Source organism: Opisthocomus hoazin, chromosome 14 (genome assembly GCF_030867145.1).
Source record: "Opisthocomus hoazin isolate bOpiHoa1 chromosome 14, bOpiHoa1.hap1, whole genome shotgun sequence".
NCBI classification, from domain to species: domain Eukaryota; kingdom Metazoa; phylum Chordata; class Aves; order Opisthocomiformes; family Opisthocomidae; genus Opisthocomus; species Opisthocomus hoazin.
Genome location: NC_134427.1, coordinates 22,903,409 through 22,972,994, shown reverse-complemented (window position 1 = coordinate 22,972,994; position 69,586 = coordinate 22,903,409). Strand labels below are relative to the sequence as shown.

General features: G+C 50.0%; 3 protein-coding genes across 3 annotated transcripts; 1 reads left to right on the top strand and 2 right to left on the bottom strand.

Annotated features, from left to right (window-relative positions):
- Positions 1–11,302: 11,302 nt before the first annotated feature.
- On the top strand, positions 11,303–17,235 carry LOC104333407 (cis-aconitate decarboxylase). Its single transcript, XM_009938907.1, has 6 exons — positions 11,303–11,323; positions 11,923–11,977; positions 14,679–14,866; positions 15,047–15,139; positions 15,445–15,650; positions 16,317–17,235. Exons 1-6 carry the CDS (start codon positions 11,303–11,305, stop codon positions 17,233–17,235), a joined length of 1,482 nt encoding a protein of 493 aa, XP_009937209.1.
- Positions 17,236–22,059: 4,824 nt separating this feature from the next.
- GLOD5 (glyoxalase domain containing 5) lies at positions 22,060–23,087 on the bottom strand. The gene is made up of 3 exons (XM_009938906.2): positions 22,926–23,087; positions 22,271–22,426; positions 22,060–22,176 (listed from the first exon to the last, which is right to left on the bottom strand). The coding sequence occupies exons 1-3, from the start codon at positions 23,085–23,087 to the stop codon at positions 22,060–22,062; spliced, it is 435 nt and encodes a 144-aa protein (XP_009937208.2).
- A 3,497-nt stretch (positions 23,088–26,584) lies between these two features.
- On the bottom strand, positions 26,585–58,116 carry LOC104333404 (exocyst complex component 1). The gene is made up of 18 exons (XM_009938905.2): positions 58,059–58,116; positions 54,285–54,492; positions 52,816–52,943; positions 49,113–49,272; positions 48,131–48,324; positions 43,737–43,964; positions 42,049–42,181; positions 41,160–41,269; positions 39,943–40,092; positions 39,225–39,318; positions 33,414–33,532; positions 33,074–33,184; positions 32,647–32,717; positions 31,837–32,077; positions 30,814–30,997; positions 29,655–29,854; positions 27,359–27,553; positions 26,585–27,268 (listed from the first exon to the last, which is right to left on the bottom strand). The coding sequence occupies exons 2-18, from the start codon at positions 54,406–54,408 to the stop codon at positions 27,113–27,115; spliced, it is 2,598 nt and encodes an 865-aa protein (XP_009937207.2). The 5' UTR covers positions 54,409–54,492; positions 58,059–58,116; the 3' UTR covers positions 26,585–27,112.
- Positions 58,117–69,586: the final 11,470 nt, after the last annotated feature.

Sequence of the window (69,586 nt, the reverse complement as noted above, 5' to 3'; positions counted from 1 at the left end):
GCCAATGCCACCAGGGTAGACATTTTCCATGAATTCCCAAAGCAGTGGGCTGATGGGAGGGGAAGCTGCTCGCAGCTGGTCCAGGTTTGAAATAAAGATGCAGATGGGCTTCTCTTGAGGCCTGTCCTGCAAAAACCAGGAAAAGAGGAAGGGAAAAAGTAAGTGAAGACAGAAAGTTCGTGTTGAGAAGATCAAACCCCATTGGAATTGTAGTTTGTGTGCTTCCCACGGACCAGGAGCTCCAAGCAAGCAAGATGCTATCTGCACAAAATGCTGAGCACAGGAGGGGACTGCATGTCGTGACTGATGCCACAGCTCTGATCTGCATATGCAAATTGAAGAGCAGAGAGGCCGCGGTCTGCACTTGGGAGCTTGCTGGGATACATCCAAATCCCCTGCTGTAGACACAGCCAACAGAGAGACAGCGACGCTCTGCTCAGTGTCGGTGCTTTTAACATCTTATACACCAGGGACATGATTTCTGTCTAACTTCTGCTGGTATAAATCAAGGTCAAACCCACCGATACATGACAGGACAATGGAAGGAGAACCTAACCCCCTGGAAACCAACATCTACGTGACCACTTCTTCAGTTTTTCGTTGCTTTGAAAGAAGCTCGTTGTAAAATGAACCGTGATATGGAGGGGAAATAAAATGAGCTCACAAAGCGGTGTCCTGTCAGTCCTCATCGGACACCAGTTTCAGCAGGGCCCAATGACTACGGGACTGGGGCACGTATTTACATTCTGTTTATATTATCTCATTGACCGGGAAGGTTAGCGTTGGCACCAAAGCAGGACAGAAAAGGCTGCCTTTGCTGCTGATGTTCACGCTAAGTGCCAGCTGAGATAGTCTGTTATGCTTATTTCTCCAGGCTAGCCAGGAAATTGCCTCATGGAGAACAGACAGGGCCAGGCTGCAGCAGCTGATTTGAAGGTGCAGACTTTGGGTCTGACTCCAGCACCGAATGTCTCCGAAGGTCTGGGGAAATTTAGACCCGAGATTCCGATTCAGCGCTTCATGAGACAGAGAGGACAAATACTGGTTTGGACCCACTTGTGACACGTGTCAGGGCTGCTCCAGCTTTGGTTTGTGCTTTGGCCCTGCGGTGAAGCAGGACGTAGCTGTCTAATTCCCAGCGCCCCATGCCCAGAACAGAGGGTGCTCTACCCTGGGTTGCTCGGCTCAGAAAACGGTCCAAAGCATTTTGGTGTGGCTGCTCATAAATTCTATCCACGGTCAAATTCTGAGTCCTGGGACAACTTGAAACAACGGGCTCCCATTTCTGCTTCTGTACACAACTCATCTATAGGACATAAGCAGGATCCCAGTAACAAGACCACAGCCTTGTGTTCACACCTTGATTCTGTAGACCTTCTCAATGGCTTGAGGGTGTTTGCAGGAGGCAGCTAAAGCATAGACAGTGTCTGTTGGCACCCCACACACTGCCCCTGTGTTCAGCAAGTCAGCAATGGTCCTCAAGCCACTCGTACAATGGGACCTGGGGCAGATGCAGGGTGGAGGATCTTCAGTGTCCTTCTTAGAGCTCTCAGCCTGGCAATAATCAGGAGGCAACAAATCCATTACGGCGGGAATATGCAAACATATGAAACACAGGGTAGGACTCAGTTCACCCAAATGCAGGTATCTCACTGTGCCACGCTCCCTTGATAGCCAAAGGGCAGAGGCAGCCCTTCTAGGGACCCTTCACCTAAAGTAGGTGAGACGAATTACAAGGCAGAAGTGATTAGTTCTGTCCCAGTAATAACATCAAAGAGACTAGCTCAGGTGCAGGCATTTGAACTGCTGATGCCTAACATTACAGGAGATGAATCCCACCCAGCACAGTGACTGCATCCTGGAGAAATAGCTGTTCTCCAAAAAGACCAAGGGAAACTGCTAGGGAATCTTAAATCCAGAGGAACATGAGTAAGATCAAGTTTCAAGTGCTTTCTCATGTGTCTCCATGGTTAGAAACACTGATTTCATGAAAATGTTTCTCTGCAGCAGGAATTAGAGCTGTCAGATAGATCAACCCAGTTAGCTGGAACTGCCTTGATGAGACATACAAGACAGCAGAAGAAGTTTAATGTTAACAGGTACAGTGGGCAGTTCTTGCTGTCCTCTTTGGGAAACTTGGAACTCCCTACTCCCCTGCCCCCAGGGTTATGGCCTTTAAAACTTCAGTCTGTCAGCAAGTCTTGGACTGGAGAAGGCTAATTTCCCAGGACCATGGAGACAAGCATTTTGGAGCAGGGTGGGAGTTTTGTAAATGTCCCTGCCCTTTCTCCAAGTTTCCATACATGTTATTCGTCATGAAGGAGAGCTTGTTTTCAAGAAGTGCTGTGGCTGGGTTCTCAAATGGCACTAAGGGATTCAAAGGAAGGACATTCATGGAAATTTGAACTCCCCTAGTAAGGCCGAAGACCCCGGGATATCCCTCCTGACCAGGGAAGCTACTCCATCATGCAAAAAAAACTCTTACTGTGAACAGAGGGTGTCCCATCATCATGAGATCTTTCCCAAACATGCTGTTCGCAAGTGATGCCGTTGCTCCGTAGAAGCAGATGATGCTGAAGATGCTTAGCATCACGACTGGAAAAAACCCAGAGAGTCAACAGCAGGAAGGGCGATGACAAAGTTTTATTTTCTTCTATGTCTCATGACTTCCCAGCATTGCAAACTTACTTCATTCTTTCCTGTCATGCAACATTTGCAGTCCAGCATATTTGCGGGTTTGAAAATTCAAGGCATTTCCAGGCTTGCCCACCTGTGCATCTTTTCCACATGGCTTTTTTTTTTTTTTTTTGCCTGGTGGAAAAGCTTCTAGAGAGCATCTTGCTAAAACACTCTATGTATTTACAAATAAAATTCTCACTTGCTGTAAAGCCAAAGCTTCATCAGAACTACAGTTCACACTGGTGGCATGTTTAGTTCATCCCAAATCTTAGCTCACTGAATAACTACTAGAAAGTAGGACTGTAGAGAACCTCAGGAGGTTTTCTTGATTCAGCAGTACCAACCACACCTGAATGTTTATTAGAAAGCTCAAGGACCTGGGGATGATAAGAGGAAAGGTTTCCTCCTCCAGTCACGGAGCTGAAAGGCTCAGCGTCCATATCTTGCACACACACCAGTCTTCTAGGGAAAGGTGACACACTCTTCTGCTTGCCTTTTTCCATATTGGGCTTGTGCAGAATATTGCTCCCCAACCAGGGACCCACTCACTGCACTCTGTGGGTGAAGGTTTGAGGACCAAGTTCACCTAAAACTCACTTTCAAATGGCAAAGGGAGGTTCTCCAACGTAAAGAGCAGAAAACAAATGGTCAAGAGCTCCATTGCAAGGGTCATGCAGAGAAGCACCATATTGAAAGTGGAAGCTGCGAAAAGAAATAGAAACAAGAGGGACTCCCATCAGAGAATGGCTCATAAAAATGTATGTGAATCAGCGGAAGAGTTCCTAAATCAACTTCATCTTATTTGATTGGTCTGAGCAGTCCATGATCTGACTTCCCTGTTCATGGAGGAGCAGAGAGGTACAGCTCTGGTTTGTTCAGCCCTCGGCTTGCAAGAGACAATCTGCCAAGCGCTTCATCTGCCAGTACACTGTGCTCACATGGAAAACACTCCTCGGGCAGCCAAGAAGATTCAGATTTACAGCAGCTAGGCTGGAGGGTGGACATATGCCAGTAGCCCAGTCTGTCTAACACTTTTACCTGATTTGAACTTTTTATTTTCTTTGAAACATTCTTCCATTCCCTTATGACTGTTTCTTCTAAGCCCAACTCAGCTTCTGTTACTGGCTGCGGGCAAAACATTGCAGTTCTTGCTTAATCTTGACAGAAAGAGCTGAGACTCCCTCACTTCTGCATCTCTGCCACAGAGTGACCACAGATGGGATTAATGATCTGACCCCAAATACCCCTCAATAAACAACCACATATGGTACTGAGACTTACCTAGAATAATTAAAAAAGCATTGAGCACCAAGAAGGCAATAGAACCAGCAGTGAATCCTTCACTGTTCCCGGCATTGATGTTCACCAAGTGGCCTGGAATAGGACCAGCAGATTTGGTTATGAGCAAACCATGAAGTGCAGTGTAAGAGCAGAATGACAGATCTCCAGCTGGAATGACTACAATTCAACCTAGCTGGTGGTGACCACTATAAAGAAAATCTGCTACGCTGAAACCTGCTGCTTCTGCAATGCAAAGCATTTGAGGTATTAACCAAAAAACTGGGGATGGTTATCCAAAAAAGCTGGTGATTTTACCTCCAGCTTGTAATAAACAGGGTCTGGCTAAAAGCACTAATAGCTTCTCACCTTACCTCTTAAGTAATAGCTTTAACTTTCCCCACAGGTGCTCAGTATAATAGGGCCTGGCATGGAGGCTATATGAACATGCGGCCCACCTGGAGGTAAATAAGGCTTTTTAAAGCCCAGGCTTGTCACTCTGAGACCTTCTTTTATGCCTTTGACCCCCTAAGATGAATTGCTCCAGGCTTCTGAAGGATGAATCCAGAACCTGGAGTCTTCTGCTGCCTAAGAAGTATCTCCTGAACAGTTATTCTGAGATAACAGCCTGGAGACAGTCTGAGTGCCATCTCCCAGTAGTTTAGCAGGGAAGTCTTGACCTCTGTTGGAGTTGAAGACACATCTTAGATTTCTGTAGCTGTGAGACTACCAAGTGACTGCAGCAACGGCAAGAAATTATGTGAGTACAAGCTGGGATGTTTGGTCTTTATCTTTTTACATGGAGGAATATTGGTAACCTGGTGTCATTGAATTTTCTGGGAGAAGGAATTATGTTGGAGTATGTGATCTGACATTGCCTGAAAGGGTCCTTTTTTTTTGAGTAAGCAAAACAGTAATCCTGACTGCATTACCTGCAAAGCGAAGCCAGGTCCATGCTCCCCAGAAGGCAGCATAGCAGAATGGAAGAATGCAACCAAACCTTCTCCCTCCTTGAACCTGGATCCTGCAGACATACAGCTGGATTATGGCTCCTGGGATGAGCACGAAGGGTATGGAGAGCTGCTGTCTGCTGGGGTCGCTGAAGGTACCCTGGATGGCAGAGACTGCAGCCAGGCCATTGCAGATGTAGAACAAGGCATCTGGCACTTCAGCACTGGTGCCGCTTGGGAAATTCTTGGACCTTGTGAAGAAGATTTTGACAGCCATCAGTGTGGTTTGAAAAGCTGAGCTGGACATAGCCTGGACACCAACTGGAATCAATGCCTTCTCCCCGATGGAGTTGATAAGGCTGGCAAAAGTGGCATACATGGAGAGAGCCGTGCAAAGGCTGCAGGCAGCCCCGAGGAACAGGTAAGCAGCTGGCATTGGGATCTGATGGATGGAGGCGGTTGTGAGGATGATGAAAGAGGCGTTTTGCAGCATCTCCAGGGTTTCTTTGTGGGTTGACATCAGAAAGAGCATGCAGGCAATGGCCAGGAAGAACCACCCTCCAAACATTCCCAGCCTGCTTTCCTGAGCCTTGGACAGCCCGAGGAAGGTGGTGAGTGTAAACTCTTCCCAAGACATCACCAGCCAGTAGAGGCTGTGGACACCAAACTTGGTGGTGTAGTAGACATCACCTCTCAGATAGCTGTAGAAGCTGGACAGAAGCTGGCAGCCGGAGATGATGGATATCCACACTGCTCCAACACAGAAGTTCTCCATGTACCCAAAGAAGTAAAAGGCAAATAAAAAGGCAGAGACAGTATCGCAGATATTGCCTAGGGCCATTGGCTCGGCATACTTGGTATTCTTCTTCTTTTCTTCCCCAATGGCCTTGGAAGAGCTCTTCTGTGCTGACCCCAGCAGCAAGACATTGAAGAGAGGATGCCCAAAGCCTGGAAGGACGTACCGTTGTGTGATGCCCTTGAAGAGGAGAGCCACCGCTCCGTACAACCCGCACAAGACAATGACAAGCTCGATGACACCTGACACTACCAGGGCCCACTGGCCAAACAGTGCAACTGCCTCAAACACCAGGGCAAGCGCGATGGCCCCGAACATGAAGGGCATGATGTAGTTCACTGTGGCTGAGCAGAAGGAAAGGATAAAGGAAATGGAAATGTAGGCCACCAGGCCAGCCACCGCGCTTTGGGTGGCGGGTAGGTGGGCCATGCCAGTTGGCAGGAGGTGGCTGGCATTCCCTGAGGGCAGCGTTATGTTCTGCAAGGAGGGGTAAGCAGCTGCAATGATGCGTGTAGCCCCGTAGCTACTCCACAGAGCGGAGAAAGTGAGAAAGGCTGAGCCTCCAAGGTGGTCATACTTGCGGAAGGCAAGAAATCCTGCCAGGAGCTGGACAAACCCTCCAATCAGGATGAGGTGGACACCTGAGAGACACATGAAGAGGTCGGTTAGGAAGCAAGTCACTGAAAGGCTTGAGTTGCAGGAAGCAGTGCTTCATCTCCAAGCTCTGGGGGACACCCCACTACAGGTTCCACAGCCTAGTTGTGACCAGCCCTATGGCCTCTTTCTTCCCCTCTCTGAAAAATTTCTCTGCTGAGCCTTGGTATGTGGCCACTGAGCCCCTTGGTATGCTCAGTATGGTGAGCAGGTCCAGGAGCAGTTTGGATCTATGAAGGCAGGGGAATGGCATGTGAGAGATTTGGACCAGATTGCTGGCAGTTGCTGGGGAAGGAGGAGCAGCCATCCTTGGGAGCACGTAGACCTTCTGTACATTGGAGAAAGCCCACATTTCCCCACCTGTCCCACCAGTGCTGTCCATTGGCCCATGGGGATAACTCTCAAAGACTCCATCCTGCCTGGCACTCACAGGGAAAGTTCACCTCCAACTAGCAACGCCAGGAGCATCTTCACCCACCTGCAAGGATGTCCTCTGCTCCCTGTGGCCTGAGGCCGGTGTGCGCCACGGTGAAGTTCTGCAGGCAGAGGAGGAAGGCGCTGACCACATTCGCGAGGAGCCCCAGCACCGCCGGCTCGCTGTAAAAGACGGCCGCAAAACCCACCGTGCTCGCCATGGCCCTTCCAGACAAAACAGCAGTGTCGGCGGTCGCCCCTACAACCTCACCGTCGTCGGCGTCTAGACCAGCGCTGCTTTGGCTCGGGCGCTCAGCCAGCCTTCAGAGCCGTGCCCCTGCTCCAAGGAGGGAGAAATTGGTGACAGGCTCAGGTGTTTCCATAGTGCCTCCCTGCTCGTTGCTCCAGACAAAGGCTCAATTCAAAGCAGAACTTTAGGTGCCTACTTTCCGGAGTCCTATCCAGAAAAAACACACACAACCTATTTAGGCTACGAGGATTTCTGGCAAAAACATGTTTAGGTGCCCCAAAGCGCTGCAGGTGGTGGTGATGGTTCCTGCCTCCTCTTCTCCAGGCTGCTGGGGATGGAGAGGAATGAATAGCTGAACACAAATGAACAAACATTCAGATGAAAGCCACAAGGTATTTTTGAGCCATTCCAGGACACTTCTTATCCACTGTTACAGACAAACAGGCAGGCACGACGCACACATACACAGTCTCCCTTCCAGACGGAATTTTCCAGCTCCGTCCGTTTCTTGAAACCCTAGTGACTAAATAGTCTATTTTCAAACCCTTCATATTTCTACCATTAACTCGTCTATTTGCAGGCAGCCCCCACATTTCCATTCCTCTGCACTCCTGGGTACCATGAGCTGGAGTTTGCTCTCTGGAGGTTTTTGTTAGGAAACAAAGATGAAAATAAAACAGCAATGTTTTTGTTATTTTTCTATTTTTAGGTCATTTATGACCTAAAGGAGCTGGAAAAGGAGAAAGTGATGTATTCTGTTCTCAGCCACTCCAAAATGCCTTTTGGAAAGCAAGGAAAGCATGCAGCACTACCGTTGATATGGGAAGTGAGGAGGAGGGAAGGAGCACCATGCAAAGGAGGAACAGTTTTGTGAATATTAAGGAACCTAAATCCCAGTGTCGGCTCCCAAACACACAGTGTTCCTGGGCAGACATACACATTTTGCAAGCATCAGTGGCCTCTGGACTCTCTTGTTCTGTTGAAAACCCCATGTTTTCCTTCCCTCCATTTATTCTAAAAGATGTAATTTTCACAGAAATGAAGAACGAAGGGCAAATTGACTCCTAGCAGCTCTGAAATGATTCATCATCTGAAGCTCTCATGAAATGGGGAAAGGATAAAAACTGTCAAGTGGACCTTGGGGGACGATTAATTCATTCCATTATTTGGCTGTTCTAAAGGTTAGATTTTTTTTTTTTTTGGTTCGTAAAAAGAGATGCACCAAAGCACGGTTCTGCGTGAGGGACAGTCTCTTTTAACATCAAGCATGTGTATAAACTACTGGCTTGAAGGAGGCCCTAAGAAATGATACACCCTAAGGAAGACGTGAGCAGCTACCCGTGGAGTCCATGGCGTTGTCTTTTTGGGTTTTAAATGACATTCAGATACAGATAAGTGGTTTGGTTTAAATGGTTGTACTTGGAGGAGGGCCACAATATTAAGCTCCTCCAGATGTTTTCCCCTGAAATAGCTCAGACAGTGGCTTTCTAGGCATGCTGCAACAAGCCCCTGTTTTGAGTCGGTCTCTGGAGGAGGATGAGCTGAGGTTTCTGGAGGAAGATGGGCTGGCCAGGTGACTGCTTGTCTCGCAAAAGTGGTTTTCCATTTGCCAAGGCTTACTTTGTTGGTGGTTCCTGCATAACTAGCTGTGCTGGAGGTTTGAGAACCTGCAGCGTACATCTTGATTTTGTGAAGGATGTAGAGATACAGCTAATAGGGCTGATTCCCTCTGCTTGCAGTGCAATTCTGCATAGGACATCGAGAAAAGGGGTAAGAAATACCAGAATTTGCAATATTGGGCTATGGAGGTGTAAAGGGAAAGGGTGTGGGAAGATTTAGACCAAGAGATGGAAAAGGAGGAGGGTGAAGGAGCTTTCCTTGGGAGGAGAAGGTTTTAGGGCTGGAAGCAGCTGCAGACCTACCCACTGCTCACACCTATCCACAGCATCCCCACACACACTGCAAACACACACTTGTGCTCCCGGTCCTAAGACCATATCAGCATTTGTGCGTTGCCTCACCTCCTCTGTCTCATGCAACACAAGGACACACCAGATAATTAATCCCTTCCCGTTGTTGTCTCGGGGGCACCAGCACTATGAATGCTGTGGGCTGCACGAGGACCTGGAGAAACAAGGGTCCGCATGGAAACTCAGAGGTGTTTTCTGCTCAAAGCACGCCCGAGCTCTGTTTGTCCCTGGGATAAAACCGCTCATCGCTGCCATCGCTATCCTGCTGCCTCTGGCACTTCAAGGACCTGTTTCTCCGCATGCATGACGGAAAACTGATAACGTGATCCTGCTGTCCCTCACACCGTGCAACACAGCAAGGAGGGAGCTCCCACCGAGTCTTTCCTTCACGCTGAAGTCTGCAAGCTGGGTGTCCCCAGCTGGGACTGATGCCAAGCAGCTCTTTGGGTAGAGATTATGCAGCCAGCGCAGGGTGGTGCGGCGGCAGAGGAGCAAAAGGGAAGTCCCTTTCTACCGTGCGGGGTTTAGCAGCTCTCCGTACACGCAGGGTACCAGCCAGCACAGCCACTGTCCAGGAAACCACGGGGATGGAGACATCCCCATGGTCAGGAGACGCCTGGAGACATGGGGCACTGCCAAAGCTTTCAGAGAGCTGGCTCTACCAAACAGATGGGCAGCCCGGGGTGATCCTTCCCTTGCACAAATCCCTCGTGCAGCGAGGGCAAAGGCAAAGCCATCCCCTCACCCACCCAACCTCTCCCGTCTTCTTTCCTTTTCCTGCTTGCACCTGACTTTCTTCAGCCTGGGGTTTGCATAAATGGCTTGTGAGGTCCTCCCTCCATCCTGGTTCTTCTCCCCTCACCATGACCTTTGAGCCATGCTCACGTGGCCAGTGTGCCGGCCAGGCTGCAGCCTCCTGAGCACTTTTTCCTCTCCTTGCCACCTTGCTCTCAATATCTGCCTTCACCCCCTCCAGAAAAGGCCATTCCCCTCTGCACCCACTTTCTTGTTGTCGTACCTGGGCTTTGCAGGCATCGCTGTGTGCATCTGCTTTGAACTGACATCTGCTGCCTGCGCTTCTTTACCTTGACTAACATTAATGGGAATAGGCTGGTGTGTGGACATTGTCTCCACAGGAGGTTGGAGCAAGGCTTAGCATGCCGTGGGGTACATATATAAATACCAAAAAGTTACATTTTCAGACATTTATTCCCCAGTGGCATTCTGTGATTAGTTTTCCATCCCACCTTATTAATGATAACAAATGTTTATATAGCTCTGAGAAAACACTGCGCCTCTCAAGATAAACACATTATGGGAAGGAAATGCAGTTCTTTTGGATAAGCACAGAGCAAGATGAACCAGCGCACAACAACGTTACACAGCTGGATTAAACATCACAGCCCTGACTCTCCTCTAGTGAAAAACAGCACCAAGTTGCCTTAGATGCCTCGCAGTGAGCAAGGGTCTGCCGAGCATTTAGTAGAAGGTTCAGGCTGGTTTTCAATGCAAGGGGTCTCACAGCAGGCTGCTACTCTGTACAAAATACTATGCAGCATGTGAAATGTCCCCAGGCTTCACTACTGGACAAAGCAAAGAGCCATGGCATTCCCCCAAAGTCCAAACATTCATCTGGGGCTGAAGGGTCCCAGTGGCTCCTGGAAGAGACTCTACAGAGCTGGCATCTGTCTAGCATTTCAATGCCCCAGCAGCACATGGCAGGCAACATCACAGAGCGGAGTACTGAGAAGAAGGAGAGCTAGGAAAAGATTCAGCCAAATGACAAAACACTGAATCTATTCAAGAAAAGCATCAAAGAAAAACCACCAATGCCACGCTTCTCCCTCTGCAGCTTGGATTACCTGGTTTGGTGACACTTCAGCTCAATGGGAGGATGCTCTTGTCCCTCTCATTTCCTGGTAAGTACCAGTTTTATAGTCCTCCTCTGGAGGAGGAGCCTGGGGCCAGTTGCTTCACACATTGGCACCTGTGGCATCCTGGAGACAGGAATTTCCTTGAACTTCGTCAGTTATTGTCTTAAATCTTTTTTTATTTCCTGAAACGAGGGGGGTTTCCCTTCCGTTCAGCAGGGAAAAGCCACCCCTCCTCATCTATTCCCCCCACCCTCTCAGTCCCCAGAGGCTGATGTCATCACACTTGAAATTCAGTTGCAAAAAAAACAAAAAGCAAATTGCCTTTCAGAAGCATATATAAACCCTGACACCAAAGCACCTTTCAGACAGACGCTTCTCCCATCCCTCGAATAGAGCAGTGCAGCACTGGGGATTAAGCACTGCCAACAGCCACCAGCATGGTCTACTTCACCTTACAGGTAACTGCTATTCTGTGTACCAAACCTATCCATCTCTCGGCTCTCCTTTTTCACTTTCAGGAGGTAGTGTCATTTTCAGGGCGGTTCCTCAACCGGTCAAAATTGTCGTGGCAGATAAATGGGAACCTGCCCCAATATTAACAAAACCAGATGGTTTTCACAGACACTATATTCGTAGTTACTAACCTGTTCCTTCCGTGCCTGTTCCTTTTATGTGTCCCAAATGTGTTTCGTACGATGCCAGGGTGGGGGGGGGTTGTTGTTGATGGGAAGTGCTGTGTGGTTTTTTTTTTCTCCTCGTGTCCACTCTGAGCTGGTCCTGCTTGCAGCCATAAGCAGCTTTCATGGTAGGTCTGCACAGGCTGTGCTGCCCCTTCTACCGCACTGCTTCGTTCCCCTGGCTGTTCTTGGCACCCCTGCTGGACTGAGCTTTGGAAAATTTTTTTTTTTTTTCTCCTTCAAATGTGTAGTTAGTCTTATCCGCTAATTTGATCAGTGAGTGTCTTACAACGCCACGCTAGAGGCGCAGCCGGTGAAATGGCTGCGAATAAGTTGAAGCAGCGTAGGTGACAGATGCTCTCTCTCTGTCTTTACTCCAGAAATCCCAGAAGTTCTTGGCAAGCTCCCGGCAAGTTCACAAAACTGCTGCTCATGGTTTGTATCTCTCAGCAGAACAGCGTTCCCTATCCTTTTTAAAGAGCATCCCAAAAGAATCATGTCGTTACTTTCAAAAACACTTGTGATGATTATTGCCCTTGGTTGCTAAAGAACAAGGAGGAGAGGAACAAGTAGTAAAAATGTTGATTACTAATCCTGTGCTAAAACAGAAACTTTAACCGATTTAGAACCAAGACTGTCCAAATTCTTACTCCTTGACCACAAAGGTAAGATATTTAAATTGTAGCTGTCACCGGATTGCTCAGATCCTTACCTCCTCCGTTTGTCATCACTTCTTTATTCCGTCTGAGCTTGCTGTTCGCGTTGCTTGGCGTGCTGCAGGGACCGTTCGCCCCGTCCCGCAGCCCGTGTGCCGGCTCCTCCAGCACTGCACCTCTGCAGCTGCTCTGCTGCAGGCAGAGCACGGCTGGGTAGCCACTTGGTCTGTGAGAAGTTTGTCTATTAACTTACTGTAAAGTGTGTTATTAATACAGCAAATGAAATGAATGTTACTTATTGAACACTGGAGAACAAGAGGAATAATAATAATAATAATCTATGCAGATCTGTTTGCTCTTGGACAGAGCCTATTTTTTTAAGTTCTGCAGCCATATCAGGACAAAAACACCGTAGTCATGAAATGCCTTTAACTGGGGAGTTAAAAAGTATCGCTGCCTACTGAAGTGGCAAAGAGCATTTGATAAGGAGAAGGAAGCAATCGAAATGTTACGGGTGCAGTGTGATTCGGGCAGATTTTCCCCCAGCCTCTCCAACCCAGTTTGTCTTCACCGTTTCCTTCTCCTGGAGTGTGTTGATGCTTTCGTTCACGTGAGGCTGAAGATGCTCTCAGAGTACACAGAGAGGACACAGATCTGGCCAGCAGAAGGCTTCCAAATTGCTGAGTGTTACAGATTCCTATAGCAATATATTTCAGAGAGCCGCTGCAAAGGGTGAATTTTATTTTGGTGAATCACAGCAATGATGACATTCTCAGCTGTGTTTACCAGTGGTTTTCAGCCTCCTAGGCTCTAGGTGAGTCCAAACACATTTGCAAGCAAACTGTGAGTCAGTAGGCATGACATTTAGGGATGAATACAAGCTAGTGAAATTAGGGAATGATCATTTTTTCTAATTGGGATATTTTCTGTTTAAAAAATAAAGTGTCGTATGTACCTCCTGATTTTGATGAGGCTTCCTGTAAGATGTTGAAGCAAAGTATTTTTACTTTCTTGCCTCACTCATCTTGACTTTTTTATGTGATTAGTTTCATTTGGATCTCAATGCCATCTTTTGTCGGTGTGCACGTGTGTGTGTACCTCCCACATACGTATATATGTGTATATATATAGATTTACAGCCATGCGAATGTTAGCTGCATTGAATTTTATGGTTTTCCTACTCTCATGTGCACTCTCAAAATTATATTATAAATTACAATGAGTCATCATAATTATAATTCTATGAACTATAAATTCATCAAAACAGAACTATTTGTCACTGGAATGAAAAAGTACGATGGTCCCAAACTGGATACTTTCCACAGAGTCTGAACACCTCCAAAGATTTGGAAATGGTAACTTCCAGCTCCAAAAGTGCCAGCAGTTTGTGCTGTCTGCCCCGCTCTACCTTACAGGTCACAAACACAGGCACCGATTTTGCTTTGGTAAGCGGGATGCGTTGCTTCTTGCCCACCAGCAAAGCTACTTTCAGAGACAGGAAAAACTTCCCTTCAGACACCAAGCTCAAGAGATATTCTGGTTTAATCCTCTCCTGAAGCATAGGCTGAATCCTCCGATATGCTGAGCTCAGCTATGGAAGAACACACAAAGGACTTTTTTTTTAAGCACCAGCAGCCTTTTGAGTGCATAGGGCTTAAGAGCTTTGGTGGCTGAGTCAAGACACCTCAGTGCCTTGCAGGATCACACTTCTGGAAAAATCCAGGCTTTGGGTCTAGTCCTGCTTGCTAAAACATAAAAGGAACTTTTGTTTTTACGTGGTCCACTCCCAACAGGGCACCACTGGTAATGCAGCAGGGCACCTACTCTGCCTTTTCTCCAGATAAAGAGACACAATTTGTGCTGACCCCCCAAAAGGTGGTCGCTCGAAACCCAGGGTGGCAGGACATGGCTGATCCCTGAAACTGCTTCACTTGAACCTTCTTGAAGCCATCCCAGGAGATATACAGAGCAGTCCGTACAGCACGTGAAGGCAGTAGGAGACAGGACGTGCTGTGGACCCTTGAAAATCCAGGGAGAGGGACAGGATTCCTACCAGCCTGCTCGCCTTGGGCTCCTTGTGCTGGTGATGTGGGAGATAAGGCACCTTCCCTCAGAGAAGATGCCAGTCCCGTCTCCAGGAACACCTCTCCACTGTCTATGGAGGGAACCTGGAGCAATGGTGCTCCTCTCCTAGACTCCACCAAGTGCCTGGAGCCACAGGAGATGACATTGGTCCCAGATGGCGTTTTCAGGGAGAGGCTCACAGCCTGGGACAGTGCAAGGAAGCTCTACGTCACCTCCCAGATCTGTAGGGCTGCGTGCAGCCTTGTGACCCAAGGGACATGCTGGGCAGATCCTGCACTCCCCAGGTGCCTTTGACCTGCAATAGATTCAGTGAGACCAGAGAATGAAGACCTGTGAGCTGTCAGCACATGGCCCACACGTGTCTTTACTCCCTCCCTTCTCTCTTGGTGCTGCAGTGGTGGCCAGGAGTGCTCCAGAGGAGACAGTGACCAGCAGCTTTGCCTCCTTCATCCAAGCAGTTCGGCCTGAGCACTTGTCCAAGACCGTCCGTCAGAGAAGCAAGAGGATGATCCTCGACAGCATTGGGGTTGGCCTCGTAGGCAGCACGACGCACGTGTTCGATATCGCTCTGCAGTACTGCCGGGTAGGAACAGCCCTGTACTACCACGTAGTTATGTGGTGCCCACCCTGACGCCACCACCACAACCAAGACCTTGTTTGATGGCTGACGTAGGTCTTTTGCCTTGTGGTAGAGGGATGTTCTGGCATCACACGATAGCTGCTTCACTGAAGGTCCTCACCTGAATTTCTCTCCCTTTCGCAGGAGCTGTACTCTTCAGTTGCTGTGAGCTCTGTCTATGGCAAGCCAGGCGTAAAGCTCTCCCCCACGCTGGCCGCCTTCACCAATGGAGTTGCGGTAAGGCAGGCTCTTTCAGAAGAAGCTCTGCTTTGTGATGCCTGCAGAGACACTAGTTAGTATTACAGGAAGCAGACTGGTGACTGGGAGGGGTAGTGGGGGACAAGAAGTCGTGGGCTCCTCTGCAGTCATGCGCACTGCTTTTAGAGGGAGCAATCAGCCACCACAGGGACCATTGGGTGACCGGGTGGATGTTGTTACATCATCCTTGCTGATATTGCCTCAGCAATATCAGCAAGGACACCTAGCTCCCTTAGCTTCCAGCTCCCCACATCACCATGTCCTTATCTACATTTCTCTGGCAGACTCACTCCATGGACTTCGATGATACCTGGCACCCTGCTACTCACCCGTCAGGGGCTGTTCTACCAGCTCTTCTGGCAGCTTCCCAGATGCTACCTCCAAGCACCAAACCCAATGGCGTGGATTTCCTGCTGGCGTTTAATGTGGGCCTGGAAGTGCAAGGGAGGCTCATGCATTTCTCCACTGAGGCTCACAACATTCCAAAAAGGTAAACCTCTTTTTCTTCACTGAGTAGGGAGAGGGCTGGTGAGTCTGTTAACAGGCCTACTCAAGGTTTCAAAATGTTGAAGTCCAGCTGAACTCAAGATCAGGCTAAAGCCCAACTGAGAGCCCAATGCCAGTTATGCCAGAGCTGATGAGGCACCACATATTGATTTGGTGGCCTCCAGTGAGCCTGCCTCAAAAGCAGTCATCAAAAGGACTACCACTGAGTCTGCAGCGTTGTCACCTAAACTGACTGTTGCAACAGCACAGCACACACAGTGGCCCACAGCCAAGCAGACAGCTTAATTGTGGATACAACCCCTGGCACAATTTCTGCCTGTGCCAACTGCCACTCACCAGGCAGTGCCCTTGTGTGGTCCGAGGGTTAGCATCAACCAGGAACTGTTACCCTTGAGAAAATGAAAAATTGCTTTCTGGAGATGCTGAGCTCACTCTGTTGTCTCCAATGAAGCTTCAAGTGGACATGTAGTTTTCAGATGGCTAAGTTTTGAGTTAGGTGAATCGCACCTGCACCAGAGCCATGAGGGATTTCTGCTGGCTGACTTGGCAGTTCCTTCCCAGTCCCGTGGGCAGGTCTGGTAGGTGAGGTTCTTGGGTGCTCCTTGTGCCAAGCAGGCAGGGATGCTCACATCTGCCATTTCCCCTTTAGGTTCCACCCTCCCTCGGTGGTTGGTACCATGGGCAGTGCTGCAGCCACTGCAAAACTGCTCTCTCTCAGCACAACCCAGTGCGCACACGCGTTGGGCATTGCTGCATCGCTTGCAGGGGCTCCCATGGCAAACGCTGCCACCCAAGCCAAGCCGTTGCATATTGGAAATGCTACTCGCCTGGGCTTCGAAGCAGCGCTGCTGGCTGCCCGAGGGATGGAGGCTAACCCCTTAATCCTGGATGATATCCCTGGTTGCTCTGGATTCAGTGCTTTCTACAGTGTCTATCAGCCCAAACCACTGTCCACATCAAGTGATCATCATGAGTTCCTCTTGGAGAAGCAGGATATTGCTTTCAAGCGATTCCCAGCCCACCTGGGGATGCACTGGGTGGTGGATGCTGCCTTGTCTGTCCGGAACCTCTTCATCAACTACGCAGGGTCTTTCGCTCCATCTTTGATCCGCAACATTGTGCTGAAGATCCCAATGTCAAAGTACATCAATCGGCCTTTTCCCACCTCTGAACACCAGGCTAGACACTCCTTCCAATTCAATGCCTGTACTGCCCTGTTGGATGGTGAGGTGTGCCTCAGTTCCTTCACAGAGAGCAGCATCCACCGGCAGGAGCTGAGGGAGCTGCTGGATAAAGTCGTGGTGGAGCACCCTGAAGATAATGTCGCCAACTTTGACAAGATGTACGGAGAGGTGGCACTGCTCCTGCACAGTGGGGATGTCCTGACAGGCAAATGTGACACTTTCTATGGGCACTGGAGGAAGCCTCTGAGCAAAGAATCGCTTCTGAAGAAGTTTCGATCCAACGCCTCTCATGTGTTTCCAGAAGAAAAAATAGAAACCATCATCACTTTGGTGGACAACCTGGAGAGTCTGTCAGATAGTTCCCAGCTGGCCTGCAGCCTGTGAGGGAAGAGCAAGTGGGTTTTTCATAAGGGACTTGTCCCAGTGAAACTCTGATTCCTTTCTTCATTGGTGCTTTACTATTGATTTCCAGTGACAGGAAAGTTCCCAGCCCTTGAAGTCAAAGTACATGCCTTAATATCAAAGGAGCCCATGAGGCGGGAGGTATGTCTGTGTCAGTAATTAGTACACAGATTAAATTTCAACTCATGGTTGAAGCTGTCTGCGTAGCTGAAGGGCCACCACAAATACAAAAAAAATCCCATGGAAATCTGTGAGAATCCTGGGGTATCATCTGGAAGCTGGTTCCCCAGAAGGAACTGTGTCTAGGTATTTTTTAAAGCTGAATTCAAGGTTTTTTTCCGTGCAGAATGGCTAACCACTGAGTCTGGGAAGAAGAGGAAGTTCAGCTGCAAAATATGGACTTCTCTTATTGGTCTTTTGGGAACTTACCTATCATGGTTAGTTAATCATGCTGACCAGATGAAAAATCTATCAGTTATTGTAAACAGGCCTGCCTGCAAAGCTCTCAGGCAGAGAGGGATTTTTTTTCTTTTCCAGTAAAAGCCTTCCATTTCTCCAGCACCTGGGAAGTGTTTGTCACTTCTTTGTGTACAAGGGATGGTTCAAGGACCCTGAAAACCTGTAAGTCTTTTCTGAATGAAAGGCAATGGGTGGGTGAGGAACCCTACATCAGTCCTACACCTACGTCCTACACCTCCTGCGAGTTGATACCTGGCAACCCTAGGGCTGTGTCACGTCATCCCTCCCGGCTTTGTGCAGGTTGCCCAGGCACCTATTCAGAGCTGGCTCGCCAGAGGTGGTCTCTATAGTCTGTGCAGAGGTGGGCACCTCTGGATGGTGACTTGGGCACGTGCAAGCTGTGACTCACATCGGGAAATTCCTGTTTCTCTCCCCTGAGAGGAGGGAAAGCCTAACGAGACTCAGTTCTTAACTTGACTTTCCAGCTGGGATGCAATCTTTACTTGTGCTCCTGGGCAGCCATTCACCGAAAGGCTTTCTTACCCTGCGTCCTTTCTGAACAGTGAGATGGACAACTATGCAATATTCCTCTGTGCATTAAACAAATATTGTGACTGCTGATCCAAAGGACTTGTTTCCAATAAGATCATCGTATAGGTACAGAATTTGTTGCAGAAGTGAGGGTTGCCTTCTGCAAGAGGGACTGAGATGAGACTAGACAAGCAAGAAGGAATGTGGGTCGGTTGCTTTTTAGCTTGCTGGTAGGGGTCTATGCAGAGAACTTCACAGCCAAGCAAAACTGTTTTCCCACCTGTTAATCCACTCTCTTGTACTGTCTAGCATATTCACGCTGAACATTTCTGAATAAAGAACAGAAGTAAATGAATTTTCTGCTTAAAGGTTTAATGCTACATTATGTAGACCATCCAGTTTTCAGTTTTGACCTGGACATATACAATACAGAGGTTTTCCCGTCGATGGGGACCCCTGCAGAGGCTAGGACAGGGCCAGCTAGAAGGCTGGCCTGTGGACACTGATTTCTGCAGAGTCACACATTTACGTCGAGCCCTGCAGGCTGTTTTTCCTGGTAAGGACAATAGCTATTAGTCAGCAAAGCCTGGCTGTGGTTAAACACACTCTCGCAACAAAAAGATGTTACCCAGCGTTTCTCTGTTAAGCAACAAATACTTGCTAAGTTTCCATTACAAGCTGCCAGTTTCCCTTGGTTCCAGTCAGATATGAGATCACAAAAAATGTCATTCCTTGTTTCACAGCCCAATGAACTGGAAACCCACAGAGCCAGTGCCTTCCAAATCAGCCATTAGCTCAACATTTGTCGAGGGAATCGATACATGTGACAGAACCGAGATGGGCTTCAGTGGTGAGCATCTCAGTGGATTGTCGGTGGTTTCGGTGCCCTAACATTTGTTCCACTGTTCTCTTTTCCATTCCTTCTGCACCATGCCGCAGTGGTGTTGTGTAGCAGTGAAGCTGAGCAGGAGAGAAGGGAACTAGTACCTTTTACCTGTTAGTGCTGGAGCCGAAAGAAGAGCTTTTCAGTTGGGTTTCAGGCTACATTTCGTCCCTGAGATTCAGAAACCCTTTCTGAACCTCATTCATGTCTCGGCTGTCCTATCAGATGCAATCCTGACACCTTTCAGCAGGCGATGAGTAACGTTAGGAAGGGAAGGCACAGGAAGGCTGGTAGGGTCCAACTGTCCTTTCATTGGGTGCCTTATCAGCTGAAGCACTAAGTGGCTTTTCCAGAGCATCTAGCAGCTAAAGGCATACCTGAGATTTTTTTCATTCATGATATTTCCTCTACAAGTGTAGGACCCTGCAAATGCCTCCTGTATCCCAGCCCGGGGAAGTGTCTCATTTGTTCTTTCCAGTTTCAAACAGCAAATATTTCATATCCTTAACTAATTAGGAGGCCCAAACCCCTGGCAAGGGAAGCGAGGCCTTCAAAGAGCCGAGGGAAAAAATGGCCTTTGAAAATTATAGACCAGCTTGAGTGACACTGAGGGTACTCAGTGATTAATACAGTGCCATGGATGTCCCTAACTTCTCCTCTCAGGCTCTGTAAGAAAAGAGCCATAGTCCTTCTTTCTACTGCCATTCCAAGATAAACGACACTTGAAATTAAGAAAAGGAAACTTTTCTCCACAAACATATTTAAGGTAGCAAGCGCAGTGAATGAAAGGACGCTTGTAGAGCAGAGCCAGGCAAGATCCGTGTTAGCAACCCGTCAATAATTACAAACCCACGCCGGAAATTAACAGGGCTCCGCTGACGCAAGCGCTTGGCCGGGGAGAAGCCCTGGCCAGTGGAGAGTGGGAGAAAGCTGAGGCAGGGCTGGTGGGAGGAGGATGCCGCCGACAGCCCTCTCCCGTGGGCATCAGCCCTCTCCCGTGGGCAGGACCCACCCGTGGGGTCCCGCGGGCCTTCAGCACCCTGGAGAGCAGCCGCCGGGCAGGCTGCGCTCCGGGGGTCCCCTCCTCGGGGTCCCCCCCGTGGTCCTCCCCCGGGGATCCCTCCACGAGGTGAAGGTGATGAGGTGCCGGTGGCTTCCTCCCACGGCAGCTCTTGGCTTTAGTTCCCACAAAAGGTTCCACTCAAGCTGAACGCGCAAGATTTTGATAACCTGAAGCGCTGAATTTTTGGGGCTTCGGGGGTTTTTTTGCGCCTTGGGGAATTTTGGATTTCCCACGAAATTCCAGAAGAAAAAAAAATTGGTACAATTCAGGGTTTATTTCAACCTCAGAGACGATTTTGACTGTATAGGTCAGAAGAGTCCTCTCTGCCTTCCAGCACGATTTCCGTGATGATAACATTGCTACCGCAGTGTGGCCAGCTGGGGAACTGCTCTACTGGAAAAACCCCAAGTCTTTCTTTACTGTTTTATGCTTTTTAAATGATTTTTAAAAAAATTAATGAAGAAAACTTAGGGCAGAAGTAACTGAGTGCCATCAGTCAGAGTCAGCGTGGCCTCCGCTGCAGCAGACTCCAGCTCCGCCGACACCTTCCTCCTCGCAGGGATGAGCCCTGCCTCCCTCCACGCCGTGCAGGCAGCTCCATGCCAGACCTCCTGGAGCAATTCTGGATGCCTCTTCTGGACTGAGGAAGGCAAGAGTGTTGGTCTTCCTCTTCCTGGTCCAGGGGCTCTCCCAAGCTCTGGGCATATTGCCATGGGGGTGGGGTCAAGTTTTGCAAGGAGGCTGCTGTTCCAGAAATGAATGGCTGAGAGAGTCCATCCACAGGAACATGTCAATCCTGGGGATGGAAAAGAGGAGCAAATCCCCCCCCAGATGCAGCACAAGGTTGCATCCTTCCCTTGGCAGCCGGAATGTGCAGACCAGAAACCTGCAGCTGGTGCAGCGGACAGGGCAAAGCCCTGTTGCTGCCTTACTGGGAAAACAGGGCAACAAGGCTGGGCTGCAAGGGGGAGCCAATGTTTTCTGCCTGATGCCAGCATCTTCTCAGCACTTTATTTGCCCCTCATCCCCGCATAAACCTAGGTGAACTCACTGACTTTAGACACTCTCCCCTCCATGCAGCCGTCTCATCCCTGCACTTTCCGGTCCTGGGTGACAGCAATCCTACAACTGCAGAGCTGAGTATGAGGGACAGAGCTTCAGCTTCAGGAGCGCTTTGTGTGTCAGACACCGAAGCCAAGTTCCCAGCCAGGAGACAGGTTTCAACAGTCACATCTGGATTTAAACCACTGGCTTGGTGTGAGAACCACCAGTGCCAGACAACCGGAGTTAAGCTAAGCAGGAGGACAGAGAGGAAGGGAGACAGAAATCTTCAGCTGTGTAAAAGTGACTACTAAGTAGAGAGGAATGACAGGTTCTTTGTGTTTGTGCAGGAGCAACCTGGTCTAGTGGAAGATGTCCCTGCTCATGGCAGGGGGGTTGGAACCAGATGATCTTTAAGGTCCCTTCCAACCCAAACCATTCTAGGATTCTATGATTCTATGAGATTAGGTCTTCAACTGCAGCAAAAGGGATGTCAGACATTAGGAAAGAAGTCCTAACGAGTAGTGTAGCAGCAGCAGGACAAATCTTCCAAGAAGGTCATGAAGTCTCCATTGATGGGGATTTATAAAAGTAGGATTCATACTCAGAGGTGAGAGCTGAGCAGGATGCTTTGGGAAAACTCGCAGGGTTCATGCAGTCCTACTTTTATGGCTGGCATTTGAGACTTGTCCTAGGTTTGCAAAATAAAAGCTTGAACCTGTAAACTGGACATGAAGAGCCTGGCCTCTGCACCCTGTCTCCTGCTGGGACACAGGCAGAGGATGGGTTGTGTTTAGGGTTCCCCTCCACTGACTGCAGTCACATCTGTTCAGTATCTGGAAATCTCTATCAGGTTCTCATCAGGATCTCGGAAGTAGATGGATGTTATTGGGCCCATGGCACCTGTTCTGGCCACGGGACCTTCTTCAACGATCACCCCACAGGCCTGGGAAGATATATAAGGGCAGGTCACTTGGGAGGCTCTGGCTTCATGCCTCCCAGGGTCACACTGTCTTGTGCAGACTCTACATCTTTCTCACCTTCAGATGATCCAGCAGCTGGTCCAGGGGCATCTCTGTGATAAGGCAGATATCTGCAGAGCCGGGGACTGGGCACCAAGCCTTGGGTTCAAACTCCTTCCCAGCTTCATGTAGGTTAAACTTCTGATTGCCAAAATGTAAAGCTTTGCGATTTCCCTGTCCCCAGAGAAAAGAAATGAGTGCAATGAGACTTACGGGGCTGGAAGCCTTCAGCATCCACTCACCTGGTTAGTCCTAAAAGTTCTGGGGACCTGAAGCTTGGGCAGGAGATGAGCTGGGGCTGTTCTGAAAATCTTAACCATCTTGACCTCTCTTTTCCAATGGAAATATTAAAACAAGATCCTGTCAGACATCTTTAGAGGATGGGTGAGCTTGAGGGTTCTCCTCCTTCAGTCCTAGAAATTGTTTTTCAAAGAACCTTTCATCTTTTTTGTCAGTTTGACTCCTTCTGCAGCAGGGTCTGAACTTCCGTCTGACTCAGCTTGACTTTGTTGAAACTTGGAGCTTGATGGCCTGCAGCTTGTGCTGGTCCTACCATCCCCACTCGAAGGAGATGCCCCAGAGACCCTCTCAGAGATCCACAAGGACCAGCCACTGGCCCAGAACTGCAGTTCCAGCTTCCCTAGACCTGAGATGAACCTGTCCCCCATGTTACCTTGAAAGTCACCACCTCCATGCCCAGGACTTTGGAATAAAAGGCCACAGTGTCCTCAATGCTCTTCACAGTCAACACAAGGTGGTCCAGGCGCTGGATGAAACATGGAGGTGGATTCATACACTCCTCCTTCCAGGACATCTCAGGATTGAAAACTAGCATGCAAAACCACAGAAGATGAGGGTTAGGAGTGTCCAGCTGCTCAAGGAAATGGTCCAGCTGTGACTGAACTGTGGAGGTCAGACAGGTTTTATTTTGGCCTGCAGGTGGCACAAGTATAGAAGCAATAAATTCTTCTCTCTGGAAGGGCCTCAGACCCCCGCTTTGCTCTGGTGGGACCTGAGCTTGCCAGAGCCCCTGGCTGGGGCCAGATCCGGAGGACTAGCTGGGTGACCTTGCTGAGGGCTGATGTCACTAAGATGCTGAGCTCCCCATGCACAAAACCCCATATGCACCAAGCATGGACCATGTGTATGACCCTTCTCTCCAACTCATCCAGATGGAGCAAAGACAGAGAGTGAAGAAATGCCTCCAGGGGAAGAATATTCCTGGGAGCAGAGGGCACCAGGGCTGAAGCAGCTGCTTGAGGTCCCCATGGAAAGGCGCTGTGTCATTATCTTGCAGGAAGGGGACAGAATCTCTTCTGGTGCCTATATAATGTAGCTATAAAACGTGGACCATAAGATAGGGACTGTGGCCCTGACCAGTGCCGAGAGGATGGGAACTTGCCACCAGTGTGACTGCACTGGGACAGAGCCCAAGGGGTGAATGGCTGCGGGCTCTGGGACTGTGACTTGGTGGCTTGGCAGGGAAAAAACAGCTTTAGGCAAATTAAGAGCACCATAAATATTTCAGAGACCTACTTGTCATGTCTGTGCTTCATTTCAACCCCATCCACACCAGATCATCCGGGATGGCTCCGATGACCCTCTGATGATCCCTGAACCCCTGATGATCAGCGCACATTTAAAGCAGGACCAGGCTGCTTAACTCCGTGGCAGAAGATCTTCCTGCTGTTCCCCAGAGTCCGGGAGCGCCTTTGCACCAGGCTGTAAGCAGGAAATGGATCCGGCCTGGGTGGCCTGAATGGTATTTTTGGGAGGCTGCGAAGTTTTAATTTCATTTTGGGTTTGGTTGATTTTACCAAAACTAAAAGTTGTGGAAACTAAAGGGTTGTGACAAGCCCCTCAATGACAAATGGAGTCAAGTTTCCTTCAAATCAGCAACTACTCTCTACTTAGATACTTCTGCTTGTCGCTCTTAAAAAGCTCCAAATCCTGATACAATTCACTCTTCTGAGACCCTCAACAGTTTCTCCGCTGACACCTCCGTGCAAGGGGAGCACAACACTCCTGCTGCCTCTCAAAAATAAAACCAACAGGTGGAAAATACACCCCCCCAGCAAGAATGCAGCACAAAATGGCACAAATCAGGAAAGCAGCCCACAGCACCAACCCCTTTTTGCCTTCTCATTTGCCTTCAAACTGCTCGATGTCATCAGCAGGCAGAGAGTGAGGCTGACGCCAGAGGTTCCAGGAGATGCAGCATGAGGGTATGGAGTTACTCAACGGCCTGGGTTTACGGTGGGTCTTGGTGTTTTATTTTGGGTTCATAACCTCTGGCATTGCCCTGCTGTGGCAGAGTGCGTGGGAAACGGCTGGCAAGGAGAGATCTCAAAGCCCCACTGGCACAGGAGCAAGGTCAGCATAAAACCAGGCACAGTTTCACCAGGACATCTTCTCACTCAGTCGGAGCAGCTTGCTGGGAGCAGGACCCTGGTGTCCCTGAGCCCCAGCTGGGACATGGCATCTCCAGTGCTTGCACCAGTTACGGGGGGAAGCTGTTAACAGAGGCAGCAGAAAGTCACCGCTCCTCCTTGCTGAAGATGGCACTGAACAACCTCACCTCAGAGCAACACGAGCTCAGCCCCTCTGCAAACTCCTTTCCTGGGCGCTCCCAAGTTGCAGAGCCCTCGTGTCACAGCCTGAGGGTCCCACCTCCTGCCCAGAAAACCTCACCGAGACATCGCTCCCCTCCCACGTGAGCCCCTCAGCAAACAACTGCGAGGAGATCGGGCTGCAAATGTCGGCTGAGTACCTGCAAGAGAGGACGAGCGGCTGGGCAAGACGGTGCCGGATGGTTCCCTTATGACTGTCCTCTTCCTGCTGCCCGGAGCCGAGCTGCACAAGCAGCAACGTCACAGGAGAATGGCGGGGGGAAAACAAGGAGATTAAGAAACAGGAACTCCGAGCACTGCTCCCCACAGAGGTGTACCTTGACCCGAAGGACCTGAAAGTCCAACTACATGGAGCTGCTTGAAAATTCCTGGAGTCTGGATATTTTGCAAGGGAAAGCTGTGTTAATGTGCTGTATTAAAGCACACAGTTGTGCTTGGTGCTCAGGCTGGGGTGACTTACTGTCAAGAAGAAGCAAGGAAATGAGGAGCTGTGGCAAGCAGCTGCAGCAGGCTCCCATCTCCCCGTCAGCGGGCAACGTGCCCGATCTCCTCTTTGCCTCCAAGATTATTTTCTATCATGCAACGGGCTGAGGTCTTACTGCCCTGCAAGGCACTTGCTGTCCCTGGGAGCACGGCAAGCTCCCATGAGTACAAGATGCGTGAGCTGTAGATGTCATGCTAACCACCAACACGAAGCAAGGAGCAATAGCAAAGGAGCCTCAGGGCGATGTGCGCAACTTTGGGCACATTTTTGTTTTCAAAACATGGGGGACAGCCCACTCCTGTGGGCTCTGCAGCAGCCTTGTGCCAGCTGGCCCGGAATCGGGCAAGGGGGACAGCATGCTGCTCGGCTCATGGTGCAGCCCTGCTTGCAGGAGGCTGTCGACACTTCTTCCCTCTGTCAGCCCTGGATTTTCACAAGACATGCAGGAGCTGACTGTCTTGGTGATTTCTGCTGTCCTGTCTGCTCCAAATCAAGAGGTTCAACAGCTACACAGGGGGGCTGGCAGACAGAGGGATAAGCAGCAGGTGGACCTCCCAAACCTCATTTTCTTGGTGAAAATTCTAATATCTTCCCTTTACTAAAACTCCCAAAGTTGTCCCCACAGGTGCTAGTAACAGGACTATTGACATTGAAGCCTGACAGGGCTTTGAGGGCACTAATTTGCCTTAATAGCCCTGACCAGCCTCACCTGGGGACTTCTACCCACCCCCATGCACCCTGGAGCATATTTAAGCTCTTCTCAGGGCCTTCACTCCATGCCTGAGTTTTGGTATGTGACTGCTGGTCTCCAGCTTAGCCCTAGATGTGCCTCTACCTGGCTCGTGGCTACTGGTCTGGACTTCAGCTTATAGACTGCTAACCGGGTCCTTGACCCTGTGTCATCGCTATGAACCTGATTATCATTTTGTACTGAACCAAGAAGTTCAGGATCTTCAGTTTTTTAGAGAGAAGGTTATAATGGACAGCATGTTACCCCTGTAATTATTTTCACAAGACACAGAGGCCAGATTTTCAACAACAAAAATATATTTGCAAGCTGTGATGTTGCTATAGGTTGCTTCCTAAGAAAATGGAGTAAGAACAGGCAACTCCTTAAAAGACCAGTTTGGATCTCTAGAGCTCTAGCATTTGCTCTGCTCCAGTTTACATGTAAGTAAATCCTTTCTTAGCTAAAAGCAATACAACTTCTATTATTAATAATGTTGATCTTCCATCTGTTGCTACTGAAGAGCTGGTAGAGCGATGGTGCACATTCTGATATCTGGATATAGTAATGCTACGCATGTCTTGGTGTCTCGGTGTGTTGTAACCCTCTTGTTTTAACACAGGTTCCCTGTGAAATCTAACAGTAGATAAAAAGGGAGAGTTCCTGGAGAGAAGATGCCTTTCACTGTTCATCTATGCTGGGAAGTGTCTGCTGAAGAGGTACAGCACTGAAGCTCGCTTTGACAGAAATTTGAGGTTTGAGAGTGTTTTCTTTTTACTAGCTGCAAAATGGTTTCTTGGAGCAGGGGAGCTGTGGTTTGGGTCTGGGAACTCCACTTCCCCAAGGGAGATCTAGTCTAAGACTGACAAGTCAGAGACACTTTGGCATTAAGTTCAGGATGGGACTCTCAACTATCAAACTTCACCTTGGAAAGGGTTTTGAGTTTAGCTCCTTAAAGGTGTAGCTGCCAGACAAGGGTTTCTGAGCTGCTCCCAATAGACTTCCAGAGAGGGTTGCTTCTACATGTTGGACAGAGTGATGGAGTTGAAGTAGCTCAGCAAGTCCTCTGTGGTGAAGTCCATAGCAATCCCTGACCCTGCATAACAGCGTTGGATCAGATTCTCAAACTCTTGGTACTGACATATGAACTCCTGCTCCATAGTGTGCCACACCACCTGAGGAAAAACAGACCATAAGCCCATGACAAATACATGCTGAACCCCCCGAAACATCATAGCATTAGGCCCAGATCACAGTCCAATTACCGGCAAAAGATTTTCCTCTGGGGAGAGATACTTGTGGATTTTCCTGTAGAGGGTCTCAAGGGCTCTCTTTACTTCCTTGCCAGGGTATTTTTCAATCACCTTCCTCAGCTCTTGCTTGCTGTAGGCCAGCTGAAAGCTGACCTCTTCTTCTTTCACCCCTTGAGCCACGCGGGCTTTCACCCCTTCAAAGAAGTGCTGGAAAGGCAAGAAGACATTCATTGAGTTTCCCTAAGGAGGACTTCTGCATCAGGGCTGAAACCTGATCACTTTCCCCAGTTCCCTTCACATGCCTAATTGGGAATGAAGTATTGCAGGTTGTTTATCCTCCAGGAAAGCAGAGTGTAGGGAATTTAATTGGTTCTCTTCCCTCCCTGCTCGGCAAGCAGCATCTCTAAGGGTTGCAGTACCATGGAGCAGTGGGACTGCTGGAAAAATTGCTCGCGTTCTTTGGTGCTCCACCCATCTTTGCTCACTACAGAGGGTTTGGAGCCAGAGGTGAGCTTGGGGGATCTTGGCATCTGCAGAATTGTAAAGCAAAACTCAGGTTTTCTTAGTCCTTCCAGGATACTGTACAAAAGAAGGAAAGACTGTTCTGTAGGGAGGAGTTTCAACAGGAGCACCCCAAGCATTGGCTGTTGCTTGAGAGCCCAGGGCTATGCCAACCCCAAGGGATACAGACCTCGACTAGCTTTCAGAAAAGTACCAGGAGCAGTGTAGCTCCACAAAAACTCGATGCTGACACATAGTGTTTTCTGCATGAGCTTTTTGGACACCATCTGTCAGGCTAGAAGGTACCTCAGGAGGTCTCTAGTTCAACCTCCTGATCAAAGTAGGTTCAACACTGAATTCAAATGAGGGTATATGGGGCATATCTCAAGGTAGGCCTTGGAAAACCTTCAAGGGTAGAGACTGTTTAACCTCTCTGGACAGACTGTTTCAATGCTTTATTACCCTCATAGTTGTTTTTTCCTTCTATCCAGCTGGAACCTTCCTTTGTATGTTTCCTGACTCTTGTCTCATCATCCTCCTGTGCACCTCAAACCTTCAAGGGAAGGTGACTACTAGGTACCCTTGAAATGTTTTCTTCTCCAGGTAGACCAAGTCCAGCTCCTTCAGCGTCTCCTCACCATGGTGGTGGCCCTCCACTGCCCTTGCCCTAGTTCAGAAACAGCTCTTGTCACAGATGGATGTGACCTACATCTCTGGCTCTGCCACAGCTGGGTGTGGTATTCCACATCTGGTCAAATGAAGGCTGAGAAAAGGGAATAAGCACTTCCTTCCACCTGCTGTCTACCCTTCTGCTCATAGAGCACAAGAACCTGTTTGCTGTCTTGGGTATTTCCACTGCAATTTTGCTGTGGAGAAATACCCTAAATCCTGAAGATTTTCAGAGGGAAAGAGGTTCCTAAATGTATAAGCTGTTCTCAAAACCAGAGATGGGCTCCTACATTACATAGGCCCCTTTGCAACTTCTCTTGTTAGTGAATTGTGCTCAAACCTGAAGAGCTATGTGGTCTGCTGGAGAAGGCCATGTCAGGACTCTGGAAATCCCTGAGCAGAATGCAATCCAAGCTCCCTCATATGTTACTCACTTTGTTGTGAGCAATTAAATTCTACTTTTCATCACCGAGGAAGGATTTGAAGCCATTAACATAGCAAGGCTGCAGGTAGCATGAGACACCGAGCTGATCTTCTGGTCAAACCTACAAGATGTTTGCCAGGAAAGAGTGGAAACTAATTGAAAGTAACAGGCACTATAAATTATTAAAGCTGGTCTCAGTCTGTGAGACATTTTAGGCCAGTGAGAAGAGGGAAGGAGTAGAGCGAGGAGAGGTCTCGTGAGTAGCCATCATCTCTAGGAGGAAGGGGGATGTCGGTTTGTGTTAGCAAAGCCAGATGCTCTTTGCTTGGTTAACAAAGCAGCTGCCTGGGAAGCGTGAAGCTGTGTCAGGCTAATTAGCCCAGGCAGCCGTGCAAAAAGACACTGTTCTCTGCCAGATGCAGGCACGCAACCCGGAGCAGGGGCTGAACAGGTCCTCACGCCACTGCCCGAGGCTGAGCCGCAGAGCTGGTGCCAGCATTTGATGCCCTGTTCTTGCTGGGGCTGTGCCGCACGGTGAAACCCAGCAGTAAGTGGTCAGAGAAGTTGTGGGGAACACTGGGGATGTGTTGACAAGCTAATACAATCCCAGGCTGGATTTGGGGAGGGCTGACTTGAACACCAGTTAATTCATAACTTTGGGAAGTGTAGTTGCCCTTTGAGACCCAGGCAAGGGTCAGTTTACCCTGTACTCACATTGAGCTTCTCCAGTGGCTGGCCCAGGTACTTGATGACATATTTCTCCATGTGTTCACTATACCTTTGCTTGGCTTCTCTCTTCTTGCCCTCCAGGCAATGGATCTTCTTTTGGCACAGGAAACAGTGAATGTGGTGGTAATTTTCCATCATCACCATGTCTGTGTTCACCTTCAGGTTTGCTGAGGACAGACTATTGACTTAAAAGAAAGGAACAAATCAGGTATGGAGAGAAGACCCTGCAGGCTGGGTCGGGACGGACATCAGAAGTGGATGCTGTCAGGCTTTGGTCACCAGTGGAGAGTTTTACCCAGAGCTGAGGTGAGCATCATAACAGGTTGTTCAGCTCTTCAACTGCCTTGCAAAGCTTTGGGGTCATGACATTCAATAACATTTTGGGTAAATACTCATAAGGGTGCAGAGACATGCAAGTCCAGTCCTGTCCAAATCCGTTTCTGGCCTGGGTGCCAGTGCAGCATGGTGGGATGGCACATGGTCAGGCTACTGAGCAGAGCATGGCTCACCATGCTGCCAGCTGCTTGCCAGCTGGTCTGGAGAGGGTAAGAGCTTGAGTAGCTCATTGTGTGTGCAGAACAGAGGGCCCTTCTCACTCATGGCAGTAAACATATCATTAGGCTGTCTCATTTAAACCATCTGGCTTGTTCCTGCACCAGAGGGAGTAACTATCCACAATGCAAATACTGATCCCTGTTCATTAGCTTGACTCCCGATCTCACCTGCTTTGCCGTATGCATTGCTGAAGCCTGGAAGGGGCTGTGCTCATGGATTTATGAGCTGCTATTCAGTGGTCACCCCAGGCTCATCTGCAGGTGGGAGCTGCCTCTCCATCACCTTGTGATCTGTGGTTTGGAGGCTTGGAGCCGCAGCCCCTCAGGTCCTCTCCAGTGTACCTCCACTGACAAACAGCTGTGGGCATCAGCTGGCACAGCACAGGGACCTACTGAATGCTCTCTAACTTTGCCTGAGGTCCCCAGGCTTCTTCTTGGTGAAGGCAGTTTCTGCCCCAGGCAGTGCCCAGGAGGCAGGTAGCCTGCACATACCCTGCTCTGGTGGCTCAGCTGATTGCCAGTAACCCCTGATGTTGCAGCTACACATTTGTCTTGCCCAGCGGCATTTGGGCACCGGCCTTTGTACTCACTGCTGCTGAAGACGCTGCCAGCCAGCCTGAGATGTGCTTTGTCCAGCTCCCCTCTCCGCCGAGCTGTCCTGAACACCTCTTCCGAGAAGCTCACGAACTCCTCAAAGCGGCTCACGGAGGGCAGAATCCCACCTTTCATCTTGCTGGGCAGCTTTGCCTCCTCAATCTCTTTGCACAAGGTTCCCTGGCAACAACACACAAGACAGCACTCAGATCTGACGTGGCCCCAGCCTCATTTTATGGTGCACTAAGGTACAGGCCAGGAAACCAGCGATCAGTTGTGTCTACCACTTTCTGCATTTGCAGTATCTTTTATGGGAAGATATGTGAGCTTCCTTGTTGGAGGCTGGACATGAAGCTGGGCTGGCTGCTCTGCTGGAGCTGGTGTACCTGATCTCCCAGGCTATGTGGTTCTTTGTTCAGACACAGCACTGCAATCTCCCCATGCAGACACCTGCAGCTCCTACGGCAGAGGTATTCACCACTGCCATTTCTTGCACTTTTCAGGCTGGTTTATGAGCAGACTTGCTGCTCTGGGTCTTGGCACAAACATGGTTAATGTCAACATGTGGCTTTTCTTGACCTCAGCGGAGTCAGGGCCAGGTTCCTTGGCCAACTCTCATGGGCTCTTGACTCCTCCACACTCCACCTCCTTGCTGCTTTGTCCTGGAGCAAGTCCTGCTGTGCCAGCAGGAGAATCGGAGAGCTTGGCTCCAGCCATCTGACAAGCTGCTGTCACTCCCACTGCTTCCCAGTACTCTGCATTGGAGAAACCCCATTGTTTTGACCATCCTGGTAAGAGGAGGCACAGATGGCACTTAGGTTTATTGTGTCCTACCTCCCTCACACAGGCACCGTCATTGATGCAATGAGGGTCTATTCCTCCCAAAACCAGAAAGCCAGATCCCTGCCTGATATAAGCCAGTACTGCCTTCAATGAAGATTATGCTAGAAGTTTAGAAGATTCTGGTGGAGGTCAAATGTCACTCAGGTCTACTCGGGCTTACTCCTACTGACACTCACAATGCATTTGTTGAAGCTGCTCTTGGCCAGGAGCAGCATGTTGCCCAGCACAGTGCTGAGGAAGGATGAGGGGAGAGCTGAGGAAGAGCCCCACATCTCAAAGATGGAGTCACTCAAGGTAACCAGGACCTGCAAGCAGCCGAATGGGTGGACCTTATTGCAGACATCTAGAAACCCTCTCAGCTCCGGTTCCAGGCAACTGAAGATCTCGCTCAGCAGCTGGGTTGTAGGTTCTTCAAGTCTTGGGGGGAAAAAAAAAGAAAAAGCCATTAAATGAGTCGGGGCACTGTGGCCGGCAGCAGAGACAAGGACAAAGTTAAAGATAGAATCAAAGCCTGCTGTATCGCAGTGGAGGCCGTCTATGCTTGGGTCATCCTCAACTTTTCACCATCTCTGCTTGTGGGAGGACGCTGAAATGTCCTGTTTTGCCAGCCAAATGAAAAATGTCAGTGTTTTTATGCTGCCATTTTAAATAAGATTTCTGTTCCATAGTATATTTTCACTTTGGGACTTAGCTAATAGGGAAATAGCACGGATCAAAACAGGGTTTTCTATGAAACGGAAACCTCGCTTTCTGATCCACCCTGAAGCAGAGCTGCCAGCAGGCTCTGCTCAGCCTCTCTTCATGCCCAGCTACCATGCTGCCTGGTTTTTTTTGCTATCTGGGGTGCAAACCTGAGGCCATTTAGTTGCCATCAGGATGGTCAAGAGTGAAAAATAATCCCTCCATCAGTTCCTTGGGCAGTTCCTGTAGGACGCTCCAGACCATGCCCCTGCCAGAGCAGCCAGTGTGTCTCTTCACCCACGTACTGGCTCCGAGGCTTGGTGCAAGGAAGGTCCTCCGGAGATGCCGTGCTCTCTCCTCCCTTAGTGGTAGACGCCTGAAAGAAAAAATGGGGTGGAAGTTATGACTTTTATGCCCTCCCTTGGAGAGGAAAGCTTGAGATCTGTGTTTTATTTCTGCTGCCTCATATTGGAGTCTTGTGTTTAATGCTTAGAGATCCTCTGATTTTTCTGGAGCTATCAATTAAGTTCAATTCAATTCTCCTCTGCCGTCAGGAGGTCTTACACTTCTCCACCGCTGGCACCACTGACAGTTGCTAGAGGACAGGATCCTAGGAGAGCTCAGGTATCTGATAGAGGTAAGCAGCCACTCCATTGTGCCTCCTGAGGATTGTATCAAGCTGGAGGGAGGGCTGGCTAATGGGACTAGAGAGGACTTAGTCTTCACACTTACCTCCAGCACCTGCAGGTCTGCGGCGTCCTGGCTTAGCAGGAAGAATTTCTCGATGAACTGCTGCTCCGTGGTGCAAAGGGGTTGCAGTTCTCTCAGCACCTGCTCCAACATCTGCTAGAAACCATTGGGCATGTTAGAACACCCTTCTAGCACAGACCGAGGACACTGGAGCAGATGTCCATGTCTGCCTGAAATGACATCTAAGCCAGGCCAGCAGTATAGAACATCTCCGCTTCTCCTCCAGGTACACAGCACCAGAGAAAGGAGCATGGGATGGGCTGCAGCACCGGCACAGCCCCTGTGGGACACATGAACCCCTCAGAAAACCTCAGCTTGTTACCTTGATGATGTTGCCTTTGTCTGGTGTGTCCTCCTGGCCTTCCCTGCTCCCAGGGAGGCTCCATCGAGACTGCTGCCTGCTCCCCATCACCATCGGCTTCTCTAAGCTTTCCTGAAGACCTGCAGGGTACGTTGGCAGATGGTTAGACATCTCCATCCCTCTTGGCCTCTCCAGCTCCTTTGATCATTTTAACAGATTTAAATGCCTCTGTGTCTGATCTTATGCGTGAATTGGCCTTTTTCTGTTGGATTCAGATATACGGGGGGTGCAGGTTTTGCTCTCATTTTTTTATCTGCCTTCTCATCTGTTTCTCTTTTTCATTAATCTTTTTTTTTTTTTATTTCGCTGTCTGTCATGCTTACCCCTTTGCTAGTTAGTGTTTAATACTAACTTTTGAGGGTGATGGAGTGAAAAATCCTAGATGGTAAGAGCATAAATCACCAGAAATGCCTGCAAGAGCTGCTGGGAAAATGTTTGTTGCTTAGTTTTGATGGTAAATTGCCATAAAACAATATTCAGGCAGGGGGGAGGGTTCGCTTTTTTCAAAAACTAGTCTTTTAAAATTATAAACATTCACCTGGAAATGAATATACCTTTCTGACCTTAACAGTTTTCTCCACGCTGTTTTTGCTTGGTGCCTGGCTTAAGCAGAAAAGTTGAAAAGTCTCTTTGAAATGTGCGTTAAAAAAATACTATTACACTCACTGAAAGAAATCAGTGGGGAAACATTCCTTTTATTCTCTAATTAATTCTAAAAACTGGTATTGTTCCACTGACCCGAGAGGTCCCTGGTGAGTCAGGCCAGCTCCCCGTTTCTCATAACATCCGACATCTCCTTATTGGAGCTGCTGCCTGCAGGGCTTTTGCCTTTGGAAAGGGTTTGTCGGATGCCCTACACTCTGAGCAGGGACGAGGGATGACAGACAGCCCTGCTCGCGACCTCAGCCTTGCTAAAACCATGGAGAAAATTAATAAGCTGCTCCATAGGCTTTTTCCCACCTTTACGCAAAGAAGATGATAATTTCACTTGCTGGGAAGTGGCAAAACCAGGGAAAAAGGTCCCCCAGCAGCAAACAGGAAAGAATTTTACGAGCCTGTAAATTTTAGTGTGGAAAGGGGAATGGGAAAATGAGGAGAAAAGACTTAATTATTGGCTAACAATTAATTATAAACAGCCTGAGGTTTGCCTTCTGAACTCTCCCGTAATACTGAAACAGGACAATAAATCTTCAGGTAGTAAATTTAGAAGTGAACGATGTAAATAATCTTTTGTGAGGGCAGGGAATCAACCCTAAAAATCCACTGCCATGGTAATCAGTAAAAGGAAAGAGGCACGGAGAGCTGGAGCAGGCCTGGGATGTTTTAAAGCAGGGATGAGGGATGTTATCAGGCAAGTGTCCTTGCAGCCTGGGCTTTCATCCATGCAGCGGCTCGCCCCGAGGAGCAGCTGAGCAGGTGAAATGTCAGGAAAAACCTTGGATGAGGTTCCCGCAGAACTTCATCACAGCCAGACCTTCCCTGCAAAACAGCCTGAGACCAACCAACTTTGCAGAAAATATTTCAGCAGGGGTCCATGAAGGTCCCCGGGAGCTGGGAGAGACCGGGCTCACTGTCGGCACCCGTTGCTGCCAAGCTCCTTCAGCAGAAGGAGACGTGCCTGCATGGCCAGGGTGCTGCTGGCCCTGCTGAGCCAAGAAGAGGTCACCTTCACCTCTGACAATTCCCACTATTGCTACACATCTACAGTGATGTGGTGGCTGTGGTTTCAACGTGCTGCTCACATTAACGATGGGCTGAGCATCTCCAACCAAGCCTGGGGCTTCCTACCTGCCCCAGACCTCAGCCCAGGGAGCAAAGCGGGGTCAGCACACCCCAGCACCGGCAAACCTCATCTCATCTCCTCCCGGCTGTGGGAGCAACACCAGGAACAGGCAGATGCCTGTGGGTGACCTGTAAGAGCGCAGTCACAGGCTCGTAGGAATCAAGGTGTCCTTCTGTCACTGCGATCGGTTTCACAGACACTGGATTTTCTCCCGGGATTTTAATTACTCTGGTTTTATGGGACTCACATAGGCATTAAAGATAGGCTGAAGGGAAATCACTGGTTTAACATTTAGCAAGAGGGGATCAGGCAGACTGGCTGCAACACATGCCCTACATGGTCTCTTTTTTTTTTTTTATTTAACATGTCCATTTTTGTAAAAGGCCTCTTTAATGGCCAGGTCTGCACCTGCAATGTCCTCCTTTTAATGGCTTTCTGAGCAGACCCAGCTGTGCTCTGGGAGGAGACAAACTTGGGTGTTTCTATTTTCTATCTCCCAGCAGAATTAAAGTCCCTTACTCAGAGCACATCAATCACTTCGGAAATAGGAACTGGGGCCTCTTTATCCTCCACACAATCTTTGTTATTTCTTTCTGTTTAAATAAAAGTAATCACCATTTTTCAGGCAATGGTGCTTGATCACATTATCTTCTAAACCGTGGATCGGAGTTTGCTTCCCCGCTGCCAATTCCCCAGGCTTGTTTGCTGCCGCTACCTTCATTACCTCTTATCGTGAATTCCTATTTTTAAGAGAGAAAGAGCGCATTTCCCCAGGAAACGCCGTGTCTAGGCTTGGAGGAGACAAGTGTGTGAGAGGAACATTATCTTTTTTTAACTATGTCTTCTACCCGATGTGGCAGGTGAGGCAAAGTATATGCCTGCCTCGTGCAGGAGCTGCATGGTGAGCTGGTCCCTGTATGGGTGAGGCATAAACCAGCTGGAAGCAAACCAGTCCTGACTATAAGATGTCCTTACAGTGACTGCTTTATTGGTGCACACACCTCTTCTTCCAGGCAGGGTGGGCAGTGCTGGACATCCACAAGGACAAGACCCAGTGCTGGCTGTGTGGCAGCATGGGGACAGCAAAAGCAAGCGAGCCCCGGAGAGCCGCACGAACTGGCTGTGTCCCGTCCCAGTACATTATTGCCAGCACTGGCAGCCTTTCCCCAGCACTGCATCTCTGATGGGCTGGAGAGGAAGCACAGGAATGGCGCTCTATTGTGCTTGGGGCCCTCCACCTCGGCCAATACATCCTCACGAGGTGCCACCACCAACCCATCGCTGTCTGCTTGAACGTAAGTGTTCTCCCTGGCATCCAGATCGCAGCAGCGGGGACTGCCAGAGCGTTTGAAGGGTGGGTGGATATCCCAGATCCAGTCAGTGATGTACTGGGTGCTCCAGCACTGCTGGGTCCCCGGCACCTCCATGGAGGGAGGAGGACCTTCAGGGTGACAATGTTGTTCCAACAGCCCTGTGGGAGATGTGTCTGTCTTTACAGTCCTTACGAAATGCTACCCTTTTTCAGAAAGGCCGTATGTCAGTATTATCCTGGGATTATTATTACCGCCTCATTTTACTTCCGTGTTATCTGCTTGCTATAGGCTTTCCTGAGTCCTCCAGCATCAGTGACAGCTTGTAGCAACCAGCGCGACAGGTTAATGGCATTGCACACAAATAATTTCCTATCATCACTTTTCAGCATGTCCCTGTGAATTAATTGCCTGTTACCTTATTTTAAATTACAAGGAGAGTAATAAAGTCCTGTTGTCTTTCCCTACACATCTTATTTTTTGACCCTTTTTATCATGCCACTACTTTTCTGCTGGAAGTAGCAGAGAGATTTTAATCCCCGTTTTTCACTTTCTTGGCTCCAGAGTTTGGCAAATCATTCTGGCATGGAAAAATAGGTTTCCAGTGACTACAAAAATTTTTCCTAGAGGTGTTTTATTTCTCCATTTCCAGAAAAATTTGAAAAAGGAACATTTCAATTAAGGATTAGTATCTGAGCTTCTACTGTCTCTTTCTTCCTTCGAAGGGGATAAGTTTTTGAAAAAGACAAGTAGTGGGGAGAAAAAGCCCAAGGTTTTTTTTCTTTTCCCCTCCTCTTCTTTCCAGTGGCAGAAGGCTATTTAGGTGAAATTTTCCTTCTCCTATGTTTTCAAGACTTGTGTGCTCCACTGCAGGTACATGTACACTGCCAGCTGCCCATCCTGGTTTGGTCCCGTGGTCTGGAACTCCTCAGTTTTCCCGGTCTGTGTGGCTGACTGTCTTCTCCAGGGGAACTGCACCGGGCAGGGAGGAGCTGGAGGGGGTGGTGGGTCTGCTGAGACATGGCTGTGATGCACCCCCAGACCTGGGAGTGGAGCAATGCTGCTGTGTCCCTCTCTTCAGACACAGCTACCAGCATCTGGGCGTTGCAGTCTGCTGCTGTCAGCCCACCCTGGACTGGGACTGACTGGGGCAGTACTGGGAGTGCAGCAAGGAGGTGAGCAGACCCAGCACTCGGGTCCGCTCGTGCTTCTCTGTGCTGTGCCCCTTTGCCTCTGCCAGGCAGGAGTTGCTGCAGCTGCCGTGGTGCGGGACAAAGTGATGCTGAGTGCTCCCACCCAGAGGGACACGGGGCCAATCGACAGCCTCGAAACTTGGGATGCAGAGGAAGCTGCTTCTCCTACCCCAGCATGGGGAAAGCTGCCAGCAGAAGCACGGTCCTATTCACACTCCTGTGCAAGCTGCTGCTAGCACAGGCTCTCTCTGTCCCTGCTTGAGACTCACCAAGTTCTTCAGAGATCCACAGAGCAGGGAGGAGATGAGAGCAGAACACCCAGATATTAGCTCTTCTGAAACTGAGGAACAGGACCCTTGAGGGCTACAGAAGTGGAAATCGTATGCCATGGTCTGATCCTGCAGCCTGGTGAGCTTCAGGGTAGCTCCCTCCAGCTGCCCATGGCCCGGGCTCCTGTGTAACCCACAAGAATGGCGTGGACTTCACCCCAGAAGACAAAGGATGGACAAATATCAGGGCGGTCGTGTCAGCTGGACAGGGGCTATTGGTACGATCACGGCTGTAGGGCCAGCAGGGAGGCAGAGCCCTTTGCCAGGATCCTTCAGCCACCAGCCCCGTTTCCTTCCCTAGGCTGCGTCCTCTGGCTCCAGGATCTGGACACAAGCAGTGGAGTAGGTGCAGAGCTGGAAGAAATAGAGCTGGCATTCTGATAGACAAAACACACTGTGCAAAGTGGTTTTTGACGTTCAAGTGGGACCAAACTGGCATGGAACTTTCCATTACAGTGCTTTGTTTTGCTGGAGGAAAATGTGACTTCTGTGCAATCAAAAACTTCCAGAGGAGACAGATCAGTTTCTCTTTTTATCTTCAGAAACACCTGACTGGAATATTTTGAGTCAGACACAGCGATTTCTGTTGAAATGATCACCTTGGGACAGCACAGCCCCACAGCCAGCTCACTGTGAAGTCATTCTACTCTCACAAATATTGCTATGAATACACTCGCCTCTTCAGGGACAGGCTTGGTGCCATCTCTTAGCAGGGAGAAGAGTGTCTGAGCAGCCTGTGACCAGCTCTGCTTGCATGAAATATTATTTTTTATAATTTATTTTTTATAATACTTTTTGCATTAGCCAGGCAGTCCCACGTCCCCCTCTCCTATGGCTCCTCAGGACACCATCTCAGCTACCCAGGCATCATTTGCCAGTCCTGCGAAGGGAAGGTGCGCAAAAGCTACAGCTCTGAGAAGCAGCTGAACAAAACTGGGCAACACACGGAGCCACGGCTCACACAGACGCTGCCTGGTGTGAAGCAGGGTCAGCTCTGCCACGTTCTGCCAGCTGCAGACCCAGCCCCTGGAGGAGACAGTAAATTCATGGCACAACATCTGGGGAAGGCATCTCTGATAGCGGGTCATTGCCATGTTCCCTACTTGCAAATAAATCGCCGCTCAGCAGCACATAAGTCGTATTTGCAAATCACTCACTTCCTTTTCTTCTTCCCAACAGGGAGGTTTTGGCTTGTTCAAAAAAGGCTTTGATTTCCCGGTCATAGAGCCTGCTGAGGTTCTGGGCATAGACCTGGAAAGACAAGACAGGCACAGAAATTCCTGGTGTCTCTCGCCTCTCTACGAACAGTGCCCATTTCACAGCTTTTTTTTTTTCAGCTGCCCACTTAATAGTCAGCAGATGGCAACTGACCTATTGGCTTTGGTGTGCAAGACCTTTGGAAAGGCAAACACCAGTGTGAAAAACGGAAACCAAGCCCCAGTGATATAAAAAGAACGGTCTCAGTTACTTAACAATGTCCCTATTGACAGAAGAGGCCAAGGACTTTAAGACACCCCTTCCCTAGAACCCTTCAAATAAAGCCGTGTTGAATAAAACACAAGATCAACCACATTCATCTGGCGCTTTTCATTCTCATTCAGTAGAGAAAAGGCCAGATGAAAGCAAAAAGACCAAATTTGAGCATTTCAGACCTTTTCCTTCAACATAATGTCTGCCACGGAGTCACAGACTGCTTTGTGTCAAGCACAGAGGTCCAGCATCATGTGGCCAAGTTGGCCAGGCACTCTCCTAGAAGGGCCAGATGCTGGAAGCTTGTGGGTGGTATGGGTTTGGTGAAATCAAGCTCTCATCACAAATTAACCAGTCTGACTAATCTGTACCTGGTGGATAGTTTGTTCAGGATTTCAGCCGTACCTTGGGGAGATCACAGAACAGAACCGGGTTGGCGTTCCTCAGCCAGGCCATGAGTGGGATGTAGGGCACCAGTTCCTCATGGTAGAGTCTGTGGCTTGGTGCAGACAGCTTGTCAATGGGCTGCCCAAGAGCAGGGACCTGAGCATTACCCTAAAGCAACAGGAATGGCAGAAAGAGTCAAATAAAACATAGCCTTGAAAAGCTCTGGAAAAGATTTGCTTCATAATTGTCCTAGAATTTCCAGTTCTGAATATGTTTGAGAAGCAAATTTAAAGGGTGAAGCAGAGCATAAATGATCACTTTGAACTCTGGTTTTAATCCCATGTCGTGGGAACAATTCTGAGCCCAGAGGAATGAGATGGCCCATCAGTAATATGTGGGATACTCCAGCTAAGCACAGCGGTCAGGAGCATGCTGGAAACTGTCCCTCGAAGCACTGGAAGGTGGGTCTGCCTCAAGGGGGATGCAATGGAGAGGAAGGATGCTGTGCAGTTCATGCAGCCCATTTGCCAGGGCCCAGCAGTGCTGGGACATTGCACCCACAGACTCTGGGTCATGTAGGTGGGACAGGAGCTCGGCAGGCTCAGAGCAGGTCCAGGTAGAGCAGCTTGCTCAGGGATGTGTCCAGTCAAGATCTAAAAAGCTCCAAGGATGGAGATCCTGCAGTTCCCTGCCAGTCACATCCCTTCCCAGAGTCAATGACTGAAAGTAAATGCTAAAGATTAAAGGTAAGGATTAAATGCTAAGGATTTGGGAGTCGCCTCTTTTCTCTTCATGATATGAAATCTAGAAGAGTAACATTTTCTTTTCAGCTTTCTACCCACAGAGCTATTGTCCACTATATCTTTTAAATTGCACGACAAGCACTGGAAAGTGTTAATTAAAGGATCAAAGGACTGGCTTTTAGCCTGGGATTTTATGTTACAAACAGATGAACAACCACTACCACTCCTGGAGAGCAATAAGAAAATCTAAAGCAAAAATCTTCAGGCCTAAGCACTCTGTAACATGACCAGAGGATTAGTGACCATCAGGGGAAGGAACCTGGTAGAGGGCTGGGGGGCAACGGCACGGTGAAGATACATGAAAAGACCTCTTTGGGGAGACATTTTGGGAGAATCCTCTTACAGTGGCATCCCCTATACGGCTGTTACTATTTTACCAGAATATTCAAATCTTGCAGGATTTTGAGCTGCCACGTGAAGAACAAAACCCACCTGCAGCTCAAAGATGCTCGTAACATGACCGATGAAAGAGTTTTCAAAGTTCTGCTTGAGTGTTTCGAACATGATCAGCTGCTCAGCCACAGACTGCATTTTCCGGTAACCTTGAGGGAAAAAAGGAGAGAGTATCACGGCACGGAGCGGCACGGGCTGTCGTGGCTGCAGGCCAGCATCGCTCGGCACACTGGCAAATAAGACAGGTCTTCAAGGCGTAAGTTCTGGGATAAATACTACCACCCAACAGCCAACAAAGGGAAAAAGACCTGCTGTGGTACTAAAATGGGGAGTTGGAAATAAAAAAAGAAAAATGGCAAAGCATCCAACAACACCCGCAGTGGATACTGCTACAATAAATTGTCGTTTTTCCATCCCCAAGTACAGACAACTGTGTTGCCCCAAAAAAGACCACGATTTCTAAACACATCATTCCACCAGATCCTTTACAAACTATAAGAGGTGTTGTACACGGATGGCAGACAACAATGTCTTACGTCCAGATATTTAGAGAAATTGTATAGATGCTTGCCATAGGTTTACTCAGCTCTGATGTAAACTGGACCAGCCGGTGCCTGAGTCCGGAGGGAGGTGCCTACAGACCTGCCTGCGGTGCGTGGATGTCCCAGCTTGGCTGTTTGCAGCATGGATTAGATTTCTCTAGGAATGGAGCCAATCCCCCCACAGCTAGTTTTCTCCATGGTTTCTCCATGGATTTTTCTCCCAGCAAGCCTGTGAGCTAATTCCTGGGAACAAGCCCTGTGGCTGCAGCGGCCCAGGGCACCAGCAGAGGCTGGGCAGCAGAGGATGGTGCTGGGTGTGCAGCACAGATTGTGGATGAGCTGGTGGCTCTGCTGTCTGCAGACATAAATCTCTGCTCTCTACTCACCGGGCTGTATCTGGATGTTCATGCAGCCAGATAAAGCCTCTGCTGCAGCAAAGCAGGCTTTCACTCTGCTGGGGCTGGAAAGGTCTGCCCGGCTCAGGGCATCGCAGTGCTCCCTGCTGAGGTTGAGGCGGGTCTAAAAACAAAGTCAAAAGAGAAGAAGTACAAGCACAGCCAGCTTCTCGTCCCTTCTCATCCCATCCAGAAGGCTGCAGGCTTCAAATAGCCAAGGGCTACCTTCAGCTGCCAGGCTCCCTGTGTCTGTTATGAAGCCCATGCTGCTCTGTCCCCACCAAAAACCAAAGGTCTGCACAGTGACAACTGCAGTGGTCACCAAGGAAGTTCTGGCAAACCCCAGCGTGAGTTTCAAAGGGCCCGCACCTCTGGGATCACTGCTGGCAGCAAAGTGGTGGGGAGGAGAAAGAAAAAGCTAAGGAAGCTGCAGCTTGAGCTGCTCAGAAATGAAAAGGTCAAGGGCACAGAGGTCACTGCAAGCAGTGGAAGTGAGGATTAGCTGTGCTCCAACAGCGCAGTTTTTGCATTTACGGTCTGTTATGTTTGTAAATAATTTGCTTTCCCATCTTCCCACGGCTCATCAGGAGTCTTTCCACTGGCTGTGCTGTCCCCTGCACCGGTGTCTCTGTGGCTCCGAGGCACTGCAGAGAAAAGCTCCTCAAAGGATGCTGAGACAGGCTGACGCGCAAAGCCCGCAGCTGATGGCAGACATTGACTTAGCAGTTAAATTACTTTCAAGGGTGGGGGGAAAAAAAAAAAAAAAGGAAAAGAGAAAGCAAAGGAAAGCAAAGGAATGGAGAAACTCCCACCAGTGGGAAGTGGAAAAATAGCAGCAGGGTCCCTGGACAGCCCCTCCAGGGCCACAGGGACTCACCGGAATGATTTTCCCGTGGTAGATGTATAGTTTGCCTAAGGACTCGCCCAAAGTCCCCAGCAGTTTCGCTGTATGTGAGGTTACCCATGCTGACAGAAACCTGCTTTGACGGGTGTTGCATGCTCTAGCTCTAATTGCTCATTAAATACTGTGCTTGCGTACTCGTGGGTAATGATTATCGGCTATTGAAATGACGGTCATCTATCAGTGAGAGCTTTTTTTCTCCTAGTACAAAGGTATAAACAGAAAGCTACCAAGTGAAAGGAGGAAGAAGGCAACTCTGCTCAGCAGCAATGGCTTCCCACAAGAAACTCCACCAACCAGACATGGGGATACCTGGAATTCACAGGCACAAGGCTGGGAGGATCTCAGTGCGTTGGGTGCAAGGATAACAGCAATGCCCTGGCAGCCTCTGAGCGTGGGAGCAGAAGGTCCCAAAGCTGATAGCGAAATGCAGACCACAGCATCCCAAGCGAAAGGCTGCAGAGCTGCATTTGGAAGGTCCTTGGCACTGCAGCGTTTGAGGCTCATCTTTCCCATGAAAAGGACTTTCAGGGACTGCTCTTACAGCCCTGGACCACAGTGAGGGTAGTGCACAGCATGTCTGCTGCTGGTCTACCTGTAGTCCATCCAAGCTTTGTGGCTGTCCTTATATTATCAAGACAACAAAGTCCTTCATTTCTAGGCCAGAGAAACGCCTTAGCCTTTGCAGAGAAGAGTTTTCAGAGTGTTTGAGGATCACTGAAAGATTTTTCTAGTAGATTCACAGGCTGATGATTTATGTCTTCGCAAATCCACGTACCGTGAGGAAGAGGATCTCATCCATCAGTCTTGTCTTGTTGGAAACGATGCGATGTAGCAAGGAGTTTTCCTGGTGGATGTGGTCCATCTGCTGCTTCACGCTTCCCAGTAACTCATTGTAGATCTGCAAGGTCTCCTCCACTCTGGCCACCTCTGCCAGGGCCTCATCAAGGGCGCTCATCAGCTGTGTCACCTGCTTCTCAGAAGAGATAATGGCTCTAAGGTTGGCCTGTGAAAAGGAGAAACAGAGGGCTTCAGCACTGTAGCAGAGACTGATCACCAACTCGGAGGCAAATACCCTGACCTTCACCCTCCCAGGTCAAAGCAGAGACCCTGTCATTGTAACATGCAAGATGCTGTTATAATTGCAGCTGTCCTGCATCACTACCTGCACAAGATCAATGTCTTATCTCTGCACTTGGCTAAACTCTGCATCAGCAACCATCTGCAAGTCTCCAACCCGCAATCCCCACAGCTGGTGAAGTGCCCTGGGGACCTGGGTGTCCATCCATCCCACAATACTGGTAAGGAGACATGCCAGCTTTGAGGCACTGGCCATTTCTGTCTGACTCGAATGCATTTATAGACCGTGGCCATGCCAAGTGCCTGTCACAGCACGTTTATCACAGCTCCGGGCATTGCCACATCTGCCACGGTGTTACCCAGCTGAGCTGCTCTGGCAGCGGAATTAATAAACAGTTAAATCATGCATGAGACATGCACATATATACGTCTCTCCTATGGAAACTGAAGGCACAGCTTGCCTAGGGAGGTCTCGGGCGTTTGTTTTGACGAGTGGTAGAGACGTAACGGCGTGTTAATCGCTGCTGACAAGTTCCGCTAGAGATTAACCGCTTCCAAATGTTAATTGTATCGTTTTCAGGGCCTGTGTTCCATGCGGGATAGCAAAGAAAACAATCGATAGACACGGGCCTGGGAGGCGTGAGGCTTCCAGACTGCTATTTTTCTCTCCATTAATGAACCTTTTAAAGAAGTTTGTCTTCTCTGATATTTCAATCCTCGAACACCTTTTTCGTTAGACGAAGAAGAACGATAGAAGCATCTGCACCCCCGTATGCTCTGCGCTTGGCTCTCAGGTGGGAAATGACAGGAGGAAGAGAAGCAAAGTCTTGTCAATGCAGGTCAGGTTACCGTGGCTTAGACTGACCCCGCGCTCCGAACTAGGAAAGCACAGTGGATGCTGGGCATCAACAAGCCATGTGCTAAGGATTTTTTCTTCCTCAAGCTCCACCTGCATCGCCATCAGGATACAGATAAGCTGGCAGCTCCAGCTCTAGAGGAGCTGCACGCAGGACGAGTGAGATGCTGAGGTGTGTGAGAGCCGCCCTGCAGCACACGCCTGGACCGGGCGGCTTCGGTCTCCCTGGCAAAGCACGGATCACACTCTCCTGTGACAAATGTAGTAACACTTCGGGGAAGTAGGGGAGAAAGGACGGTGGGGAATGGCTCCACGTGCAGGCAGATTCACAAAGGATCTGGAAAAATCAGAGGAATTCTATCGAAAAGAAAAACCTGATGTCATAACTAACACAGCAAAGCGTCTCTATCAAAGGGCAGCGGTGGAACTACCCCACTGCGAAGCGATGCAGCTTTCCCATGGGCAGCCCAGTGACAGCAGGGAAGGCAGAGGTTTCACTTGCCAGCAGGTTCAGCAGCCGGATTTGAAGCAGGGCTCGCTAATGCACGCAGATACTCATCCCCAAGGATGCTAAGCGAATGCTCCCTTTTCCCAGAGCCCACCCAGCCTACACAGGCTGGCACAAGGGAGCTGCAAGGGAGCAGACAGCCCCGCTCCCGCACTGCCGCTTTCCAGCCGCACACCAGGGACTCCAGCCCACGGCCACAAGCTCTGCCCAGAGCTTCACATCTTATTAAATGTTCCTAAATTACAGCCATAAACCTCCTGCGAGCCTGTCACCGCTGCGTCTTCAGATTGTCTTATTAGGGCTTAACAGCCCCGGGGGGGGGTTGCCTAGAGCAAAGCATCACCAGTGGCACTGGCAGGGCGGAAAGGGCTCTCCGGAGAATCGCTGCTCGCGTAAGGGTAATAACTCTGCTGCTGGAGACAGCAGAAAGCCGCCCACGTTTCAGCAGGTGCTGGGGTCCTGCGAGGGCACAGGAATACCAATGTAAAAATCAGAGCTGGTGGCCTCCCGCCTGCCTTGGCCGCGCTTGCCTTCCCCCCGAGCAGAGAAGCGCTTGCTTGCTGTCAGTGCGGTGCTACGTGATCCCCAGAAGAGATGGGCTAGCAGAGGGTGGTTAGTTTTGTAAGAGGAGGACAAGGTGTTATCACTGGGATGTGGAGAAAAAAAACATTTAAATATATGCATGTGCTAGTCTAATTTGCTGGTATTAATAACACTTAATATCATAGATTATACCTTAGAAATAGAAACATCTCATTAATTAGTCTGTATTAGCAATAAGTGGCATTTATTCATTAGAGGGCATCACAATAATGTATTCGACAGCGCCTTTCATCTCAAGGAACTTAACAGAGATTTATTAGTTACTCTCATCAGGCATTTTACAGCTGGGAAAGAGTTGCAAGGTGCCTGTACGACTTGCTGAGAGCAAGCAGGAGCAGACCGCAGGAGTTTGGTCCCCCACTTTGACTACTAAGTTTCCAAGCGTACCCAAATACAAATTGGGAATGCGGCAAATACTGGAGATAAACAAGGTTGGATTCAGGGTTTGTGGTTTCTTGTATGTTTTAGGATATTTCCTTTGGCTTATTTTTTCCCCTTTTTTCTTCAGTTACTTCCCACAAAATCCTAGCACCAGATAGATTAGCAGAACGTAAATGCTCGAAGCAGCTATCTCATTATTTTGCTCCAGCACTCAAAGAAACAAGTTATCCTCTACAGAAATGCAAGAAAATATAGCAACTCTAATAAAGTAAATAAAGCTCACTAGTCTGAAAATAATGTGTGCCTTCTCCATTGGCCCTTTCTACTACAGTTTATCTTTTACTTTTTTATCTCCTTCCAGGGCCATTTCACTTTTTTCCTCTTTTCTTTCTCCCCAGCTGCTGCTTTTTCTTCTGTAGGGATCCCTGTCGGCCCTTCCCTTTTCTTCCAGGTACCCCTGTCTGTCAGACCACCCTTTCTGCTCTTCATCCCCCCCACTTTTTTACATGCACATTCATCCTCTCCCTCCCTGCTCAGCAGCCTTTATCCTTCCTACTCAGCTTTATTCTGTTCTCCTCTTCCTCAGGTAACTAATGTGCTTGTGCTCGAGTTAAAATCAAAACAAACATGCCTGAAATAATGGGATTTTTTGATGTATCTGTGATAGCCCTCACGGCAACGTGGCAGGACCCGTCCGCACTGCTTCTGCACGTCCCACTTGTGGATGGCCACGCTGGACCAGGTGCTCCACGGGCTGCAGACCTGGCTGCAGATCTGTCTGGGGAGCTCCCAGTGCCCCGGGGTGTCTGGCAGGCTAACCCTGCCCACAGGACACCTGGCCCCAGACAGACAGGGAGGGGAACATGCGCAGCGAGGGAGTCATCACTGCGTTTTCCCCTTGGGAATCATAGAATCGCAGTTTGGAAAAGACCTCTAAGATCATCAAGTCCAACCATCAGCTGGGACAGTTCCTGTAAATCATTTCCAGACGTGGTTAAGGCTGTGGGATTGCTCATGGTCGCTGCTGACCACTGGCCTGGCTGGAGGCACAGCTTGTAGACCTAGCATAAGGGCCAGAAGCAACGCCCTAAGACAAACTTCTGTGCTGGTGGCTACAGAAATGATGGTCCCAATTCACACTGCGTGGGACACAGAGACCTTCTGCACAATGCAAAGGAGATCCCAGAGCTCCCCAGTCTCATCCACCCCCATAAGCCTGCCCCAGATAACCCTACTTCAGCCAGCAGTTAGACCCGTCCTCATCCCTGCACCCCACCCAGAAATCATAATCCCTCAGAGCTACACATCCACGTGCATCTGGGCTCCGTATCCTTCCCTGCCACTGGGTCTGTGTCTATTTTGTTTTACTCCTTTGCAAAACTGGTAATGGGCTTTATCTGCCCCGAGCTGGTCAGTCACCGTGTTCATCGGAGAGACACCATGCAAGGCAACCTCCAAGGGTGGTCAAGCTCAGCAGAGATGGATGTTTGGCGCCTGGTTGCCAGGCTGCAGCTGCTTGTTCTGGGCAGCCCCAGGCCAGCACACAGTGGGACAAACACTGACCCTCAAAACAGGAGCAGCAGCATCCTCCTGGCTTGCAAGAATCACAACGCCAAGATAACTTTCTCTCAAACCAAGTGCTCACAGAAAACAAAAGAGCTGCCGATACCCAGAGGCTCAGCCCAGTGCCCCTATGTGCCAGGCACCTTCGTTTCGGTTGAGTCACAGCCCTTGGCCCCCTTACCTCATCTAGCACATGGAGATCGTTGCTTAGCTGCTCCGCAAAGGCCACCGAGTTGTTCACAAGGGGCTCGTACTCCTCCATCAGCTTCAACACATCGGCAGCTTCCTTCGGTGTCATCTCCTGGTACGCGCTGAGCTCCTCCTGGCTCTCAGTCTCCACGGCGTCCTTCCTGTCTTCTTGGGGTCTTTGTCTCCCTGCATGGACAGGAGGAGACGTGGAGATGGCCAAAGCCTTCTTGTTATGTCATTTCATTAGCCCTGCTAATGTTAGCTCTAGGGGTCCCATTGACCCCAACTGACATGAGTCCAGTGGTCTCAGTCTGCTGGTGGGTGAGAAAAAGATCATGACATGGAGCAAAGAAAGATGTGGGTGGGATAAAGGGTCAGTTTTGCAAGAGGGACAAACCAGACACTTGATATTTAATTCGAGCTCACGTTGTGTTTTCACTTGCTCACCTCTAGGATTGTGTGTTGGGGCATGCTGATATATTTGTTATACAAACCTGAGACAAATTTCAGAGATGAACAGGCTTCTCCTGAAGAAATATACTGGTAGTTAGGTGTTGTAGAGTAAAATACATTTTTATATCCATATATATCTGTATTTCTTGATATACTGCTGGGGGATGTTGCCAAGCAAGCAGCCAGTCTCCCCCCGGCCTGACACTACCAACACTTTACTGCTCACCTTCCCCAACCCAGCGTGAAGATAGCATCTCTGGAGACAAGATAAACTGTCCTCTGTTTTTCTTGCCAGCCTAGCACTGTGTCTCCATGGCAAGTGTTAGTGGATAAGTCAGACAACTCTACCTCCAGATACACAAAACATGGATCCTCTTCTTCCGTCCCACTGGTCCCCACCTCAGCCTCTCCCATCACCCACGCTCACTGTCTGAAATGTATTCACCTCCCGTTCCTAAAGCAATGACAGTGATGATGCAAAAAACCCAAACCACTCTGAGTGTGACGAGGAAACTAATTACCTTCTGATGCACAGGAGGGGACATTCACAAACGTGATAGAGCTGGCGAGGAACCGGTGGTTCAGCTTCCACAAGCATCTGATAAAGGTTTTCTTCTCGTCAAAGCTGCTAGCGGTCCACTTGTAAACCTTGTCGAACTGCAGATCAAAATCCAGGCTTGCCTAGATGCCAACAGTTAATTACCACACCAATTAGACGCCACTTGCCACACCACCTACACTCAGAGGGTTGCAGCGTGTTTTAATGGCAGGAACTGATGTTGTGAAAACACCTTGTGCACCGGGAAGAAAACCAGCCCCTTGCTGAAGGAGGGAGAGAGGGACACACCGTTACACTGCAGCTTCAAGCTTCGGGGTTTTCAGTGGCCCCAAGAAGCCACCTTGTGAATGGAGACCAGCGCAAATAATCAAAGACGTGATAAAAGCACTGAAAATAAAAGGATGTACGACAATTCTGACCCTAGAAGTGGACACCAGGACACCCACGGTGGGTCAGAGCAAGCAATCAACCAGTCCCTGTGTCCTGATCCAGCACGCTGATCTCTGTTCAGATTACACAAATCCCTCACCTTTTACTGCAGGATATGGGAGATGACTGCTGATGAATTTTGACAGAGGCCAGTGGCAGATGCTTGGGAGAAAAAGCATTCAAAGCACAAGTCCAGGGTTACATCGCCTTCAGGATTCCCTGCCAGCCTCCAGCAGCCCGTGAGCTGGCAGCTCGCAGAGGTTGTAGCCACAGCACTGTGTTTAACAGCCCTTGAAGGACCTACTGTCCCTGACTTCCACTAATATTTTTTGAGCTTATTCGTAGCGTTGGTTTCTACAGCATCCTGTGGCAATAAGGTCTGCAGCATAATTATGTGCTGGATGAGAAAGCTCGAGTCAGCTGGAGTTAAGCATCCAGGGTGAGCCCAGCATCAACCCTGCCTCCCACTGCAGATATTCCCCTCCGCAATCCTCGTCCAACCTGAAATCCCAAACCTCTCTTCCCTCAAGCAGTGGGAACACCCAGAGAAAACCGTGAAACAGGCTTCCACAATCTCAGTCCTGAAATCACCCCAGCAGCACTGTGGTATCATGCGTGATCCACCTGGCATCTCCCCACGGTCCCATTCCCTGGCAGGGGAAGGTCACCCGAGATAACAGGAGCATGGACTGGAAGAAGAGCACTCTTGCCATTTCCCCGTGTAGTTTTCAACCGTAGAAGTGTCAATATCTGCATCTATCTATGCCCAAAGGATGTAGTCTCATGGAGGAGGTACTCCAGCCACATGAGACTTAGTATTGCCACTAAGCAGTATATAGGTGGTGAGGATAAGGGAGGTTGTTGACCTAGGAACATCCCACAGAGAGAAACTCCTTCCTGCACCACCTCATTAGCTCTGCAGCACAGCCTGATCTCATCCTCTGGAGAACTTCGAAGCCGCACTTGTAATTATCGATACTAATCATCGTAACAGACATAGGGTTTATGAGGATGGATGTGGTCCTACGATGCTTTCAGGGTTGCTTTCTGCACACCTTGAAGCAATACATCATGCCCCCTCGTTGCTTTGTGGGCTGGGTAGCAGCCCCTGCAACAGCATGGAGCAGTGGTGTCGGGGGAGGAATTTACAGCGCTCGCAGTTTATAACACGCCTTACAGGGAGCTGTTAAAGCGGGGAGGCATCCATTAATCGCTTCATAAATATTAATACTGTTTTGGTCAAGGGAGCTTTAGCTTTAAGAACCACTGGGCTTGCAGTGTCAGGACTTTGCTGGTGCCAGAGGGCTTCCCAGCACACCAGAGCAGACCTGACAACCACACCCTTGCTTTGCGTGTGCCGAATATTGACCCATGAGCTGGGGTTCGGCTGTAGCCGATGCTATCTGCTGAGCAACAGAGGAGAGCTCTTCTTTGGGTTTCCATGGACCTGCCGAGTCATGCAACAGGGAGAGGGTGTGCTGACTTGAGCGCTGGGCTGCACTGGGGAGCTTGTGTCCATGGTGGGACCCTGGGAGATGTCAACACGGCCTGGCTGCTGCCTACTGCTTCAGCTTCTCCTCTGCCTGGGGACCCCATGCAGCGGCTTCAGCTGGTGAATAGATCCCATTTTAGGAACAATATGGACAGTTCTGGTGCTGCCTGCATTCAAGAAAGATCATTTCAGCCTGGAAGAGGCAAGGAAGAGGGCTCCAGGGGTGATAAAGGGAAGAGAGAAGTCAACACAGCAGAGGAGACTAATGGGCCAGTCTGTTTAGCCTGCCAGGAGGAAGGTTAACAGGGGAGGTGACTGCAGTCTACAAATACATCTGCAGAGGAGAAGAGCTGTATAACCAAGAGGACAGCCATGGCACAACTGCAGACAGGGGTGATGTGGGTGGGAACACAGGCTCGGAATCATAAGAAGGCTTTAGGAATCAGCACACCCAAGTTTGTTATTTGCCTCCCAGTAGGAGGAGGTTCAAAAATACGCCAACTCTTTAAGATAGAGTATGATCAGTTTTTCTCATTGGGATGGCAAATGAGGGGGAAAGGACTGAAAATCCTGGAGATACCTTCTAATCCACAGGAGCCAAAGCAGTTTAGAAGACTTGGTGGAGCCTAGCTCATCTGCCAGAGGAAAGCATGTATTTCCTTGTGCATGGGAAAATGTAAGACAGTGAGATATCGGTTCAGTTCTACCCGTAGGATCAAGACCTGCAAATGTGATTTTCCTTTCAGACATGCTGTGCAGATGTACTTTATTTGTCCTGGATGTAGAACTGGAAAGCTGTTCTTTTTCTCCTTTATTTCTATGCTTGTGAAAACCCAGGCACCTTGCCAAAGCCCCTGGAACATTCACATTAATAAAAAACTAATTATAACAACTTTAACGACACTCTGCCAGCCCCAGCGGCAGAAAGGGAATATCTTGTCCATGCTTTCTTTCCCAAAAACCTTAATGTCACCCTAAAAGCACAGACTCACGCTGATTCTAGCTCTCTATAATCCCTCTTTCAGTTAATGCCTCCATTTAATCTTTAAATACCCTATGCAAATGTCTGTCAAGAAGCTTTGTCAATGTGGATCGACAGATGGGCCCGACAACATGTTCTGCAAATGCTGGAGACCTGACAAGAAGAGTGCTTTGCAGCCCGTCTCTCCAGCCTCAGAGTGTTCCTGCAAAGAGCTTCAGGAGGTCCCGGCCTGAGAGATAAGCAGAGTTTTCCCCCTGATTTTGATGGAAGCTGTGTCAACGCAGCAGTCACCCACTCACTGCTCACCCTGGTCAGGTATCTGGCCAGCCTGACATCCCCTAACCTAGGGAGGGATGACTCGGGAGGGAGGAAATCACTCCAGCCTCAGAGTCCTGGGCACAGACATCGCCCTGGAAGGGGTGAGGGAAATGAGAAGTCCAAAAGCACTGGTGGAGGAACCATCCAAGGAGAGACCTCATTTCACCATACTCTAGGAATCAGCTCTGAGGGAAGGCAGAAGGCTTTTAGACATTGTTATGGCAGTTGTTTCCTCAGGATTAGTGTCATTTGGGCTAGTTCGGTCCTACATTAGAGATAACATACACACATACGCTGTTCTTCCCACGGTCTAAGTGCATGGGCTCAGCTCCAGAGGACTCAAATCACCTTATGGATTCTGGCCTGTGTCTCTCTAGCTTCATATTCGCATCTCTCCCCCATGATCAGTCCTGCCCTTTGCCACAAAAGGAAAACCAATCCCACCTGATTGAGAGTCTTGCCATCCACCAGCTTCAGCTCTGCTAATGGCCACCTGTAGGCTATCTTGTACTGCTCTCCTCGGTCTACCTTGACCTTCACCAGAAACGGCTGCATTGGCCTAAAGGCATCCACTGAGGATGAGGGACAGGAAAAAAACCAAACAATATTATTGTTAGCCCAGTACATAACAGTTCAGTGTGAGTGGACAGGTACAGACAGACACACAGACACGGCTTTTGCATTGTGGCTGTATGGAGAGATGCTATAGGGTTTCGGTTGGCTTTTCTCTTCATTGAGTATTTACATCAGGGAAGTTCTTTCCGGGGTCTAATCCAGAGTACTTTGAAGTCTATGGATAGATTCCCAATAACTTCAGTGAGTTTTAAGCCAGGCCATTGTGCTCTACACAAGATCCAGACGTGAGGGGAAAAGGGTGCCCTGGTGCAGTAAGATTTATGACAGCGGTACACCATGTTGCTGGCCCTACAACAGGGTCCACACACACTGCACTGCTTGACTGATACCCACTGTAACATGTCCCATCAAAAATCAGTTCCAGTGCCAATTAGCTTACAGTCACTTCTTGGTTCATCCATCAGGTTCTCGCTGGACATCATTCTGACTATTAGAATATAGATCTCCCATATGAGCTAGGTATCTCCAGAAAACTGACGTGGACAGTTCCAGGGGTAACTCCTGTATTTTAGATGCTACTTAGAGGGTAGCTACATCATCCCTTGGAGATATTCCTCCTGCCCTCCACTGACTACAGAGGGAGTTGAAGTACATCATTGAGGTCAAACACTATGGCTAAGGCTCTCAGAAACTAATCCTGTAGTAGGTGACTATGCTGTCTAGAAGCTCTTCGGCAGGAACGCCCCTCCTCGGCAAGTTTGTCAAAAAAATCTACACTAGCAACATCTCAGGAGTGATGGAGCAACTGGAAAAACACAGACCAAAGGAGACGGAAGATTTCCCAAAGCAACTTGCACCTTTGGATCCCAATCAAATATCTACATACTCCTGAAATGTCTGGGTACTGTTAAAACTGTCACCAAAACTATGGAGAGACAGAAGGAGGCTGTAATGCTCCGTCATGTTAGAATGGTTTGTTGCTGACCTCTAATGACAGATGTGATGCAAATGGTAAAAAAATTATTTCACATTGGTGGAGGGAGCAATCCTGCAGAGCCCAGCTCTCGCTAACAAGCTAAAGATCACCCAACATTCAAGAGGGAACCACGTGCTTTTATTGCCAGTTCTTGGCATGCTATACCGGCATGGCACAGCTCCTATCTTGGGATTAAGATTGCCTTCATTTAATCTTAAAATACAGCATTCCAAACAGGGGTTGTATTTCTTCTCCCAAATTAGGAAAAGGGCCATCAGAGACCAAGCTCTCTGATCGGAGCTGCAAGAAACCTCCCCGGGTTTGCAACTCAATGTGTCTCCCAGAGCCCCGGGGTTCTCACCCACAACACAGAGAACGGACATCTTCTTCTTCTTCCCTGTCTTCCAGACGCGAACGGTTTCCAGCAACCTCTTTTTCTGCGGGTTGAACACATCTTTTTCCAGTGAGCTCCAAAGAGAAGCCATGGTGGTGCCCGAACACGACAGCGAGCAGTAGGTGCGTCTGCCTCCCACTGATGCTCGTGGTCACGGCCGGCGGCGCTGCACCTCCTGTGAAACACAGACAGGCTGGAGAGATGATCTGCACGCAAGCTCCTGGCAAAAATACACTACCTCCACACTGATTTCTGGGATGTGGGTCTCTGTTGTCTTGCAGACAACTTGAGTGTTAAATCGTTGTTCCAGTCTTGAGGCCAGAAGGGCCTTTTATATTCAGCTGGTCTGAATTCCTACCCAATGCAAGCAGCACATGCCAGTGCATCCGGCCCAGTAAGGTCACAATAAAACTTTCTTTATTTCTTAAAAAAACCCAACCAGAATCACAGAATGGTCGGGGTTGGCAGGGACCTCTGTGGGTCACCCAGCCCCAACCCCCTGCCCAAGCAGGGTCACCCACAGCAGGCTGCACAGCACCGCGTCCAGGCAGGTCTGGAATATCTCCAGAGAAGGAGACTCCACAGCCTCCCTGGGCAGCCTGGGCCAGGGCTCCGTCAACCTCAGAGGGAAGAAGTTCTTCCTCATGTTCAGCTGGAGCTTCCTCTGCTTCAGTTTGTGCCCGTTGCCCCTTGTCCTGTCGCTAGGCACCACTGGAAAGAGTCTGGCTCCGTCCTCCTGACTCCCACCCTGCAGATATTTAGAGGCATTTATAAGGTCCTCTCTCAGCTTTCTCTTCTCCAGGCTGAACAAGCCCAGCTCCCTCAGCCTTTCCTCATAGGAGAGATGCTCCAGCCCCCTCATCATCCTCGTAGCCCTCCTTTTTAGTTCCACCTCAGCAGAACGTTTTGAGCAACAGGACCAGGTCCTCAGGCAGGCAAAGCAGGTTAGCAACTACAAGCAATCCATCACCTGATTATTTTTGTCAGCCCACATTTGTGCAGGGCTTACAGATGAAGAAATGCCACTCCTGGGTCGCACAACACCATGTTCCCGTTGAGCTGGCATGCTCCACAGTCAGCACAGGTCAGACATACGTGACCGTGCAAGTCAGTGCTGTGAAAAAGGAGCCCAGCTCTGCTTTGGGAGCTCAGCTCTGGGGCGTCCTGCGCCCCAGAGATGCCCAGGGCTTTGGCTGAGCAGAAATGCACAGCAACCCTCCGAGGGCAGACCAGCTTGCTGGTCCAGCTGCCTTGCCAACCTCATGCCATGCTGAGCAGCTCAAGCGTGCAGAGACACAATTCACTGAACCTGGGGTGATGCTGGAGCCTTGCAGGAGTGAAAGCAGAGCCCTGGCTTCAAGGGGGCTCAGAGGGGCTCGCAGGATTGCAGTGTGTGCATGGAGGGGGAGGCAGGTGGCTTCCTAAGCCATCTGCCTTGCAGGAGATGTTTTGCTGTCTCTCCCATGCCAAGACCACGTGGGGCTGGAAACGCACACACCCTGCAACCTCCCTGGCCACGCTCCGTCACCACAGCCTGCACCCACCCTGCTGTGCCCGTGTGCTCCCCAGGTCTCTCCTCCGCTGTCCTGGGCTGTGCCCCGCTCAGCAGCTCTCACCACTGCAGACCTCCAGCTGCTCCTCCTTCCTCCTTGGCTGACAGCTCTGGGATTCCCTGCTCCCCTAAAAGACTCCCTTTTGGAGAAATAGCGGAGGGAGAGGGTCCCCAGGCCACCACTCCTTCCCCTCCCCTTCCATCCCCACCCATGGGTCCCCCTCCAGCCTCCTGCAGCCTTGCAGACCAGGGCAGATCCTTCCCCAGAACAGCTGGCTCACCTTCCCGAGCTCCCTAGGGCTCAGACCCACCAGCAGCAGAGGGGAAGCATCCTACACAGAACACAGAACTCACAGCTTTCATACATTTGCTGGCTCATTAGCAAATCAATATTAAGAGCCAGCAGCTGCTGACACTCCCAAGGACACCCCTGCTCCCCGGTTCTTTGGAGTTTCCCTGGCTCCAGGGTAATCAGCTAATTAAGCTGAAAGGAGAAGGGGTAACACAGAGGGAGTGGGAAGCCCAGGTGTGGTCTCAGTGACTGCTGCGTTTGGATTCCCCGGGTGTGAGCAAGCACTGCATGGAAACTTGTGGGCACTCACCTCTGAGGTCTCGAGCCAGCTGAATGAGCGCAAGTTTTTTGGTTTCATAGTCTAAGAGGAAACAGACCCCAACTTCTTCTCCCCCTCATTTTGCTTCTGCAGCTGAACATGCTTTTCCACAGCCCCAGAATGGCCATGACGTGCACGGCTAAAAGTCATCTAAGGAAACGGCAGCACCCAGCTTTAAACCATCACAGCATCTCACGATGTTTTGCAAGAGAAATGTGACCACCACTTCACAGACGAGGAAAGTCCGGTAAGAAAACTACCTAATCACGGGGATCCCTGCCCTGGCTGCCTCCTCAAAAGCCGTGCTCGAAGCACTGTGGGGTCTCAGACACAGGTACCGCAGGAGAGTCCTGCCTCTGCGCTCAGCCCGCAGAGAGCAAGGGAGACGGTCAGCTGCAGCCTCTGAAAGCTCAGGTGAGCTCGGCTTAGTGTAGGCTGGGACGAGACAACTTGGTTCAGCTTGAGGTATTGAAATGCACTGATTCAGGTCACCCCAGTGCAAGAAGGAAAGGATTTCTTTAAACCAGCTTAGCAAAAACAGTGGTTTTAGCAAGAACGCATTGCTTGTTCAAACTGCTTTTTTATTTTTTAATCCAGAATATTCTTAATGGAAAGTTCTCACACAGCTTCCTAGTCAGACTTAAGACTCGTGGAGTTCAATGTCCACGGGAAGTCCAGCCCAGCACCAGCAGGGAGGAGGCGGCAGCTCGTGTCCCATCTGTCGTGTGTAAGCACTCAGAAACCAGCAGCTCTGTTACAGCCTTTGGTCTGGGTGGTGAGGGAATTAGCAAAGTGGCCACAACGAAAAGGTTGTGCTTAATGCAAATATTTTAGTAAAGATTAGGGATAAATAAAAATACAGACTGTAGGAAAACAACAATATTTAGAACATGCACTTTGAATGTTTGCAGAGCGAAATTTGTTGTTATTGAAATTTACCGGTTGCTCTGCAATGAACTGAAACAAGTGAAACCTTTGATAGTTCCCTCCCCACAGTGATGGGGCTTTCAGCTCAGCCACAGAGTTAACGAGTTTGAAATCACATCCGCAAGTCTTTATGCTTTTTCTACCATGGCTGTGACAAAAAAAAAAAAAAAATTTGCTGCTAAAATGATTCTGTCACTGCAGCATCTCATTGAATGCAGTCCCTCTCCAGGATATCTCGGTTTCTCCATCCCTGTCAGCTTCTCCGTCTCTCTAATGGCATTTGCCTCCAGAGGCAGGCAGGATGGCAGCCCCGAGACCCGACTGTCTACACCGCTGCTGCTTGCGAGCTCACTAATTCATTTATAGTAGCACTTGAGCAACAGCTACAGGAAAATGACTGAAAGCCAAAGTAATAGAGGGCTCGCTGCTCCCTGACAAGTTAATGCAGAAAGCACAAGACTTTCCACAAAGGTAATTGAAAAGCTGTCTGTAGCGGAGCCAGTTAACCCCCCATTTTATAGAGACAAGCTGTAAGACCTAAAGATCTCAGCAGAACCTTCCTGAAATTCTCTGAGGTGCACATCGCCCACCCAGACAGCTGGCAGCGAGGAAGAGAGCGGTAGCGAAAGGCAGAGCGTTCAAAGACTTTACCAGCCACGTCTTGCTGGGGATAGATTGCGGGATCTCCATCGCGAGAAGCCTTCGAACAGGAAACAGTTTGCTGGTAAAATGAAAGCTTGAAGAGAAAAACAGGAAGCTCGAGGAACCTGAGCGAAGCCCCTGAGCTGCTGGCTTGAGGTCAGGGCAGGAAATCCCTGGTGCAAAGGCTGCAGAGCAGGTGAGGCTGCGAGCGAGCAGAGCATCCGAGCCCCCAGCGCTGAGGTGGGGTTTGGCTGAAGGCACAGCAAGGTGAAACTGCCCTCCATTTCCTCTTTGTTGGGTTAAAGAGAGTCAGTGCCGAATGGAGAACAGCTGTGGTTCGACCTCTGGGCAGCTGCAGTCTGCCTAGTCCTCCTCCTTTAGCAAAGGGTCTCGGAAACCTGCAAGAGGGTTTAGGAGTCAGACAGGATGCTAACGGCACAGTGTGTGCCCCCATTAAGCAAGATGCATAATCATGATGCATAATTTGGCTTTAAGCACAAAGGAAGCCTCGTGCTGTCTCCTTGCAACATTTTGGGACACACTTTAGTATGAACCAAAAGCCAGGTCCTGCTGAAGCTGAAGAACCAGCAGGACGGTGGCCATGGAAGTCGGAATCCGCTAAGGAGTGTGTAACTACTCACCTGCCGAATCAACCAGCCCTGAAAATGGATGGCGCTGGAGCGTCGGGCCCATACCCGGCCGTCGCTGGCAGTGTGAGGCCCGCGGGGGCTAGGCCGCGACGAGTAGGAGGGCCGCTGCGGTGAGCCTAGAAGCCTGGGGCGTGGGCCCGGGTGGAGCCGCCGCAGGTCCAGATCTTGGTGGTAGTAGCAAATATTCGAACGAGAGCTTTGAAGGCCGAAGTGGAGCAGGGTTCCATGTGAACAGCAGTTGAACATGGGTCAGTCGGTCCTAAGCGATAGGCGAGTGCCGTTCTGAAATGGCGGGCGATGGCCTCCGTTGCCCTCAGCCGATCGAAAGGAAGTCGGGTTCAGATCCCCGAATCCGGAGTGACGGAGATGGGCGCCGCGAGGCGCCCAGTGCGGTAACGCAAACGAACCCGGAGAAGCCGGCGGGAGCCCCGGGAAGAGTTCTCTTTTCTTTGTGAAGGGCCGGGCACCCTGGAATTGGAATGTGGAAAGAGGGACAGGCCACTTGGGAAGAGTACAGAAACGTAGTGAGAGCATGCAGGGATGCGACGAGGAAGGCCAAGGCTCACCTGGAATTGAAGCTGGCAAGGGATGTCAAAAACAACAAGAAGGGCTTCTTCAACTACATCAGCAGCAAAAGGAAGGCTAGGGACAACGTGGGGCCGCTGCTGAATGAGGCAGGTGTCCTGGTGACGGAGGATGCGGAGAAGGCAGAGCTACTGAATGCCTTCTTTGCTTCAGTCTTCAGTGCTAAGACTGGCCCTCAGGAATCCCAGGCCTCGGAGGTAAGAGAAGAAGCCTACAAAGAGGACGACTTTCCCTTGGTCGAGGAGGACTGTGTGAGGGATCGCTTAAGTGATCTGGATGTCCACAAATCCATGGGCCCCGATGGAATGCACCCACGAGTGCTGAGGGAGCTGGCGGATGTCATTGCTGAGCCACTCTCCATCATCTTTGAGAGGTCCTGGAGGACAGGAGAGGTGCCCGAGGACTGGAGAAAGGCCAATGTCACTCCAATCTTCAAAAAGGGCAAGAAGGAGGACCCAGGGAACTACAGGCCGGTCAGCCTCACCTCCATCCCGGGTAAGGTGATGGAGCAGCTTACCCTGGAGGCCATCATGAAGCAAGTGGAAGAAAAGAAGGTTATCGGGAGTAGTCAGCATGGATTCACCAAGGGGAAATCATGCCTGACCAATCTGATAGCTTTCTACGATGACATGACTGGCTGGGTAGACGAAGGGAGAGCCGTGGATGTTATCTACCTTGACTTCAGCAAGGCTTTCGACACAGTCTCCCATGATATCCTCCTAGGGAAGCTGAGGAAGTGTGGGCTGGATGAGTGGTCGGTGAAGTGGATAGAGAACTGGCTGAATGGCAGAACTCAGAGGGTTGTCATCAGCGGCGCTGAGTCTAGTTGGAGGCTGGTGACAAGTGGTGTCCCTCAGGGGTCAGTACTGGGCCCAGTCTTGTTTAACTTCTTCATCAACGACCTGGATGAAGAGTTAGAATGTACCCTCAGCAAGTTTGCTGACGACACCAAACTGGGAGGTGTGGTAGATACACCAGAAGGCTGTGCTGCCATTCAGCGTGACCTGGATAGGCTGGAAAGCTGGGCAGAGAGGAACCTGATGAGGTTCAACAAGGGCAAGGGCAGGGTCCTGCACCTGGGGAGGAACAACCTCATGCACCAGTACAGGCTTGGGGTGGACATGCTGGAGAGCAGCTCTGCGGAGAGGGACCTGGGTGTCCTGGTGGACGACAGGTTAACCATGAGCCAGCAGTGTGCCCTGGGTGCCAAGAAGGCCAATGGGATCCTGGGGTGCATCAGGAAGAGTGTGGACAGCAGGACGAGGGAGGTTCTCCTTCCCCTCTACACTGCCCTGGTGAGGCCTCATCTGGAGTACTGTGTCCAGTTCTGGGCTCCCCAGTTCAAGAAAGATGAAGAGCTACTGGAGAGAGTCCAGCGGAGGGCTATGAGGATGGTGAGGGGACTGGAGCATCTCCCCTACGAGGAGAGGTTGAGGGAACTGAGCTTGTTCAGCCTGAAGAAAAGGCTGCGAGGGGACCTTATAAATGCCTACAAATATCTGAAGGGTGGGTGTCAGGAGGATGGGGCCAAGCTCTTTTCAATGGTGCCCAGTGACAGGACAAGGGGCAATGGGCACAAACTGAGGCACAGGAAGTTCCGTCTGAACATGAGGAAGAACTTCTTCCCTCTGAGGGTGACGGAGCCCTGGCCCAGGCTGCCCAGGGAGGCTGTGGAGTCTCCTTCTCTGGAGATATTCAAGACCCGCCTGGACAAGATCCTGTGCAGCCTACTGTAGGTGACCCTGCTTCGGCAGGAGGGTTGGACTAGATGACCCACAGAGGTCCCTTCCAACCCCTACTATTCTGTGATTCTGTGATTCTGTGATTCTGTCTGGCGACAGGCACTGGTGCGAGTGCTGTCCCGCAAGTAACTCGGGTCTGGTATGCTCTTTTGGTGGAAATATTTCAGGGGAAATGAGAGCTCTGTGTCTGCCTGATCTCTGGAAGTTTCATGGCTGTAACCTGAGGAGGGCAGGCTCTGGTCCCAGCTCACGTGGGCTTCAGCCTTGGCTTCAGGAACAGTGCCAGCGCAGCAATGTCAGTCTTGAACGTGTCTGGGGCTTGAACCATCAACACCTTTCAAGGGTAACAAAGGTGATCCGGCTTCCAGCTGGTGCCAGGAGCTGCCTGGGAACCATGTACCCGGAGCTGAATTGCGCAGGGTGACCTCAGCCGGGAAGCAGGCCGACAGACCCATGTCTGGCGCAGCCTGCGTGTTGCCTTCACATTTACCTTCAGAACCAGGTTTGGCAGCCCTGAATGTGCCCTGTTCCCACGGAGCAATCCCGATCGCTTGCTGAGAAGCCCTATCCCAAACCTCCGCACCAGCTTACGTGCTTTGATGCCATCAACACAGACCCGTGCCATACTTCTCTGCCTCAGCAGGAGTCTAAACTGGCAGAACAAGGGCTTAAACAGCAACAGCCACTGGGAAGTCACAACGGTTTCAGTGAAAATTCATTTACCAGGCGTTGGCGGGTACAGGGGATGCTGTGACTTGCAGCCTGCACTGAGCTATGGTTGTTTCTCCTTCTCCATCATCTTACAGTGGGGCCACAACCGAAAGCCGATTTGGGCAGCGAGGTTATGTAGGCTCCAAGTTCATGCCCTGGTGCCATGTCTGGGTGCCAAGCACAGCCAAGTCAAGCTGTGTCTGCATGCCTGCTGTGTTTGGTGCCTTGGAAAAAAGGGTTAGTTAATTTGTGAGCTTCAAGGACATTATGTGCACTCTGGAGAGTAAATTAGATGGGACAAGCGTTGTGGAAGAGAGAAAAATACGATCACACAGCACAGCAGGACTGCATTAGCACAGTATCATTTACTGCGAGGCAGTAAAGATGCTATGCCAGGGCTTCCATTCATGACTTCATATTATTTCCATAAACTTCATCTTCTTAACCTCTTCTTGCTCGCGGAGTGGATTTTCTTCTCTTCCAGCTGCCCGCATTATCATTCACGGGCATCTCAGGGAGTGCAAGGGGGGAAAATGCCTGCCTTACACAAGCACGGCTGAGGAGAACAACTCATCCAGATGCCAGCCTGGCACACGAGCCGTGATTCCAGTGGGAGCAGGGAGGGTTTTTTTTAAGACCATCCTGCCTGACTAAAAGAAAAATTCAGGAATAAAACAGGAAAGAAGGAGTTAGCAGGGGATTTCTGGCTTTCCTTGGGCGCTCCTGGGAGCCCGCAGAAAGCTGCTCTGCAGCACTGCAGGCTCAGGCACCGGCACCCAGACAGATCATTCCCCTGGATTACTGCCCTGGAGTCTCATAGCTGGTGTCGACACCGAGGAATCAAAGCTTTCCTTTTAAGCAGAGGGTACGTCTGGCCTTCTGAAGGCTGGGGAAAGGAAAAAAACCCAAACAAACCTTGAACAAGCCAACCCTCGCTGGCGCGTGTTTCCCTGCCCGCATCAGCAAACGGGATGAAGCAGCTGCAAGGGCGATGCAAACGACCAATTAATCTCAATTGCTGCAAACTCATAATCCAAATGAATCACTTTTAAAAATACAGGGGTGTTTTAGACAGTTTTCATGCAAAGAGAAATTAGGAAATTGCAAGTGCAAATGAGCTAATAAAGAAACAGGAAAGACAAGTGTGGGAATACAGCGTGCCTGGCATTTGCTTTCCCACCCAATTCCAAATACAGTAATAACTTGATTATTTTAACATTCAGGCTGAAGGAGTCAAAACCGTACACAGTTTGGAGTGTCTGATTGCCATTCTCTGACCGAGGCTCGCAATCTGCAGTCGTTTGCTTTTCTCATCTTCCCAAAACAGAGAACAGAAAGCTGTTTTTGCCTCAGGGCACAGCAGAGAGTTTAAGCTATTTAATGTTTTGCTGTGGGGACTTGTAGTCATCACTTGGTGTCGAATCTTATTTTCGGTCCTTAAAGAGCCTGCATTCCCAGAATACCCAACCATCTCAATGTTTAATGGCTGGCTCCTGCCCCTAAGAAGGAGGTGGCAACCAGGACTTCTCAGGAAGGACTTGCTCTGGACCATCAGATGGCCAGGTACGTATGGATGGTGCTGCTCCAAAAATGAACAGAGGGTCCCAATCCTTCTCCTTGCTCCTACCGTGGATCTTCTTCAGCCTCCTTGCTGCACATGAAGAAAAAAATCTCCTTTGCCTTGCACCAGCAGCAGCGTGGGATATACCCACTGGGAACACGGGGGGCGGCTGGAGCCCAGTCACTCCGCAGGAGGATGGGGAATGGCTTCGTACGGGCAAACTGGGATTTTTCCCAGTAACTCAAGACTGAGATAACAGCGACGGATTAGGGCAAGGCAAATGCAAGAAAGCAGGAGTGGCCTTGTCCTTGTCCTTATCGTGAGTTCCCATGTTTGATGTCTGGAGGGAGATGTGACTTGTGTTGCAGGGCAAGCAGCAATGCTGGTGCACACTGGATGCTGTTTTCTGCCCTCTCCTTCTCCCAGCAAGCTGCTCCAGCGGGAGAGCTTCTCCTCTGTGCTCAGCACGGTTGTCCTGCTCCTGCCTTGGCCCCACTGCAGCATCTGCCTGACCCTGCTGGCCGTGGAAGGCTGGATCCTCCCCTCCACAAACACGACTTTCCATGCAGCAGGGAGCGGGTAGTCCAGGCTGTGGTTTCTCATTCCTCTGATATATCGAGCCAAGGAGGGAGGGAAGGGAAAACATGCCATGCCGCAGAGCATCCAAAGGGCTGCTGCAAATTACGTGAGCTGTAGGAACCCCACAGTGAGCTCTGCACACACCAAAGAGAAGTCTTTAACCTCCCTCTCCTTCCCCAGGTCTCCCCCTGTCCTTGCCCCCAGCTTTCCTGACTCAACCTGTGGCTGACCCTTTTTCTGCCTTCTTAAACAAAAACATAGGGCAGGAGGGGACCAAGTGTCAGGGGGTTCCCTGCGCCAATGAACAGCTCTGCTGAAGCTCACCTTTCTGCTGAGGTCTGGCTGGGGATATGGTCTGTTGCCTGTGATGTTGCCAGGACAGGCAGACTCTTCCCTTGACCTCCTGAGGGGACTTTCCAGAGCCCTTACTTAGCTTCCCAGCTGATCTCGTGTCCCCATCAGCTCTTCTTCTTTGGTTTCCCAAAGTTCTTCAGCAAGAGGACTTCTCTCTCACATGCACTTTGCCCTCGCTCTTGAAACAGTGTTGCTCGGCAGCTTGGGAAGCTAGTAGGAATATCAAGAATTTCACCTGCCCCAGGGTCAAATCCCAGCTGGTTTGGCCCATCTTCCTCCTTCCCAGGGAAAGCAGTTGGAAGCACGGTGTGCTACAACATGATCTGTGATGTTATGATGGAGGATGAGAGCTGACTTACGATGTAGAGGAAAGACGAGAACCAAACAAACAATTTACTTGATGACTTCCCCTTTTTATCCTTTTCTCTCCCCAGGACCAAACCAGAAGCATTTCAAGAGATTCACATCCTTAATTTCTTTAAGCAGTCTTCTGCGGCTGCAGATGATCAGCAGTGTAACGCTGCTCCTGTCTCCGATCGGTGCCCAGGACCATTGCAAATGTGTCCCAGGCCACGTCTGGCTGAGGCTCTGCAAGGTACCAGATGTCAGCGGTGAAGCACCAAACAAAGATATGCTCAAAGCCTCTGCCGAAACACAGACGTGGGGTAGGAGGATTTAAAATTGCAGAGGCGGCTGCAGAGCTGGACTTTCTCTGCTTCATAAACTCAGTAGCTGTCTTGCTTCTCATATAGGTTTGGAAGTGAGAGGGAGAAGGTGTGGGGAACAAATGAGCTAAAGGGCCCCCCACAAGACCACGATGCTTCAGCAGCCCTGGCTCCCGCCACTCAGCCAGGAAGGATTTGCCCGGCTACACAGGAGGGCGAACGCTGAATCCCAATGTGCTCCAGACCTCCTGAGTGAATTTGGACAAGATTGTTCATTGCTTCCTTCTGCCATGAAGCTGCAAGCTGCTGGGGATGGTGCACGCATCTTTGTGTGTGTGTGTGTGTGCACAGTTTTCAGGTAGCTGGAGAAGACCTAGCACATGGAAATCTCCATGGCTGAGATGAGCTGCTCATCTGGGTCAGCTGCTCATGCTGACCCACCCGTCTGCGGTGACTGCAGTGACTACATCGTACAGACAGGCATGTGTGTGTCTCTCCATCCTCTTAGTAAGACGATGCTATTTAAACGTAAAAAAGTATGATTAATAAAACATCATGCCTTGGTTTTCCCCACTGTTTTCACCTCCTGTGCTCTCTTCTCACATTTTTGCTGGGCTGATGGGTTTTTTTACATGCCCCAGATAACTCATCAAGTTTCATCTTCACTGCTCTTTCCACCCGCCTGCTCTGCTTTCATTTTTCATGAAGACTCTTTCTTGCTCTGCTAACATGGTCTTAATCTCACTGGTAAATCAAGGTGGCTGTTTGTCTTTAGCTCTCTATTTGCTTTCCTGAACGTGAGGATAAATCTAGGCACTGTGCTGGCACAAGCTCAACAAGCAAGCTGATTTCTTCCCTCTTTCCTCCCCATTCACAGTTGTGCACAGCTGGCATTGAGCCGCGTTTGGGATCCAAGAATGCTCCCTCTCCATTTTCCAAGGTGAAACTGGTGAAACAAATAGAAAGACTGAGAAATGACCTCTCCCAGGCTCTGCTGGGGGAAACCATGCTGCAGAAAGCTCTGGGATATAACATTAATCCAAGAGCCCAAACTGGGGTCAGTGCAAAGGCTCCCACAAACTTCATCTGATGGTCTGAGATTTACAAACTCTGTAACTTTTCCATGTCTTTCTGCTGATCTCTTCAGACACTGGATTAGGACAGGACTGTAGAGAGGCCCATGCTCGTGGTGGCTTCCTTGCAGGCTCCAACACGCTGTGGAGTAATAGCCTGCAGCCTGCTCAAAATAGGAAATCAGGTCATGAACTTGCTTCCCTCTCAGTCCAGCATCGCACAAGGCGAGGAATGAGGCATGGCCTTGTATCCCTCCTGTTCCATCTCTGCTCCCTGAGGTGATGGAGCTGGCTGCAGGACGTGGTGTCCGAGTGGGGTACGGGTGTCCAGACCCAGAAAAGCAGGTCTCCGCAGGGCCAGCTGCTCTGCAGGGCTGGCCCTGCAAACATGCCATGTGCCCTGTCATCTTTCCCACAGAGGAATTACATCTGGGGTTACAGAAAAAAAACCACCAAACCAGCATTTTTAGCTGGGTTCAGAGCAGTTTCGCATGTCTGGAAAGGATATAGCGGCATAATAGAGATTTATGAAAGAAAGAAAATATTTTAGGAGAGGCCATTTGTTCTGTTCCATATCCCATAAAATCTCCAGCAGCTATTTGTCGGTCGATGTGGCAGCGACACTCAGCACCGCAGCTTGGGAACGAAAGGCCACTCTGTGAATGAAGAGGCAGAGCATCAAAAGACACGAAGCAACATGTTTTCAGGCCACATGTGATTGCCCTGGAGAATTTGCTGCCTCGGGATTCGAGTTAGACACATGGCTTCACAATGTATAAGAAAACAATCTGCGTGCACCTAAAGATAAGCCAGGAGGGCTGGAATCAGTGGCCGTCATCCAGGCATGGGCAGCCTCTTTGGAGGATTCAGTCGATGTACGTACTGGTCTAGCACAGGAAGATGGAGTACCAAGGTGGTAGTACAGCACCCAGCATCTGCTGCCGATGGAGAAAATACTTCGGGCCAAGTGAGGCACTGGTTTGTTATGTGGAGGAGCGGGCATGCATTTTGCCCCATGTCCTTTAGTTGCAAATTCCTACAGGAAAGATTTTTGGTTCCTGAAGGTTTCTTGCTTTGCAGCCAGCAAGGAAACATGCACAGGGATGCAGGGAAGCAGCAGAATTTGGGACCTTCCATCCTGGAGGCAACGTGGCCAGTCCCCTGCTCTGCCCGCAGGATTAGCCCTGGCCCCATCTCGGATGCTTGGGGGGCTCTTTCACCCCCAGAGCAGCCCCGGGGTGCTCTGATCTGGTCTCTCGCTCTGCTTCCCATCTCATGGAGAGCAGAGGCACCGGAGGGCTGAGGGGCTCAGCTGGGGCAGTGTGGGGAACTGACTTTTGCTGTGTGATTCATATACCAGCCCATTTGGCATCTCCACCGCTATCCCTACCTCTCTGGACAAGGTCCTGATGCTAAAGGGACCTTCACACTTCTGCGTGAGCAGACCTTGGTGCGTTCTTGAGTGGACCTTCAAGTCACTAATGGGCGAAAGGGCTGCAGATCCTCACCCTCCCTCGGGGTGTGTGTTTTCAGGGGATGCTCACAAAGAGCCGGCCATGGTCGGGATCCTACTAGAGCATCCTGTCCAACTCTGCTGGGAGCCACCAAAGGGCTCTGCCTGCTCCTGGGCTCCAAACATCCCTGGTAACTCTTGGTGTGTTATTTCTCTCACAAGCCCTCGCTGTCTTCCCTTTCCTCCTGATTTATCTCCAGCACAGTGAGCGCTGTATCGCTGCTATAGATTGTCACTGGCAGCAGGACAAATAAGCCCATCTTTAGTTTATGGACCTACCTTTTTAGTTTTTTTTCCCTTGAGTAAAAAGCAACAATAAACCGAGTGAGTCCAAGCTAGGAATGGAGATTACAGGGCAGCCATGTGCTCAGCTCACTCTGCATTCAGCAAAATGAGAGCCTGTCACACAGCTGACTTCTTTGAGAGGTTTCTTCCACACCTCAGTGGGGACAACGGCAACAGGGAGGCGTTTACCCATCTCTGAACCATCTTAGAAGACAGACTCATAGGCCCTAAATGTCTCCCATGACCTGCAGACAGACCTACCTGGATGTCCTCAGAGGAGTTGGGAGGAATCTGCCTTGTGTCTACCCTCCTCCCAGCCTGCAGCACTTCTCTCCCCTGAGCAGCACCGGGCACCTTTCGTGGCAGATGATGCCCTGGATGGGTGCCTGGGTGCAAGGCCAGCCAGAGTCCAGGGCTGCGTGGAGAATGGGATGCCGACATCCTACTTATGCAATGCCTCTTTGGAAGATACTGCCCATCAGCTCTAAATTCCCATCTGCAAAACCTGCAGCAACAGAGAATGAAGCATATACACTCACCCTTTCATGGGAAAGCCCTTTCAAAACACTGGTACAAGCAAGCTGATTTAAAGTCAGACTTTCTATTCTGCCTCGAGGATGCTCTCATCAGTGGTCTGCGAGGACATAGCATCTTACGCACATAGCAGCAGCTGCCTTCTGCAGGAGAAACCAGCCGGTTCTTAACCTGTCATTAATGTAACACTAACGGAGCCAGGGACACTCCTGAGATCCAGCGTAAGCAACGTGGAGGTGTAACTGCTGCTCCACAGCTCCTTTCCCCATCTCTTCTGGAAGCTGGTGCCACTTGCAGCTAAGACACGGAGCCTGTACCAACCCAGAGTATTTTATTCTGCCCTGAAACAGACCGGGAGAGCGGCGAGGACACACACATCTGACTGCTGCCAGAACAGCGGCAGATGCGTTGCACCACAGGAGATGAAAGTGGAGCCAGAACGGCTCAGGGCTGTCAGTCCCACCAGCCCAGCCCAGCCCAGGGGACCCTTTTTCCCTGAAAAGGCAGAGACCTCGGCTCTGAAGGAGTTTCAAAATATCCAGCCCAGTAGCTTGTCTCCAACAGTGGCCAGGGCTACTCGCCCAAAAAAAGGCAAAAGAACAGGGCAAGTATTTAATAATTTCCCTGTTGACCCAAAGAAAATCCCTGCTGGGCTCCAGTTTAAGCCTCAGCAGGCAACAACCTCTATTTGTGTCGCAGCTGTGATGGATCCTTCTCCCACGAACTCCACATGTTGCTCTCTGAAACCGGATGCATTTTCAGCCTCCATCTTCTAGCAAGAGCCCCACGGTTTGAAGACGCACTCTTAATATTTAACTTCTTTGGCTGGAAGCTGCCACCCACCAGGGTTCCTCTAGAGACAGAGCTTTTATCCTCGTTGTTGCTCTGAAGCGCCAGACATGGTGGGGACCACACACCCGGGTTTCTCCAGGGCTTTTGGAGGCAGCAGTCTTCTTCCCAGTGGTTATTGCTGGAATAAACATGGAGTCCAGCTGTTGGCCACTGACTGGGGATGCAGGAGCTACGCCACGCTGAGGGCTGCCTGCTCCTGCCTGACGCCACGTTAATGGCCACCGCAGCACAGGGGCGAGTCATGGGGTCCCAGGGACGGCTCCGGACCTGCACGATGTACGCGTCCCAACACATGCCCTTCACTGCTGGCTCCTTGGTGCCAAAGCCCCTCCATATCCCTGCTGTGTTTCAGGGACGGCTGTTTCTCTGATGCACATGGCAAGGTGAGAGCATGGATGCGCAGGGGCTGATGCAGATGCTCCAGCCGCGTCCC

What these genes read in the sequence shown, in the direction of transcription:
- GLOD5 (XM_009938906.2), bottom strand. Translation starts at nt 23,087, where the DNA reads ATGCTAGTTTTCAATCCTGAGATGTCCTGGAAGGAGGAGTGTATGAAT. An exon ending in TGGAGGTGGTGACTTTCAAG is followed by an intron (nt 22,427 to 22,925) that starts GTAACATGGGGG and finishes CTCTGGGGACAG; the next exon opens with GGAAATCGCAAAGCTTTACA. An exon ending in AGCTGCTGGATCATCTGAAG is followed by an intron (nt 22,177 to 22,270) that starts GTGAGAAAGATG and finishes ATATCTTCCCAG; the next exon opens with GCCTGTGGGGTGATCGTTGA.
- LOC104333404 (XM_009938905.2), bottom strand. Translation starts at nt 54,408, where the DNA reads ATGGCTTCTCTTTGGAGCTCACTGGAAAAAGATGTGTTCAACCCGCAG. An exon ending in ATGGCAAGACTCTCAATCAG is followed by an intron (nt 49,273 to 52,815) that starts GTGGGATTGGTT and finishes GTTGGCATCTAG; the next exon opens with GCAAGCCTGGATTTTGATCT. An exon ending in CAGAGGAAAATCTTTTGCCG is followed by an intron (nt 27,269 to 27,358) that starts GTAATTGGACTG and finishes GTTTTTCCTCAG; the next exon opens with GTGGTGTGGCACACTATGGA.
- LOC104333407 (XM_009938907.1), top strand. Translation starts at nt 11,303, where the DNA reads ATGGTCTACTTCACCTTACAG. An exon ending in TGGTCTACTTCACCTTACAG is followed by an intron (nt 11,324 to 11,922) that starts GTAACTGCTATT and finishes TCTTTACTCCAG; the next exon opens with AAATCCCAGAAGTTCTTGGC. An exon ending in TCGCTCTGCAGTACTGCCGG is followed by an intron (nt 14,867 to 15,046) that starts GTAGGAACAGCC and finishes TCCCTTTCGCAG; the next exon opens with GAGCTGTACTCTTCAGTTGC.